At 46.2% G+C, this 72,089-nt stretch overlaps 1 protein-coding gene across 1 annotated transcript; it reads right to left on the bottom strand.

The window, feature by feature from the left end:
- Positions 1–29,833: 29,833 nt before the first annotated feature.
- On the bottom strand, positions 29,834–70,393 carry LOC135820000 (uncharacterized). The gene is made up of 26 exons (XM_065333300.1): positions 70,271–70,393; positions 69,699–69,800; positions 68,918–69,019; positions 68,448–68,549; positions 67,558–67,659; positions 62,570–62,671; positions 61,790–61,891; positions 61,244–61,345; positions 60,464–60,565; positions 59,978–60,079; positions 54,090–54,191; positions 53,312–53,413; positions 52,843–52,944; positions 47,500–47,598; positions 46,847–46,921; positions 43,533–43,730; positions 41,709–41,934; positions 41,023–41,330; positions 39,149–39,343; positions 36,556–37,710; positions 35,924–36,005; positions 34,797–34,863; positions 34,125–34,210; positions 33,524–33,973; positions 32,561–32,869; positions 29,834–31,059 (listed from the first exon to the last, which is right to left on the bottom strand). The coding sequence occupies exons 1-25, from the start codon at positions 70,391–70,393 to the stop codon at positions 32,583–32,585; spliced, it is 4,575 nt and encodes a 1,524-aa protein (XP_065189372.1). The 3' UTR covers positions 29,834–31,059; positions 32,561–32,582.
- Between the last annotated feature and the right edge of the window lie 1,696 nt (positions 70,394–72,089).

Here is a 72,089-nt window from a genome sequence, read left to right as displayed (position 1 = left end):
TCAAAGTTTTATTTCACGAGTTACCTTCGGTAGAACCTGCTCAAACTTGCTACACAGTACCATTATTAGGTTATGATAGCATAATCATCGAATGCAGGGCAAGTCCAGTGTCAAATACTTGTGGGCGGGGCTAATATGTGGGACGTGTGCGCTGAAATGGGATGATTCCGAAAAGAGAAAAAAGGTCACCTTCTAGCAGAATTCTACCCACTTCTACAGCTTATGCTGATATTTAGCAAGTATACTACTGTCCTGATGTTGGACATCAAGAAAAAGGGGGTAACTACCAGTGCTACGGCCAAAAAAGTGGTTTTCCGGTATTTTTTGGCCTAAATTGGCAATTGTGAGTATGCTATGTTTGGCCCCTCCCCCGAGTGAAACCGGCCGGTAGAACTTGATAAAAATTTGTCTCCGTACACTAGATATCCAACGGAACAAAGTACAATCGTTTGTAGCCACGTTTCAAACAAAAAAAATTTGGACCCTAGGGGTAGGAGCCACCTTAACCAGATCTGAAAAAAAATCGATATGCATATCAGATGGATTGTATTTACGTGAAGGTGCATGCTGTGGTACATGGGAAGCATGTTATTCTTAGCATAAGCCAGAAACAGGTAAGTACAATGACACAGTGCAATGAATCACGACTGTGTCGAAAGCTCGTACAACGCACTGATTGATTTGTTCAAAACACGCTTGAAAACAATTTGCACTGTACGTACAATATGACCTCGACTATTGAAAAAAAGAAGAAGAAAAAAGGCAGCCAGCGCACGCGCACGCTCGTGGACCGAAAGTTCGTACTACATGTACATGACCACACTGACTTTGTTCAAATCACACTTGAAAATAGTTCGTCTTCGCGAAAGTTCGCTGTACAGAAGTTCGTCGTAAACGAATAATTTTGACTTGAATTGATGCCTGGCCAACCATAGGATTGGCCTTAGTTCGTACTAATGGAAAGTTCGCCTTATCAGTGTTCGTCCTAACGAGGTTTGACTGTATTGCCAGAGGAGCACGCTCAACGTATCATCGGCCCACCAATGCCTTGCGCCCCCGTGCAATGGCCAAGGCCCGGCCCGGCCCAAGGGTCGGCTGTGACAGCTTTCAGTGATGTAATCACAGTTTGACATTGCAATATTGCTAGGAAAGGCTAGTACATGAAGGCTAATGACTAAATGAAAGTGAGACGTGGGCGCGGGCCGAGTGTTCAAACCAGTTACCTGCATGCAGTGCATGGTACCTGGAAGGTCATTATGCTTGGTGCGACACGGCACGTACATGTATAGTGTAGGTAGTGATGTCAGATGTGGCCCACGAATCAAACACATGCATCGACTGATTTTTCAATACTACTCACGGTGACTAGTTTTCCAGAGCTAGCTCTGCACATATTTTTGAACATGTGATTGGCTGCACTTCACGAGCAGTGTGGGTGGCCAGTTCAAAATGGCTGCGATGTCATAAATAATTAAAGACTAAACACTTGCAAGCTTGGCTGGTTGGTTGGTTTGAAGTACACAATAATCAGTAGGCTCACAGAGTGACAGTGAGTAGGCAGTAGGCATGCAGGATCGACAAAAACAGCGTCGTGCGAGGGCGGGTTTGGTGCATGTGAGTCGCGTGACCCCGGGAGGGTACTGATCGTGTACATCCCACGCATCCAAACAGAACAGAGAAGAGAAAGAACCTGAGTTGTACTCCTTTTCTCGTAGTTTTAGAGCCGATGTTCGTGATATTTTGGTAGGACCTGTCCTTTCCTCGCTTCTCTCGGCATGCAGTGTCAAACCATTCTCGTTTCCGTTCGTGTCAATCTTGTGCTTTTACGTTAGTGTGCATACTCCAGTGGAAATAGTTTGCTTTATTATTTGCACTGGGAATTGCACCGCAACATTGAACAGTTACAGTAGTTGTGCTTTTCCTCGGCAAAGAATTGCCTTTCACTGTGCCTTGTAGAATTGGTCCACCGAAGGAGAAGGCGAAACGCAACATGTGCTAGTCCCAGTAAATACAACATGCCATGTCCGACCAAAAGCTGATGCTACAATGAGCGATCGCGATGTTCCACAGGTAAGAAGACAAATAAACGAGTCAGAGCTCGCCAGGCAGGTAACGCCGAGAACATGATGATACCACACAGAGCTGCTGATGGAGGTGAACGGGACCAGCAAATCCACCAGGCGTTAGTCGAGGGCCACTGAAGACCAGGTTTTCCAGGGTACGAGTTCCTCCATGATGGCGAAATCCGCTGCCACAAGAACTCCAGCGAGAATGAAAGCACAGCAACCAACGCCGCGGGCGAACTGAGGAGAGAACACTGGACAGTCTGTGCACAATGATTTTCTCTTCGACGGCGCGGCACCCTTTGCTGTTCTGCTGCATGCATGCGTTTTTCTTGTTGTTGACACATTTTCGCGCAAGCAGTTGCGCGCCGCTGGGACTCGGGGTTACTAAAACCAGTACAGAGCATCTCCCCTTTGGTCGGTTTGGACAATTTATGGCTTAAAATTTTCAGGTGACCCTGGCAAAGAAATTTACCGAGACGTGTTTTGGATACTCCTTTCCAATACGGTACTTTATCTCACGAAGTTTACGCGCATGCTCTGGCATACCCGTGTGAGTAATGAAAATTTGTTTCGGTAAATCTTTTGGAACACCTGTCTTCTGTGCCTGGGCCATGGCCAAGTCCCAGCCTCGTAGACCTAGCTGAAGTGCTGTTCATGTTCACTCCTTCAAACACCCCCTACTTCGAGCAAACATGCGACGAAATGCTGACTGCTGATTGGCCAAGCTGGCATTTTGGAGCACGTGCGCCGCCGCCCCCATCTACTCGACGCTCTTCTACGCAACTGTGAAGCCTGCGTTTGAATTAGCCTCTTGATAATCTCAACGGTTTCCAGTGACGTAATCACAGTTTGACATTCCTAGGTGACATGATGTAATTACTTTTCGTAGTTCATTTTCTTTCTTTGAGGGTGTACCAGTGGCAGTGGTGCGTACAGGATCCCCCACGAACACGAGGGCAGGACCACTGAATCCAGCCCGCGCCGCGATAGCGTCAAGGGTTGGATGAACAGCCTTACTGTGCCGAGTATACCAGCCATGGTGCAGAGAGGTACCAGCTGCGTACTATATCTTTACTTATAAAAGAGGGGCACCTGTGACGTGTGTCTGTGTGTGTGTCACGCTCCTTATAAAGAAGAGGCACCGGTGACGTGTGTTTTTGTGTCACGCTGAAGCGCTGCGGAGCAGCGCTGCCCTGATATGAGCACGCGAAGCGTGCGAACAGTGTAGCACAGTGTAGCTAGCGGCCGCAGAAGCACTGAGCACGCGAAGCGTGCGAATCGTGTATACATGTAGCTAGCGGAAGCAGCCACAGAAGCACTAGTGGTAGTAGTGCACTGAGCACGCGAAGCGTTCGAATCGTGTAGCCACCACCACGTGCTGAGCACGCGAAGCGTGCGAACAGTGTAGGTACGGTGGTCATGGTAGCGCTTATACTTATACATAGCAGACACGATCAGTACGAGTAGCAGTAGCAGCCGCGCGCAGAAGCACTGAGCACGCGAAGCGTGCGAATCATGTAGCCACCTAGCCTAGGCCATGGCCATAGCCGTATAGGTAGCACTACTAGCAGCCGCACAAGCGCTGCGGACCACGTGAACCGTTCTCTGCAAATAGAAACATCTGCAACAAAAGGATACAAAAGATCTGCACTGACTGCACTCTGCATCTGATCTGCGCGGTGAAGAGCGCATCGCACTTTTGTTCGTAAGTAAGTTTATGAATTTTTGAGCCGCTTCATCCGCCACCAGGTGATGGACAACCCTGACCAGCCTCCCGAAGGCGTAACAGACGTCCCTCCTTCTCCTTCCAACGATGAAGAACCTCCCTCACCAGGACTTCAGCGGTCTGGCCACCACCACGTGCTGAGCACGTGTGCTGTTCATGTACTTGCTTCACCCACATGCCACATTCGGCCAGGCAACGCTGGCGGGGGTGCTGCTAGTAAATCTATGAAAGGAGGCTTCCCTGTACCATAACTAACTTGACCTGTCTGTGTACACGTTTCAGTTACTTCAGTAGTTTCTTGTTCACTTTGCCAGTTGCAGTTTTACCTAAGCTAAGAAGCAGCTGCTCGCTCTTGTCGAGAGCAATGATTGCCAAACCAGGAGCCAGAGATGCTGGCCGAGGTCGAGGAAAGAGAGGTGGAGGAAGTTATCGCAAAGGATCCAAGGCCAGAATTTCACACCAAGCACCACAGCGCGCAGAAGAGCTTGACAGCAATGCCTACAGGTATTACGAGGCGGAGCCGTCACGGGATGATCAGTTTGATGAGGAAATAATACAGAGGAAATACCAGCGGCAACAAGACGATGCCAAACAGTTTTCAGGGCTGCTACATCAACCTCTCAATACGGCTCTGCACCAGCACCGTCAAGACGCGATATTGCCAGAGACCGACATTGGCATCGATCTGAACGCGCTGGCAAAGAACTTGCTCTCTATTCCTTTGCACACTCGCCTCAACATCAGTGCAGACCACCTTTCTAGTGCCACTATCGCTGAATTTCAACGTAGTGCTAATGCTAGTGCAGAGAGGGTGAAATCCAGCTACAAAGCTACCTCCCAGCAACGACTAGTTAACGCCACGGACATTTCACCCGCACCCATTCAGCAGTACATCGCAAGGGCAAGGATCCAGGATCTGCCTACTGTTGCGGATAGCGTTATTACTGCACTCAGCAATAGCAGCAGTGGTGAGCAGAAAAGCGTGCCGGCACAGTCCGATCCTGGCCCCTGTAACTCTGCTCCAGCTGCTTCACCAATCCAGCAGGTTCAGCCTACTCCACAACAGTGTGGTCCGTATGCTCAAGTCAGCGATGGGAAAGATGGTGATGGTGATGCTGTGTTGGATGCTATATTACTATTAGCCCTGCCAACAGCATCAGCAACACCTGCAGCAGTTACCTTGACTAATGCAACCACTGAACCAGCAGGAAGACGCGACCTGAAGCCAGCACCAAGAGTGACAAATCGCCTGCAGACTGTGGCACGACCAATTGGCTGCAAGGGTGATGCATCAGCAGATGGGAGCAATGCAGCACAGTGCGCACCCACAACGTCCCTGACCAATGTTCTTTGCGCGTCCACAACTGCCAGTAGTCCATCCACTGCAGCCACTGTACGTTCAGGACGGAACCTTTTGTCAGAAAACAACATGTCCACCAAACCAACAGTAAGTGACAATATTGGACAGCTCATAGCCAACAAAGGTGCGCCCAACAATGGTGCTCCAGTTGCCAACAAAGATGCTCCAGTTACCAAGAAAAGTGCTCCGATAGCCAACAAAGGTGCTGGGGTTGCGGCCATTGAAGCCGGACTGATGAACATGGACGCTGTAGCAACGAGTAAACGTTCTGCTGCTGTTGCAGCCGTGGCGAATGCAGATGACTATGACGATGATTTGGACTTCCTGCTTGCTTTGTAGTACAGCAGCAGCAGCAGCAGCAGCAACAACAGCAGCAGCAGCAGCTATGCTGTTTTGTCCTTTCCTGGTCTCAGACTATGCACATGCTGTAACTATATTATAGGCAACCTATAGCTGTGATAAATCCTTCTATTTGGTGTTGTCGTTAGGAATCTTTGTTCTCACGCTGTTGCTGTTCATGTTCTTATGACTTGGTGCTGGTCTCCATTAATCTTTCGTCCAAATGCAGGCATTGGTCTGCAATGTCAATCGCTATGTTTCTTTCGTTTGCTCATCTTGGTCGTGGGCACCTTTCCCTACTAATTTTATGGCCTTCACATGTGCCCCATTAACAGTCTGCAGTGCTAGTACTACAAAATAACATACGTGCAATGACTATGGGCTCCTACACATTATACAATCATGTAGTACATGCAACACTGTACAGTGTAAATTGGTGGTCTATCTCTTCATAGACAACACTTTTCGGGTGATGAGCAGCATGAACCAGTGCAGTGTGAACGGAACACCGAACGCGAAGTACATGTAGTTCTGACATACCGGTAGTCATTTGTTCGTCGCCTCTCCAGGTTTAGATCCACTTATTGGTTTGACTGAGGCGAGTGCGGAATGTCACACACTTTCTTTGGTTTGCCTCATGAACTCCGCTGCTTGTTGGTAGCTGACAAGACCGTGGGAAAGGCGGTACTGATAGCGATCAAGTGAAGACGGCGAAATAGTACTTGAGTAGATATTGTAATTATTTGAAAATAATTTGAAGTGCTCTGTTCGTCTGACACCTACAAAATATACTGAAAGACGGAGACAGAAAAAAAGTGCCGGCGCGGAATCGTCAGAGCAATAGACATGGCAACCACAATAAAACACGGCAGAATCATAATTTCAGTTGAAAAATTCAGAGTGCGACCACAAAGAGTCTCTTCATATTTACATGTGTATCAGGAAGTTGTCAAATACAGTACTGCAAGTATTTGACGACTCCCTGGCCTGGTGTGTAATTCCGAGGATAATTTTTCTTCCTATTTTTAGCTCCAGATAGCTGTTTTTTCATTGCAAAACATTCCTGAATTGTTGTGTTTGTTGTTCAAGCAAAGGTGAAGGCAGAGGACAGATGAGCCTGGTAAGAGTTCTGCGTGGCACATGAAGACCACACACAAGCCTTGACTTTGCGAGGATCTGAAACGAACGATGCTGAGTTGAATTTGTGTTTTTTCTAATAATTGTTTGTGATCACAGTAGCACATCGAGCAGAACTGAATCTTATCCACAAGCTTACCGACGGTCAGGCTGCCAACATGACTGAACAAAATGATCCCTGCAAGCACCACACGGCAGACGTGCAAGGCCATGTCCATTGCTTGGACGTCCATCTCCAAAACGAATTCCATCTTCGTCTCAATGCTACACTGCGACTCGGCGTAGAGTCGTACAGTCTACAGAGTCGTCGTATACGAGTAGTCACGTGATCACTGAAATAAACTTTTTTTTCGGGCAAATACCTTTTTTTTACGGGCAATATCGCGTATTATTGCCCGCTGCGCGAAAGGTGCTGATTCGCTGGAGTATGGGCAACAATCACGTGCCATGTGATAAGTTTCTTTCTTTTGAAGTTTTGCTTATAATGTTCGCGGGCACCTTTCCCTTCTAATTTAAGGTAGCAGACTACCCAAAATTCGCTGAAAAATCGAATTTGTAAATTCATACTGAGTGCTACGTCAGTGGAAAGAGCTTGAATAGCTGCAAATTCTCTGAAAATTGTGTCCCGATCTGACCAGCCGTTCAAGAGTTATGGCCGAAAATGTGCCCTTGCAAGGAAAGATTCGTTTGTTGCACGCTGTCATTTGTTGACAGCACTGTATTTGAATGTGAGCAGACCGTGCGCAACTAACGTTACTTCTCGTATCATGGAAACACGCGAAAGTGTGCAGAATTTTGCTCTAAGTCCAAAAAGTCCAAACGTGCCATGGTTGAAAATGTCGACAAATTGTCAACAAATTTCTTTCTGACTTATTTTTGCACTGCACAACCTACTCGGTACTCGTGCGGTGAAACGTGGCGAACTCCACGTGTACTTGTCGTAATATGTCTCCTGAACAGACCTAGACCTAGCTCCGCGTGACCACGGTACAGGCCTGGTACTACTACTAGTACTACACGGAAGCCGAAAAAATCTGTACGACGTCATGTAAATCTGATCACTTATATGTACGTCATCTCGACACATGTACACCAGACCTCATCACGCACTGAAACACCACCGGCTGCACCAACCAGATGAACATTGGCTACAACTAGTACAAGTGAAAATACGGGAAGCAGTTCGGATGGCTGGGCCGAAGTTGTACGGCGTCGGGTCACGTCCCGGTACGTGAAGCCTGTGGCCCCAGCTAACCCCAACATCCTTACAGGCGTAGAAAAAGTCGCGAAATCTGTGTTCTACGTGGGCAATGTCCACATGGAGTGTAGCGCTAACGCAATTACTGACTGGTGCAAGGACCGTGAGGTTGAGGTGCTCAATTGCAGTATTAGCGAATCCCGGACCTTTGGCACAGCATATGCACGACTGACTGTCCTAGCGACGGATGAAGGAAAAATACTCAGTGCAGGATTTTGGCCGGCAACAATTAGCCACACCGTCCGTAAGTGGCGCTTTGCCGACGGTACCAATGTGACTGAACGTGGTGGTGATAGTTCCTCGTCATAATCATGTTGTCTATGTCTTCCCTCAACTTGCATGCTACCCCATTCTACCCCAGATCAGAATCCGACCTAACGCTGATAACCATGAATTGTCGGTCTCTCGTCAATAAATTAGCTGAACTTTCGATTGTTCTGGAGAGCACTAAGCCAAGTATTGTTTGCCTCACGGAGACCTGGCTGTGCCCATCTGTTTCCGTGCATGTACCGGGCTATTCCTGTTTCAGAAGAGACAGACCAGCACACGAGAACAGAAATGCACACTCTTTCACTAGAGGATATGGTGGTGTCGCGGTGCTTGTCCGGACTGATGCTTTTCAACATATTCTCCACAGGCCCGACCTGCAGCGTCAGGGCTGTGAATCTACCTGGGTGGAAGTTAAGTCTCAATGCACCCCTAACCCTATTCTTGTATGTTGCATGTATCGACCCCCTTCCCAAACGGCGGTACAATTGTCCTTCTTCTCGGATATGCTGGTCGATGCTATACAGTCCTCTTGCTATGACGAGTGTGACTTCTTCCTGACGGGGGATTTTAATGCCAAACATAATGATTGGTGCTCTTCTGACTCCACCTCTACAGCCGGTACCAACCTACAGACAGTTTTTTCAATGCTTGGGCTCCAACAACTAGTGAGTTTCCCAACATACACTTCATCAGCGGGTGCCAACTCATGTCTTGACTTGTTGGTAACCAACAAACCCCAACATGTCCTCTCAGTCGACCACGCAGCTCCTCTTGGCACATCTGATCATCTGCAGGTTGTTTGTACGCTCAACTATGCATCGTGCTCGACACCACAAGCGACTGCTAAATCGTCCCTCCATCCCCAGGCTCAGTACAGGTATAAACAAGTGCCTACCCATGTCTGGCAGGTTGTGAATGAAGACTTGTCTAGGTTGGACTGGTCATTACTTCATCGGCATTCTGATGTTGATGATGCCATTGTCCTGTTTGATGCTTTACTACAGTCAGCATTCCATCGTCATCTGTTGCCTTACAAAGTTATTCCGCGGACAGGAGACTACATTAGGCCTCGTCCTACTATGCGGGATGCATCCCGACCCTGGATCACTCCGGACCTCAAGTGTGCTGTGAAACTGAAGCGAGATTTGTATAGCATTTATAGGAAGTATCCAACCAGTGAAAACTTCATTGCCTTTAAGCGCAAGCGTAACGAAGTGAAATGTTTGTCACGTACCCTCCATCGTCAGTATGTACAGTCGGTTCATGCCACCCTGTCTTCCCATGATCGCCCTAGTCTCCATCAATTTCTCCGCCATCTCCGTAAGAACTGTAGTCGGGAGCCGATCCGATCAATGACAGCTTCAGACGGCACGGTAGCAACAGATCCCGCAGACATAGCAGACATATTGAACACGCAGTTTACGTCGTTTGGACTTCCTGACGACCCTACGTGGCCTATACCACCACTCACCCCTTCACCCTCAATACCTGCGTCCCTCCTATCATTGTCGACTGGTACAGCCCAAGTGAGGAAATATCTCCGTAATCTGAAAACTGGCAAGTCCCCTGGTCAAGACGGAATTACCAACGAAGTTTGGAGAGCTCTTGCTCCGTCTGTTGCCTATCCTGTGTCAATTATCTTGAATATGTCATTTCGTGAAGGGAAATTCCCAGCCATGTGGAAAACTGCGGTAGTCGTGGCCACCTACAAAAATAGAGGACCACGCACCACCCCCAGCAACTATCGCCCTATCTCATTGCTCTCTACTTTATCAAAAGTGTGCGAACGTGTTGTATATGACATCATTTATGATCATGTTCGCATTTCACTTTCGCCAGCACAGTCGGGCTTTTGTCGGGGTGACTCCACCAGGTACCAGGTTACCCGCCTCGTGCAAGACATCCACACCGCCCGGAACGCCCATAACCATGTTGGTTTAGTTTTCTTCGATCTCGCAAAGGCCTTCGACACTGTTTGGCACAGGGGTCTCTTAGCTAAGCTGCGAACAGTATATCGCATTGATGGCAAGGCTATCGGCTGGCTCTCATCGTATCTCTCTAACCGACATCAGCTTGTACGCCTCTCAACTGTGTTATCGGAGCCTTTACCCGTTACTTCTGGAGTCCCCCAGGGTTCAATACTTGGGCCACTGCTATTTCTCCTGTATATTAATGACCTCCCCGATACTGCCCCTGGTGTCAGCCTTTTCGCTGATGACACAGCTCTGCTTTGCTCCAATGCTTGCCCTATACGCCTGCACAAAGCCATGCAAGATAGCATTGGGAAAGTTATAACCTGGATGCATGATTGGAAGTTGCAGCCAAACGTTGATAAAACGGCAGCTATGTACATTTCCCCCTCTCCCCCTTCCCTGCCACTTTGTTTTCCTTCTTCAAGTGTTGCTATTCGCATTGTTGAAGAGCATAAGCATCTTGGCGTTATTATTGACTCTAAATTGTCGTGGTCACCCTATGTGCAGTATGTCTGCAAGCGCACAAGCTCCATCCTTGGGGCTCTTCAAGCCCACTGTAGACATCTTCCTCTTTCTTGCAAACGCTTGTTTTATCGTTGCTATATATTGCCCTTACTTGACTACTGTGATACTGCTTGGTGTGGCATAACTACTACTGTATTGAACAAGCTAGAAACCCATAACCGCATGCTCCTTAAAATCTTATTTAGCAAAGATCGTCGCTTTCCCTCCGCTAGTCTTTACGAAATTGCCAAGATCAGTCCCCTTTCCACTCGACATAAGTACCACCTCTGTGTTCTCATACATAAAATATTACTAAATAAAATACTCTTGCATATGCAGGCTTATAATTGGTTCTCCGAAACACGGAACACCCGGAACTCACTCAGTCTCCCACGCGCTGCCTCCACCCTATTCACTAGATCCCCGATCTTTGCTGGCTATGTGTTTTGGGCAACATTGCCAACGCAGGCCAAGACCAGCACGTCGATGGATAATTTTGTTGCTAAAATCTCTGCTCAATTATAGGTTTCATGTATATCCTGCTGGTTTGTCTCCTCCTTTGCCTTCTTTGCCTCTTATTTGTATTCTTTTATCTGTTTTACTGCTGTGGTTGGCTTTCACCCTTGTCTCAGTTTTATTGGCCGTCATCATGATGTGCCATGAGATAATGATATAAATACAATAAATACAAATACATCCGCGGACTAGACTGGTAGCATCCAGGATAACGAACATTTACGTGATGCGTGCTGAAGTTAAGTAGACAATTAGCCTGGACGGCTTCCAGTGCCAGTGATGTACATGTAATCACAGTTTGACGTCATTGCTAGGTGATAATGATGTCACTTCTACTCATAGTTTATTTCTTTTCGATGGGGGTATAGCAGTGTCAGTGGTTCGTACAGGCTGCTGCACAAGCAAGAGGGAAGTACCGCCGAATCCAGCCCACGCCGATAGCGGCAAGGGACGGATGAACAGCGCTACTACTAGCCAAGTATACCAGCCATGGTGCAAAGGAGGCAGCAGATGCGTAATGTATAAATCTATGAAAGGAGGCTTACCTATACCATAACTTACTTGACCTGTCTGGGTACAAGGTGCAGTTAGTTTCTTGTTCATTTTGCCAGTTGCAGTTTTACTAGAAGTCTTGTTTTGCGATTTGTACCTAAGCTGAGAAGAAGCTGCTCGCTCTTGTAGTGAGCAATGATCGGCAAACCAGGAGCCAGAGATGCTGGCCGAGGTCGCGGAAAGAGAGGTGGAGGAAGTTATCCCAAAGGGTCCAAGGCCAGAATTTCACACTAAGCACCACAGCGCGCAGGGGATCTTGACAGTAATGCCTACAGGTATTACGAGCCGGAGCCGTCACGGGATGATGAGTTTGATGAGGAAATAATTCAGTGGAAATACCAGCGGCAACAAGACGATACCAAACAGTTTTCAGGGCTGCTACATCAACCTCTCAATACGGCTCTGCACCAGCACCGTCAAGACGCGATATTGCCAGAGGCTGACATTGGCATCGATCTGAACGCGCTGCCGGGCAAAGAACTTGCTCTCTATTTCTGTGCACACTCGCCTCAACATCAGTGCACACCACCTTTCTAGTGCCACTATCGCTGAATTCCAACGTAGTGCTAATGCTAGTGCAGAGAGGGTGAAATTCGGCTCCAATGCTACCTCCCACCCACGACTAGTACATGGCACGGACATTTCACCCGCACCCATTCAGCAGTACATCGCAAGGGCAAGGATCCAGGATCTGACTTCTGTTGCGGATAACATAACTGCTGCACTCAGCAATAGCAGGAGTGGTGAACAGAAAAGCGTGCCGGCACAGTCCGATCCTAGCCCCTGTAACTCTGCTCCAGCTGCTTCACCAATCCAGCAGGTTCAGCCTACTCCACAACAGTGTGGTCGGTATGCTCAGGTCAGCGATGGGAAAGATGGTGATGGTGATGCTGTGTTGGATGCTATAATAGCCCTGCCAACAGCATCAGCAACACCTGCAGCAGTTACCTCGACTACTTCCACCTTAGCACCAGCACGAAGACCCCACTCGAAGCCAGCACCAAGAGTGACAAATGGTCTGGAGACTGCGGCACGAGCCATTGGCCACAATGGCGATGCAGCAGCACATTGCGCACCCACAACGTCGCTGACCACTGATCTTGTCACGACCACAACTTCCAGAAGTCCAGCCACTACACATATTAGCTCTAGACAGAACCTTGTGTCAGCAAGCTACATGTCCGCCAAGCCAAAAGTAAGTGCCAATATGGGACAGCGCGTGACCAACAAAGGTGCTCCCAACAAAGGTGCTCTGGTAGCCAACAAAGGTGCTCAAATTGCGGCCATTGGAGCCGGACTTATGAACATGGACACTGCAGCAACAGCAGCAGCAGCAGCAGCTATGCTGTTATGCCCTTTCCTGGACTCACTATGCACACGCTGTAACTATAGGCAACCTATAGCTGAGATGATACTTCTGTTTGGTGTTGTCGTTAGAAATCTTTCTTCTCACACTGTTGCTGTTCATGCTCTTATTCCTTGCAGCTGGTCTCCATTAATCTTTCGTCCAAATGCAGGCATTGGTCTGCATTGTCAATCGTTATGTTTCTTTCATTTGCTTGTCTTGGTCGCGGGCACCTTTCCCTACTAATATCTGGCAATATCGCGTCTTGACGGTGCTGGTGCAGAGCCGTATTCAGAGGTTGATGTAACAGCCCTGAAAACTGTTTGGCATCGTGTTGTTGCCCTGGTATATCTTCTGCATTATATCCTCATCAAACCCATCATTCCGTGACGGCTCTGGCTCGTAATACCTGTACTCATTGCTGTCAAGCTCCTCTGCGCGCTGTGGTGCTTGGTGTGAAATTCTGTCCTTGGACCCTTTGCGATAACTTCCTCCACCTGTCTTTCCTCGACGTCGGCCAGCATCTCTGGCTCCTGGTTTACCAATCATTACTCACGATAAGAGGAAGGAGCTACTTCTTAGCTGAGGTACAAGGTGCAAAAGAAGACTTGGAGTCAAACTGCAACTGACAAAGTGAACACCAAACATAACCACTAAACTGACAGGGCAAGTTAGTGTTAGTTTTGGTGCAGGCAAGCCTCCTTTCATAGACTTATATTACGCATCTGGTGGCTCCTTTGCACCATGGCTGGTATACTCGGCCATGACCGCTGTTCGTCCAACCCTTGCCGCTATTGCGACGCGGGTTGAATTCCGCGGTACTGCCCTCGTGGTCGAGCAGGAGCCTGTAGGCGCACGCACCACTGACACTGGTAGCACTGGGTACACTCTCATAGAAAGGAAAATAATACTTGTAATAACAATGAGAAGGCACATCATGTCACCTAGCAATGTCAAACTCTGATTACATCACTGGAAGCCGTCGAGGCTATTGTGAACTGGCCATTTTGAACTGGCCACGCGCACTGACTGTGAAGTGCAGCCAATCACAGCTCAGGACTATTCAAAAATCAGTCGATTTGTAATATTATTGTGTTTGAGTCGTGGGCCACATGCTGCCGTGGACATCGTCACTGCAGCATTTTTAGGGAGGAGAACATACGTCATAATTATCATACAGATTTACATGACTGTATACATGTACGTTTACACGGTTACAAGTAGACCTACAGATCAATGCGGAGCAGTTCGCTGTTCAAGTGTTGCACTTGCGCTACTTCGCAGCAGCCACCATGTGCATGTGATTGTTGTTGTTGATTCTATTTTAATTCACATTGACAAAATGAGCAGAGGTGCTCAATAACAAGGAAGCGAATGAACGTGCCGAGAAGCACGAGGTCGAGGGGACAGAACATTTTAGATAATGGGGAAGGGGTAGATGGAATCTTGATCCGAGATGGACAATGAGAGCTCTGATACCGAGGGGCAAACGTTTAAAATTAATATTAAGGAGAACAATTTTTCAGAGGCCGGGGGATCAAGGAGTGCCATGAAATGCGGCATTATTGAGTATTAATATTAGCAAGAGTCCATAACCCAAGAGTATGCAACTGTGATCTCTTTGCTATGGGCCAACCGCGCGCGCGCTGCCTTCATTACATCATTCAGCTGCAGTCCGCGCACTGCGGAAAATCAAACACCGCACTTTCCCTCTAGTTTGAAATGAAGTTTCGTACGGAACTGGAGTTCACGCGCCAGAATTCAGAGATTGTGTAGGTACTGGAACGAATCGAGTAAAAACGGATGGGCTCGTGCGAGAAATTGAGAGTTTGAATGCATGCTTTCACAGCGTGATGAAGGCAAGTTACGTAATGAAGGCAGCGCGCCACGCATGTAGTATGATGTACCCATAATCACAGTTGCATACTCTTGGGTTATGGACTCTTGCTGTTAGACGAGCACGCTCAGCGTATCATCGGCCGATCAATGCCTCGGGCCCCCTTGCAATGCCAATGGCCAAGGCCGTAAGCCAAGCTAAAGGGTAGGCTCAGGCTGTGACAGCTTTCACTTGAGTTTCAGTGATGTAATCACAGTTTGACATTGCAATAAGCCAATATTGCTAGGAAAGGCTAGTACATGAAGGGTAATGACTAAGTGAAAGTGTGACGTGAGCGCGGGCCGAGTGTTCATTGTTCAAACCAGTTACCATGGTTACCTGCAGTGCATGGTACCTAGTACTTCAAACTCATACTTTTAATTAAAATAATATAATTAATTTAAATTTAAAACGAAGTAGTAGTTGCGACTTCGGCGATGATTTGTAAGAAAGGGTTTGCGCGAGCTCCGGTGTGCATGTGGGGAGCAAACCCTTTTTTAATTTAAAAAGAAATCTAATTAAAATATTTTAATATTAAATTAAAAAGATGTCAGAGTGGTTACGTAATCGCCCTAAAATCGTGTCGCAGGAGTGGCAGGACTGACCATAGCAGCTACAGTCACGCGTGGCACACGACCATGATCCTGCACTACAAGGCTGAAAAAATCGCGTGGGCGTGCAAGCAGCATACTTCCATGGCCTCGTACAGCAGCCCAAGCTTGTTTTTGAAATGTTTGGAGAGGAAGAAGGCGAAGAGCAAAGAGAAAGCCCCTGTTCAGAGTTTGAACTAGCAATCTGCGTTGTGTTTTCGCGAAGCTGCCGTTGAGCCAAAGTAGGTTATTTTCGTTTGGCTTTTTTGGTCCCTGCTCACCATCGTCTTCCGCGTCCTTGAATTTAGTTTCTTGCAAAGTTTGGTCGCCGTGCTTGCTTGCGCACCATACATGTAGTTTTTTGATCTTTTTGTGCGCACCTGTGTGAACAGGGTACATATGAGTGGTCTACGTGCGTGTTCAAGTAGTGGTTTCAGTTCTGATGAGAGGCCCAAAGGAACAACGTGATTTGTGCGTTGGATCATCTCTGGCTAAGCAGCTCGAGGTAAACCAAATCGACACGATATCGAATGGACTGGTCTTGGAACAGAGCAAGGTGAAAGATGAAAATAACTGTACAAAACACCTCCCAATGTTCCTGGATTCTCACTGGCGTAGTTGTTCCATACTACATTAGTAGCTTGCGATAGAGAAACAAAAATGCTTGATTCCGACAAGGTGTTGTCCTTTGCCGTCCATATGGCCATGGCGAGATGAACTAATTAATTTTGTTGCTTGGAGTACGGATTCGTCGTAATTTTTTCACTTTCCCTCAGCTCTGCACTTTGTTCCCCATGGCAACCGCTCATGACGCATTGGGCAAGTTGACGGCTTTTGTGCCATCGCATCTTGCTGTTTGTGTGCAGTGCTGCATCCTTCAGCACGACAATGGCGGGTGCCTCTCATCCTACTTTGAGCGCGTATAAATACCGCTTCCATAGCTTGGATTCACCTAAAATTTGACCAGTACGGAGCGTTTTGGATACTGATTCGATTGGTATATCACTCATTCCTCTGGTTTCAAGTTAGATTTTTCGTCTGATATTGCAATGGCCAAGGGTAGGCTGTACATGTGACAGCTTTCAGTGATGTAATCAAAGTTTAACATTGCAATATTGCTAGGAAAGGCTAGTAGTAGTACATGAAGGGTAATGACTAAGTGAAAGTGTGACGTGAGCGCGAGCCGAGTGTTCATTGTTCAAACCAGTTACCTGCAGTGCATGGTACCTGGATGGTACCTGGAAGGTCATATGCTTGGTGCGACACAGCACGTAGATCTACATGACTGTATAGTGTGGGTCCGGGTAGAGATGTCAGATGTGGCCCACGAATCAAACACATGCATCGACTGATTTTTCAATACTACTCACGGTGACTAGTCTAGCTAGCTAGCGCTAGCTAGCTAGCTAGCTGTGCACATATTTTTGTACATGTGATTGGCTGCACTTCACGAGCAGTGTGCGTGGCCAGTTCAAAATGGCTGCCATGTCATAAATAATAATTATTAAAAGTATACTTGGCTGGTTGGTTGGTTTTAAGTACACAATAATCAGTAGGCTCACAGTAGGCATGCAGGATCGACAAAAAAAGCGTCGTGCGAGGGCGGGTTTGGTGCATGTGAGTCGCGTGACCCCGGGAAAGTACCGATCGTGTACATCCCACGCATCCAAACAGAACAGAGAAGAGAAAGAACCTGAGTTATACTCCTTTTCTCGTAGCTTTAGAGCCGATGTTTGCGATATTTTGGTAGGACCTGTCCTTTCCTCGCTTCTCTCGGCATATACAGTGTCAACCATTGTCGTTTCCGTTCGTGTCAATCTTGTGCTTTTACGACAGTGCATACTCCAGTGGAAATAGTTTGCTTTTATTATTTGCACTGGGAATTGCACCGCAACATTGAACAGTTACAGTAGTTGTGCTTGTCCTCGGCAAAGAATTGCCTTTCACTGTGCCTTGTAGAATTGGTCCACCGAAGGAGAAGGCGAAACGCAACATGTCCTAGTCCCAGGAAATACAACATGCCATGTCCGACCAAAAGCTGATGCTACAATGAGCGATCGCGATGTTCCACAGGTAGGAAGACAAATAAACGAGTCAGAGCTCGCCAGGCAGGTAACGCCGAGAACATGATGATACCACACAGAGCTGCTGATGGAGGTGAACGGGACCAGCAAATCCACCAGGCGTTAGTCGAGGGCCACTGAAGACCAGGTTTTCCAGGGTACGAGTTCCTCCATGATGGCGAAATCCGCTGCCACAAGAACTCCAGCGAGAATGAAAGCACAGCAACCAACGCCGCGGGCGAACTGAGGAGAGAACACTGGACAGTCTGTGCACAATGATTTTCTCTTCGACGGCGCGGCACCCGTTGCTGTTCTGCTGCATGCATGCGTTTTTCTTGTTGTTGACACATTTTCGCGCAAGCAGTTGCGCGCCGCTGGGACTCGGGGTTACTAAAACCAGTACAGAGCATCTCCCCCTTGGTCGGTTTGGACAATTATTTATGGCTTAAAATTTTCAGGTGACCCTGGCAAAGAAATTTACCGAGACGTGTTTTGGATACTCCTTTCCAATACGGTACTTTATCTCACGAAGTTTACGCGCATGCTCTGGCATACCCGTGTGAGTAATGAAAATTTGTTTCGGTAAATCTTTTGGAACACCTGTCTTCTGTGCCTGGGCCAAGTCCCAGCCTCGTAGACCTAGCTGAAGTGCTGTTCATGTTCACTCCTTCAAACACCCCCTACTTCGAGCAAACCTGCGACGAAATGCTGACTGCTGATTGGCCAAGCAGGCATTTTGGAGCACGTGCGCCGCCCCCCATCTACTCGACGCTCTTCTACGCAACTTTGAACCCTGCAATTAGTTTGAATTAGCCTCATGATAAGCTCAACGGCTTCCAGTGACGTAATCACAGTTTGACATTCCTAGGTGACATGATGTAGTTACTTTTCGTAGTTCATTTCCTTTCTTTGAGGGTGTACCAGTACAGTGCATGCAGAGGTGCGTAGGATCCTTCACGAACACGAGGGCAGGACCGCTGAATCCAGCCCGCGCGGCGATAGCGTCAAGGGTTGGATGAACAGCCGTACTGTGCCGAGTATACCAGCCATACCGCAGAGAGGTACCAGCTGCGTACTATATAAATCTATGAAAGGAGACTTCCCTGTACCATAACTAACTAACTTGACCTGTCTGTGTACACGTTTCAGTTACTTCAGTAGTTTCTTGTTCACTTTGCCAGTTGCAGTTTTACCTAAGCTAAGAAGCAGCTGCTCGCTCTTGCCGAGAGCAATGATTGCCAAACCAGGAGCCAGAGATGCTGGCCGAGGTCGAGGAAAGAGAGGTGGAGGAAGTTATCGCAAAGGGTCCAAGGCCAGAATGTCACACCAAGCACCACAGCGCGCAGAGGAGCTTGACAGCAATGAGTACAGGTATTACGAGCCGGAGCCGTCACGGGATGATGAGTTTGATGAGGAAATAATACAGAGGAAATACCAGCGGCAACAAGACGATGCCAAACAGTTTTCAGGGCTGCTACATCAACCTCTCAATACGGCTCTGCACCAGCACCGTCAAGACGCGATATTGCCAGAGGCTGACATTGGCATCGATCTGAACGCGCTGGCAAAGAACTTGCTCTCTATTCCTGTGCACACTCGCCTCAACATCAGTGCACACCACCTTTCTAGTGCCACTATCGCTGAGTTCCAACGTAGTGCTAATGCTAGTGCAGAGAGGGTGAAATCCAGCTACAATGCTACCTCCCGGCAACGACTAGTTAGCGCCATGGACATTTCACCCGCACCCATTCAGCAGTACATTGCAAGGGCAAGGATCCAGTATCTGCCTACTGTTGCGGATAACTTTACTACTGCACTCAGCAATAGCAGCAGTGATGAGCAGAAAAGCGTGCCGGCACAGTCCGATTCTGGCCCCTGTAACTCTGCTCCAGCTGCTTCACCAACCCAGCAGGTTCAGCCTACTCCACAACAGTGTGGTCCGTATGCTCAAGTCAGCGATGGGAAAGATGGTGATGGTGATGCTGTGTTGGATGCTATATTACTATTAGCCCTGCCAACAGCATCAGCAACACCTGCAGCAGTTACCTCGACTAGCACAACCACTGCACCAGCACGAAGAAGCGACAAGAAGCCAGCCCCTGCTCTGGTAGCCAACAAAGGTGCTCCAGTAGCCACCAATGGTGCTCCAGTTGCCAAGAAAAGTGTTCCAATAGCCAACAAAGGTGCTCGGGTAGAAGCCGGACTTATGAACATGGACCCTATAGCAACGAGTAAACGTTCTGCTGCTGTTGCAGCCGTGGCGAATGCAGATGACTATGACGATGAATTGGACTTTCTGCTTGCTTTGTAGTACAGCAACAGCAACAGCAACAGCAGCAGCAGCAACCATGCTCCTATGCCCTGTACTGGTCTCACACTATGCACACGCTGTTACTATAGGCAACCTGTATTTGTCATGATCCTTCTGTTTGGTGTAGTTGTTAGAAATCTTTGTTCTCACGCTGTTGCTGTTCATGTTATTCTTAATAGGAGCTGGTCTCCATAAATCTTTCGTCCAAATCCACGCATTGGTCTGCATTGTCAATTATTTAATATGTTTCTTTTTTTTCTTATAATGGTCGCCGGCACCTTTCCCTACTAATTTAAGGTGGCAGACTACCCAACAACAGACTGAAAATCGAATTTGTAAATTCATATTAAGTGCTACATCAGTTGAAAGACCATGAATAGCTGCAAAACTCTGAAAATTTTGTCTTGATTTGACCAGCCGTTCAAGAGTTATGACCAAAAATGCGCCCTTGCAAGGAAAGTTTTTTTTGTTGCACGCTGTCAATTTTTGGTAGCATTGTATTTGAATCTGCGCAGACCGTGTGCAACTTGTCGTATCATGGAAAACGCGAAAGTGTGCAGAATTTTGCTCCAAGTCCAAAAAAGTTCAAAAATCACGTTTTTTAGCCACGCATTGGGCTGCACGGCGGCGGGGTGCGGGCTTCGCCCTCCGCCGTGTAGCAGGACTTTTGCCAGCACCCTCGTGACGTTGCAGATATGTGGCCTGATTATTAAAGTTGACGTTGATTTAGTGACTTTGGCAAGTTTGAGTCGTGTCAAGAAGTCAGGTAGGATTCAGTACTAGGTAGTAGTGTAACGTGAGTGGTAGTCTTTGCCGATTTTCGAGGGTCTCCTGGATTCGGTTTGCAGCGCTGTGGAAATGGCTTGCTGTGGAGAGATATCGTTAATGAGTTTCTAACTACTGGAGGATTTCCCAGCCCCTACAAAATTGCTAACATCTGCCCTGTATTTAAGACAGGAGACCGAAGTGACCCAACCAAGTACCGACCCATCTCACTCCTGCCGATAGCCTCCAAGCTACTGGAGCGAATTGTATATGACCAGCTTCGCCAATATATCAGGACCCCTCATGCTACTCCACTCATTCCCAATGAGCAATTCGCGTACCGTCAATCCCACTCATGTGAAGACGCACTGGCCGTTTGCATTGACAGCTGGCAGCATTCTCTAGACAATGGAAATGTTGTAGCGGTGGCGATATTATTAGTAAGTCGGCCGATGTAGTATTGTTCGAAGTAGTTCAACAGCGGATCCAGGGCATCGGGGGCATTGCTGTCCAGAATTTCAAACTACTCAATGACATCTCATGTTGGCACAAAGGCGAGCGCCGGAATCATTTTGCACGCAAGAGCGAACTCCGCGTTCGTGGTGTAGAGCTCCAGCATCTCTGCATTGCGCTGGATATGTTGGTACACGTTCTGCGAAAGGTGAAAGAAACATCCAGTGCACTCGGCGTCAGGAGATTTGGACTTGATGGCCTTAATCATGCCTACCATCACCGTCAGTGCTGGGATTGACATCTGGCCTGCTGTCCAACAAAGCCGACAAAAATCTCTCGTAGCACAGTTGCGGCTTGCTTGGAAGCACGGCATACACGAGAGGGATGTTGGAACCCTGATGCAAGCCATGGCCAGTGTATAGTTGGAGAACTTTGCGATTACCATCTCACGTAGTGCCCGTAGGCCCAAAAAGCTCATTTTTAACTCACATGGCCGAATTTTCTCATGTCTCTTCCTACAGAAATCTGGTGCACTTTGGAATTGTCTCCCACCCCGATTGACAACTTTAGATTCCCTAACAGAATTCAAGCGTCATTTACGTATTTAGAAAAGCGATCCTGTCAGCTTTTCTATTATTGTGTTCACATGGCAGAAAAAACGGCATCGCTATGCTACGTAAGTTTCTACGTAAGGTGCTCGGTATTTCACTTAGACTACCTGAGTTTCTACGTAAGGTGCTCGGTATTAGATCTACCAACGCGTGGTAGCCGCGTGCTGTGCACGTGCACGGCAGACATTGTGTTGCAGTGCAGTCCGTTTTCGGATGTGCATGCGCGAGGAACTTCCTTCTTTGGAACTGCTTCTTGCATGAGCTGTTTCGTATATTTCGTGTCCTGGCTTATTTCGCTTCGGCTCTGCTGAGACCTCCTTTCACGGAATATTACTCAATGACAGGTGAGTTGACCAGTTCCTTTTGATTCATTTGCTTGTGTTGACTCTTTCATTTACGAGAAGGGTGCTGGTTTTAGGTGGAATACAATAGATAATGGAAAAGCTGACAGGATCTCTTTTCTAAATTTAGCTTTTCTGCTGTCGAGGCCTCCTTTTACGGAATACTCAATGACAGGTGATCTCTGAGTTGACCTGTTTCCTTCGATTCATTTGCTTATGCTCACTCTTTCATTTACGGAAACGTGTGCTGATTTTATTCGGATTTATATCCATTCGTATCTCTTTGCCCTTGCCAACAGTGTGCGAAGAACGCGAGTTCACCTTCTTGACGGTAAAGCTTATGTTGCTGCTGAGGCTTAGATGTGTTGTCGAAATACTCATGTTCATTGTACATTGGTACGTTACAAGTAAGGCACTGGTCATGATTGCTTCCGGCACTCCGCGCTCCGATCATAGGGCAGAATCTGAATTTTGCAGTGGCATAGCATCGTTGGCAGTTCCCAATCTGGAGGGAAAGGTTCAAGGATCCAGTGGCCGAGTATGCAAAATAAATTCGCATATCAGGGAAAATCTCCATTATGGAGAGGTTCATGCATTCAGTGACTTGTTTGCTTCGTACGAAGCAAGCCAATGGGTGCAGTCTCGTCTCGTGAAAATCTCGTACGATTAGATTTGTTTACTCGAGTCTGGGCTGTTTGATTTGTGAGTAGCGGCGAGATTGCACTGTTGCGCTGTTAAAAGTTGCGTGCCGGCAGAGCAAGAATTACGATCTGCAATCTGTTTGTAGTACTTTCAAGAATGTGCTGTACATGTATCGTATTTTCTCTGTTGTTGTTCCAGTTGCCGTCACGTTGCTAAAGAAAGTTCAGTGACTCATTTGTTTCATACAAGACGAGTCAATGGTTTGGTCTGGCTTAGAATCTTTCGCTGCAGAAGAAATCTATTCGTGTCTCTATTGGAGAAATAATTGTATTCACTCGTTATAAAATAGGGTTAAGACAAACTCACAGAACAAATACCATCGGTCCCTTGATGTTCGTCCTAAAGAGGTTTGACTGGATATCATCAAGAGTACATGAAAACCAGAGTGTGCAGCTCGGATGGGTGACTGTCACGGCGGAATTCATTACATCATTTTAGTGATGTAGGGCGTACAAGCAGGATTCAAGCAGGTCTCTTTCTGCACAACTGCAGCTCAGTTGTACGCACTACGCCATTTCTCGCCTCAGATCTGCGGCAAATATGATGTAATCACGGAATTCCGCCGTGACAGACACCCATAGCAGAAAAGGCCCCAAGCTGCACACTCTGGTTTTCATGTACTCTTGATATCATTCATACTCCCCCAAAGTCGTGTAACATTTTATTATTATGGAGTGCCTTGTTTGTCTCTCAGTACCTCCAACCATAATTATATCCTTGCCCCGTATATCCTCTGGATTAGTGTAGTTGTTGGAACGAGATGTCGGACTCAACAATGTATTTGTTTACATTTTAATACATGTTTATTGTTCCTACTTTGCTGTGTTTTTTTAGACAATCGTGGACTTGTAACACTTTGAAGTCATTGAACTACTTCCAAAAGTTTTTTATCGACATCAACAGGATTACTATTTCAGTACTACAATATAATGCCGGATGACCTTATCACGATAACCCATGACTACAATTATAAACAAAGAATCAACAAAAACATCTGCGGCATGCACCTGGTTACAATTCTCAAGTAAAAGTAATTTAGGGTGTGGACATCTGAATTTTCTGAAAGACAAAACAATTTTATGACAGAGTCATGAAATTCTGCAATAGCAACATCCACAGAATGACCTGCGTATAAAAAAAGTATCACCTCCACTACCCATATGATTCCCCTGCAGAAGTCTGAAGAACATTAATATGCAAGACTAGTGCCATTTTCTGCAAGAAAAGGCCTGCACATCAATGCGTATAATACGGTATTGAATTTGATATGATGCACATGTAGAGGCGCTACATGTAGGCCATCATTTAGGGCATTCCATTGGTGACAAAATTATCATAATAATATCCTTAGCTAAAAAAACAAAAGAAATTATAGCAATAAAACCTGCTTTATGGCAGTTTTCTAAAAAAAGTTATTGTGTTCTAGTCCATGGACCCCGTCTAAAAAGTAAGAAATTAACGAAATGTGATAGCCGAAAATTAAAATTTCACACAAAACCTCACAATAATCACAACACTTGAGGATCTTAGTTAAAAAAAATACTGCTTTCAACACCTGTCTTGTTTAGTCTGACCAAGAGTCCATCTTGGTGTGACACTTCACGGGTGACTTGTACGAGTACTGCGCCAACATGCATGAATAGGAAAGAGGACCACGAGGGGAAAAGGTCTTCTCGCTTTTCATCCTGTGTGTGATTATTGTGAGGTTTTGTGTGAAATTTTAATTTTCGGCTATCACATTTCGTTAATTTCTTACTTTTTAGACGGGGTCCATGGACTAGAACACATTAACCTTTTTTAGAAAACTGCAATAAAGCAGTTTTTATTGCTATAATTTACATTGCAAAGTATCAGTTCAACTGCACTGGTATTCCTTTGATGTGCATTCATTGATTTACATGTACACTGCTTGTACTTTCACTGTATCTTTTGTACAGTATCTCTCTGTTTCCGAACTCATTTTGCACATTTTCTCTTTTCCCAACTCCAATGTTCATTGTATATACACAAATAGGGGATCCCCCCGATAGGCGTCAGCCTTTGGGTAATCCTGAAATAAAGATTATTATACATATTATTAGAAACAGCCTCGGAACAATTTTGAATGTGCCGTCCACGTACCACGCGTCACACTTCTCTAATAGGTCCAGGCCTTCCTTGGTAGCGTACACCAGGATGCGGTGATCCCCGGATGCAGCACCACTGTCGTGCAACAAAAAGTCGTCACCGTTCCCCGTGGTGGTGTACTCTTGAGGGATGACGAGCTCCGCTAGTGAAGTCGGGTTTGGGGGAGCATTGCCTGCTCGGACTCTCATGCGTTGAGCGGTTCTTTTCCGAACACTTTCGGATGGCAGACACCCAACCATAGCAGATGAAGCAGAGTTTACAGCGGCTGTGACAATTTGATGCGTGGACTCTTGCGATGTGGCAGCCCGCGAGAGAGAGATCAGTAACCCATGACCCACTCTTGGATTTATGTAACTATGTTTTAACGGTCTAGATGCAGACAAACACTCAGCACACTCAAGATATACATAGCTGGGAGTGGTAAAATTTTGACCCTCAGGTTTCTGGCCATGATTCAGGACTTTGAAAAGCGAAGCGGGTGCGGGTGGGTGTAAATGTGTGGGCGCACGCATGTGTGTGTGTGTGTGAGGGGGGGGGATGAAGGGGGGGGGGGGGGGTGGTGGTTCACTATGATTACAGTGTAATACATCAAGAAACTTGCTATGCATTCCGGCAGACCATCACATCTCATTGAATTGAGAAAATGTAGAAATCAACTGCCTAGCTTGGTCAGGTTGACAGGAACTATCTCCGTGTTTGCATGTGCACATTAGACGAAGCCTTGTAGGGTCCTCTTCCGTTTCCACTATAACTGAAGTATTTGTGTGGAAGTCTGAAGAAGATGTTGGACGGTCTCTGCTTGAATGACAGCTATACCATAACTCAATGCTTAGAGCGTAGCTGTCCTCCAGCGAAGGTCCCTGGTTCAACTCCTGGTGGTCACAGTCTAAGTTTTGCTCAGACTTTTCCCGCCTGCATCTTTCCCTGAAAATCATTGGATATTGGTGTAGTGTAGAAACTTATTCTATTGTGCCTGGTCTGTGTCGTGTTCTTTCTTGTGTGAGTTACAGTTTAGACTGGTGAAGATCTGAATCACGGAACACAAGACATGAATAATTTCTACGCGCAGTTCAGTATCAGCCATCGTCACCACCCATGACCGTAGCACACCCACCCGGTCCGGCTCATTTCGACAACGCCGACACACCGAATACGTGCACAATGGGGACCTTCATTGATGATGTTCGTTTCTGGTCGTGTATACCATTAATTTTGGTCAGCCCACCTAAAATCCTGGTGCTACAACGCTGCCACGAATCCTGACAGCTCCCTATCAACCATCGACGTGTGCTGCCAGCAATGACTTTGTCTATGCGTCGGAATGCATCCATCCACCACGTTGGCGTTTCCTTCATCTTCAAGACGTAGATGCAGTATACTACATGAACAGATACTGTACACATCACGGTACAACATGAATTACTCCAAAGTGTAGTGCAACGGGATTTGACCCTTCGTTGTTACTTCATTATCCACACTTGCCCAAATGAACCCTGAAGCAATCTCTTGCAATGTTGTATCCAGCTCTGTTCTAAGACCTTCATTCAACCTTTTAATCAGCTAAACCGACCACTCTACTTCTGGGACATTTTTTGAACTGCTATTTTATAAAATGTTACGAGTTACGACTAGTTTTTCACCATAATTAAATTGGCTCACCATCCGAGCTATTTTATAAGCTTGTGAAGAAGAGGTTGTAGCGACTTCGGTGATCCTTGAGCAATTCTTGAGGAATACACACAATTCCCTTCTTTAGCGAGAACAATTCGTTTTTAAAGTTTTCACTAATGTTCCAGTATGCATAAATATTCACTGTCTTGTGTGTGTGTATGTGTGTGTGTGTGTGCGCGCACGCGCGTACGTGTGTGTGTGTGCGTGCGTGGTGAACTAAGTTCATCAGCCTTGCAAGCTGTTGACTGGTGTAATCCCAGCACAAGTTGTATGTCTGATAAAGTTGTTCGCTAGTATCGCTTCAGCGATGGGCATGTCTGAGTCTGAGCCTGCGAGTGTGCATGTGTGTGTGTGTGTGTGTGTGTGTTTGTGTTTGCATGTGATAACAGAAGAGCAGACGTTTCTGATAGGTGCAAATCTGTAATGTACATACATGCGATGAACATGTTCTGCATTTCATCGCTTGCATAGGTGTGAAGTTGCCACCACTCTCCAGAAAGGACTATAAAAGAAAAGTATCGATAGGATGGTGGGTGGGGATCGACTCAGCTTCTTGAGAGAATCTATGTACAAAAATCTCGTGAAAAATTCAAAAAGAAGACCAGTGCTCTGTATTTCTTCTTCGAGTTCTTATTGTGCCTTCTTGTAGATGTTTTGCTGTAGGCATGTTTGTGTAATGGCTGTCAGATTCCTTTAAAGTTTCTGCTGAGACATATCACTAGACATGCATGCAAGGCTGTAAACATAGAAATACCAACCTGCACTATGAAGTAGAATTCCAGGTACACACACCACGTGACATCACATGACTCCGACTCAGTCCCTGCTGGTCATCATTTCAGTTCTACATAGTCATTGCACTCGATCCTGTAGCGAGTCAGTCTAGTGACATCATTACCTCCACCCTGACGTCATAGTGATGTCATTATGCACCATGTTGTAATTCATTCTATGACTATGATCACCATGTAACGTGTCACTGCAATGTACATGTACATGGGAGTGCTGTAGATGTTGTGGCAGGTGAAGAAAAAAGTTACACGTAGCCAGACTCGAACTCACCTGCACTTTTCCATTACCAATCCTTTGAATCACGAACTTGACCACTCGGCCACACATCCCAATGTTGTCAACATCTTACCTCAAGAGATACTTCAATTTTTACTCTACATACCTCGGGAAACGCTCACAAGTAATCAGTGTCCGACCACGGGAGATCATGACATTGGCGCAATTGCGCTCATTCTGCATAGAAACGTGGCATACCCTAAGTGACAAAAATGACAAAAGTGATAACAAGGTCAGGTGATAACGGCACGCGCTCATTCTTCTCAACTTGTTAACATAACATTACATCATTATGCAATAGGTCATGGCTGGTACTTCAGAGTCCGCTCGAAAAGCAGCATACAATCATGTATTGTACAGGTATGCAACACACAGCTGAGCACTCTGACAGTCTGACAGTCTGAGCAAGGCCGGGTACGCGGGTTAGCGTGTCTGACAAGGGACGAGCTCGAAAATTACACGGAATCTGTTGCCCAGCACCAGTTGCTGTCTCTCAGGTGTGGGTAGACCTTTGTCTTGAATGACTGAAAATGTGTTTTGTGTGAGCGCTGCGACAGCAGCCTGTCAGGAAGGGAGTTCCATGCGCCAATACAGCAGTACGGGAACGACCGCTTCACGACGAATGGAGCTGAGACAGGGAGCGTGTCTGACAGTTGAAAGGCGTGGCTAGTGGCATTATTGTGCTCGTTCCTGGTTCTGATGTTGGCTGGAGAAACACGACGTGGTGGCAATACTGCAAGTAGCTGAGGAGGACCAGTGATGAAATGCAATTTGTACATGCACGAGACCGGAAAGAGCAGCAACAGTCCGGCAGACAGCCAGACTGGGGAGAATTGCACTAGGGCCAATGATCCGCAGTGCGCGGCGTTGAACACTATCCAGACGTTGTGTCGTCTATCTGCTCACTATCCCTATCCTGGTACTGCTTCCACGAGACGGATCAAGTCGATTGATGGATCTTAGCCTTCTCCTTTTGCTGCTCGCTGCGGCGATGTCGTTCCGAAGCATTATGACTTTATGCTCTTTTTGGCATCGCTACAAGGTGGCACACTTCACAAAACAACTATCCCTATCCTGGTACTGCTTCCATGAGACGGATCAAGTCGATTAATGGATTTTAGCCTTCTCCTTCTGCTGCTCGCTGCGGCCTTGTCGTTCCGAAGCACTATGACTTTATGCTCTTTTTGGCATCACTACAAGGTGGCACACTTCACAAAACAACTTTCCAGTAAAGATAGTCGGAAACTATTGAGGGAACTCCGTAACTCTAGCGCGCGGCAGGGCTGATATGCAAAACCTTCTTTAATATAATGTTTTTTTCCTTGAGTCAGTCTTGTCCTGGTTTGCATTGGCTCTGAGGTCCGCTCAAATAATCCTGTACGCGATATTCAAGCTCCTGACCATTTCTGCAAATTTTCTTGTTCACTTTCATCCAACGGGACTCAGACACATTTTCAATCATTTCATATGACTCGTCACCATCATAACTACGTCCGCCATCATCCATACCTGACCGCTGCTGCTAAATCATGGCCACTAGAACTGAAGTGGAAGGAATATCGACTAAAGTGAATATCATTTTCTTTCGAAATGAATAACATAAGCAAAGGTGATGAAGTACAGGTTTACTAGGAGTGAAACCTAGAAGATTGTGTACTACTGCGTCGGGGATTGACTACCCAAACCACGTGACTTGCAACTGTACATGTAGCATTTTGACCTCGCCACAACACAATCATGATTGTCGCGAGATCTTGTCCTGAACTAAGTAGTGTCTTTAGCGGATAAACATGCTCTGTTGATCTAGCAGCAGTGGTTCTGCATACAGCTAGCTGCCAATAGGTACAATGTAGATCTACATGACGTGCTGCAGAATCTGATGTAAGTCGCACACTCGCGATAAGTCGCACATTTTCTGTTCCAGGACAGACACGGTGCGTGACTTATGCCAGTTATGGCGATTACATGTACCTACTCAACATGCACATGGACATCTCCCAATCAGGTCACAAGTGACCATGGTGACCCAGTGTTCTTTTTTTAAACGGGTCCAAGTACCCCTCCCCCGCCCCCCACCACCAAACGGGTCCTTCGCCCGGCTGACTCGGCCCTGGAGCAGACACTGGAGTCAGTGACTATGAACAATGCAAGCCTAGAATTACATGTGTGTGATTTCCATCACATTAATTTCTGAAATAGACACGCAAAGTGGAGAAGTGACAAAAGTCATGATCTGTTCAGGCATTTAAAAAAAACAAGGAAAGGAGATGAAGTTCAGCTGCCAAGTTCAATACAGGGTCAACAGAAGTCTCAGCGGAAGCAAAAATGTGAACAAAGTCAAGTGAAAAATGAAAAGAATACTGTGCAATTGTCACAGCAAATAGAGAGGTGCATTAGGGCAAGCCATAATGATTTTTAAAGACTAGGGACATTTATGTACAGATGACTGTCAGATGTAGCAGCAAAAAATAAGAACAAAAGAAAGATGCTCTAGAGTAAGCCAAATTGAATTTTCAAGAGTAGGAACATGTTATGTATACATGTACAGGCATGTATATGTATTAGCAAACATACCAGCAGTCTTGGCAAGCACAGCAAACAATATAACAAGATATGTATGCGCGCACGTGCTCGCGTGTGGGATTGGAAGAGAGGAGGGTGGGGGCAGAGGTGGGGGAGTTGCTGTTTGAGAAAATATTCAAAAAACATAGTCGATGGAAACATACGATCAGTCTTGGCAAGCACAGCAAACAATAGAACAAATTTTGTATGTGCGCAAATGCAAAAATGTGAACAAAGTCAAGTGAAAAATGAAAAGAATACTGTGCAATTGTCACAGCAAATAGAGAGGTGCCTTAGAGCAAGCCAAAATGAATTTTAAAGACTAGGGACATTTATGTAGAGATGTAGCTGGAAAGAAATAAGAACAAAAGAAAGATGCTCTAGAGCAAACCTTAATAGAATTTTAAAAAGTAGGAACATTTATGTATACATGAACATATGTACATGCAGTAATAAAAAAAACACAGTCGATGGAAACATACCAACAGTCTTGGCAAGCACAGCAAACAATAGAACAAATTATGTATGTGCGCACATGCTCGCGTATGCACGTGTGGAATTGGGAGAGAGGAGGGAAGATGGGGAGGGGGGTGGGCGCAGAGGTGGTGGAGCTGCTGTTTGAGAAAATATTCTCAAGGACGGTCACCTTCAAAAGAATACACATGGAGCATATCCACAACTGGTGAGCAAGCAACTCAAGATTATGATACATGTGTAGATGAGGAAAAAGAACACGTTGGATAGGGCAGAGCAGTGGCAGGGGAAGAACGACACAAACAAGCATACCGGGATACGGGCAACGAGTTATGTCGGCTGTGTGAGTATGCTGTTGTGATGTACATGGAGTGCTGGGAGAGAGCAGTCTTGCACAATCTGAACAGTGATGTAACATACATTATGAATGAACATGTGCATAGACATGCATACACATACACATACACACACACACACACACACACATACACACATACACACACATGTAAACACTCACAAACATGCACACACACACACACGATGTACACACACGCACACCAACAGATGCACACAAACACACACAAATCAGACACAAGAACATACAAAAACACACCCACACATGAACAGGCACAGGCCCCCACATTTGAGCGCCCAGACTCCCCCACACCCACGCCCTCACCCCCCCCCCCCCACACACACACAGCCACAAACACACACACACACACACCATTGTGTTGACCATTTGACGCCCATCGCCGGAGGCGATGATAGCGATGCTACAGCAGAAACCATAGCAACTTGAGCTCCAGCTAGTCATTGGACAGTTTGGTAGAACGTAATGCAGTGTGGAGGTCAGCCATCCTTTGCCAAGGAAAGATTTGATCAGGTGGAGATAGACCTGCGGTCAAGTACGAGATCTATTCATAGCACCGCTGCTTTCGCCATGAATTAGAATTGTTGATTTTTTACTTCTGTACGAGCCAAGATCTTGCCCACCCCCTAAACATACACACACACACACACACACACACACACACACACACACCATTGGACCATTGGACGCCCATCGCCAGAGGCGATGATAGCGATGCTACAGCAGAAGCCATAGCAGTTTATGCTGGGATTGCACCATTCAACAGCTTGCAAGGCTGAAGAATTTACCGCCACTATTCAGCCTGGTCTACACCACACACACACATATACACACACCTCAGACCTCAGACGTGCCCATCGCGGAAGTGATGATAGCGAACAGCTATGTTAGACATAGCAACTTGTGCTGGGATTACACCATTCAACAGCTTGCAAGGCTGATGAATTGACCGCCACTATTTTTAGCCTGGTATCCACCACACAGCTGTTTGAAGTGACTTTTTCCGGCCAGTGAATCCCTATTTTTCATTTTTCCATTTTTTTTACACACACACACACACCACACCACATACTCCGGCATACACTGGCTGTTGGTAACCACCCAGGAGAATGAAAGAAAAGTCAGGAAGAGTCCGAGAAAGAGAAGAAAGACGTGTGCGACCATAATCGTCGGGAATACACACACATACATGCATACATACATACATACATGCACACACACCCACACCCACACACACACACACACACACACACACACACACACACACACACACACACACACACACACACACACTAGCACATGGGTGGCGGAAGCGGTCCGGTTGGTTAGGTCATGGGTAGACCAACTGTTTGGCCATCAGAGTGTGTTGACTGGTGAGTAGTAACATGTATGTATACCCGCTATATCAGACACAAATTACCAAATACTATGGTATGGGCAGACTAATGAAAATCTGCTTGCTCCGCTCCTGTAACATACATGTAGAGGTGAATGTATGAGAAATATAAAACCACACAACAAACTTACCACATCATGACTAGAGTTCCTACTACAGTAGCCGTAGCATGGTGTTGTGCAGATCTTGCAAGTTGAGGTTTCCCACTGCTGCACACAGCTTTCTGTATGCATCTCGCTCTCCAGCACGGATGTATCCAATCAACTTCAAGTGATGCTTCTCTGCACCTTCAAATTGTTCAATACGGTTTAGTTCCGGAAGGGGATCAAAACCACTCAGCAGTCCTTGTGCCTGAACGCTTTGCCGCAGTGCATCACAAGATATCTTATACAGCTTTGGTAAGATATGTGCGGTGAATGAGTCGTCCTCAAATGGATCAGCTGTAAACAGAAAACAGAAATAGAGGCACACAATACATATAGTTCATTTTCAGTACTCTACGAGTGCATTTTGTCATAAATACCTAGGAGGAACATGGTCATGATAAGGTAAACAAGTTGAAGGAGTCATGTGATCTTACAGCAGAGCAGAATGATGCAAAGACTCCAACACAACACCATAGGATTTGCATAGAAATGATAGTTTAAACCCAGTGGGAGAAATGGAGGTCAATGCCTATCCACACAGCACACTCTAAGCTGTAACATGCTGGTGATAACCACTCATTTCTCTTGCCACCATCGTCTGTTTATGCATTGTGCATAGTTGATTCAAGGATGGTGATAGGGTAAGTGGATGCGGATATCAGAAAAGGGAAAGTAGAGTTGGGAAAAGCAGAGATGGATGTGGAGGAGAAGAACGGAGGTGGATGTGAAGAGGGTGGTGAGAAATAAAAATTAATAAAGAAATGTGACCTGGCTGGAGACTGAGTTTTTCACATGTAGATGAACACCATCACCATCTAGAATCAAGGTGTACATCCATCACTACTAAGCTGTGCCAGGTGAGTACATCACACCCATCACAAAGTGGTCAAAAACTACTGAGAAATAAACATGACCATAATATGTTGAGTATCACTATCTGTCTCATACCTTCACTCTCTGCTACAGTCAGTGATGCTGCTGCTGCTGGTGGTGGTGCTGATGCTGCTGCTGCTGGTGCTGGTGCTGCTGCTGGTGCTGCTGCTGGTGCTGCTGCTGGTGCTGCTGCTGGTGCTGCTGCTGGTGCTGCTGCTGGTGGTGATGGTGGTGCTGCTGCTGGTGCTGCTGCTGGTGGTGCTGGTGCTACTGCTGGTCGTGCCACTGCTGCTGCTGGTGGTGCTGGTGCTGCTGGTGCTAGTGCTGCTGCTGGTGCTACTGCTGGTGCTGATGCTGGTGGTGCTGCTGGTGCTGCTGGTGCTGCTGCTGCTGGTGCTGCTGCTGGTGCTAGTGCTGCTGCTGCTGGTGCTGCTGCTGGTGCTACTGCTGGTGCTGCTGCTGGTGTGGGTGCTGGTGCTGCTGGTGCTACTGTTGATGTGAGCAATTCTGCTGCTACCTCTGCCTCTGTTAAGACAAACAGAGAGAAAGCAAATGTTATGCATGAAAGTCGTTTAAGGATTTCTTAAAACGTGTTGTAAATCGCAGGAAGTTCTGCCCAGGCAAGTGATTATCATGAATATGAAGTTGCAGAGATTGTGAAGTAAAATGGACTCACCCTGGACCAGAGTGTAGTGATCAGAGTCCACGATCAGCTTATCCGTAACGTGCATTGCATGGAGGTGAGATCGTAGCATTCCCATACTGTAAATCAAAACAACACATCAAATACATAGACACAGAAACACGCATACCCGCATAGCGATAACATCATACACACACATTCACATGCGCAGGCTCGCTCGCAACAACGCGCACGCACACACATACACACACACACACACACACACACACAGGCACGCACAGGCAAATACAAACACAAACATATACACACACAAACATAAACACCCACACACACACACACACACACACACACACACACACACACACACACACACACACACACACACACACACACACACGCACACGCACACGCACACGCAAACACACACACACACACACACACACACACAAACATACACACACACATACACACATACACACACACACACACACACACACACATACAGAAGTAGAGATGAAAACCATTGTCATAAATACATACTTTCCAATGTCTGTTTATTAACCATAGTAACAGATGTGATTGCAGAATACAATGTACACTTCATAGGTACTGCAGAGTACAGTGGAGTTCTTAAGAGGAATTTCCACTAACATTCATTCATCACTATGAGAAATGAAACCAACTTGAGAGAAATGATATACTCACCAGGGATTCTGGCCCAGAAATGACGTTTTGGGTGCAGTCGAGAACCTTTCATCCGCCAATGGAACATCTGTTAGAGGACATTTAGACAAACATAACACATACCCTGTACACTCCCTAGTGATCGACTCTTGTAGTTGAACTTGTAGTTCATAGTAAAGAAGACAATCAACAGATCAATCAACTGGTACAGTAGTACAAGTTATGCCATAATCTCCACTAACACCACTGGCAGTTACTAAACAATCAGCTCATGCCATAATATTGCACGACACTGAGTCGATTGGTCCATTCTTCTTTCCTATAAATTTATCCCTGGCTCTTCATCCGAGTCCAAACTTGTAGTTCCTTGGTCTTTTTTACAAGTATATTTTCTATAGAACAGGAACGCTGATAACTATTAGAGAGGTTCCGCATAACGTAATTACGTTAGTAAAAACGTAGTCGATCTACGGAAAGTCTTACGTAAACTGCATGCGCATCTGGGTTCCGCCATACAGAGTTTTCAAATCACGTAGCTGCCCTGGGCAACTCCGAACGCGGCAGTGTACGACCAGATCGACATGGGTAGAGAGTCATAAATTTGTATCCCAATCCACTTACGGACCAGCTACGTTATCAGAGCCCTATCTACGTACTCTCCGTAGACAACTTCCCGTAAGTGGAGTGCAAACTCGCGAATTCACGGGTTTTTCCCACCCACTAACATAAAGTTGCTCAACTTTACGTAGTGCGGAACCTCTCTATTATCACATTAGACTGTAGACTGTGTATAAACATGGGTGCAAGTATTCTCCATTGTTTCTAACAAACAAATAAATCAATACGGAAAACCATCATCACATTCAGATTTTGACAATGGGAAATGGTCAAAGCTCCTGAAATTTAAGGTTTGCTGCGTATTTTACGCATTGACTGCTTTTCCAATTACGGTATGCTTTCAATACTTTATGTAGTTTTTAAGCTAAATGTGGAGCATAGCAAACAATTATACTCTTCAGGCCGGTTTAATATCAGATTTTGGAGCTAAATCGGTTTAAAAAAGAATGGAGATGGATATTGTCTGGATTTGGTGGGCACAGAGCTTATAGTACAGGCTTCCTGATAGCGGAAATGCACAATGTACTCACTGTCGGCCTGGCAACGAAGACGTTCTTGCTCCTTCAACTGCCGCTGTTCATAGGTGATGATGTCCGGGAATGCTTCCATCAGCTTCATGAGAATACACACGTGCACATACATATACACCAACACACCCACATACGCATGTACACACACACATGTACACACACATGTACACACACATGTATGCAAATGCACACACAAACATGCAAACTCATACACACCCACGCGCGCGCGCACGCACACACACACACACACATTCACACACGCATACACACACACACATACACACACACTTAGCTTTGCATAACTTAGGTTCCTTGAGAGGCTAGAAAACTTAAATTATTTTGTAGTCTAGCCAAGGTTGTTCTGGACATTTTACCAAGTGAAATCTAGTTATAGAAATTGTACCAAGTGAAAACAGATATTATCTTCAATGCATTGTTGCGAATGACTGATATCATCTAAAACTTCTTGCTTCATAAGGAGAAGAATACAAACTACAAGTTCATGATATTCAATTTTGATATGATCAAACAAAACACGTTCTCATTCAAGCAAATTTGTAATTTTGTTTATGAATATTGACAGCAGAGATTCATAGTTACTGAAAACTTTAAAAAATTCTTATTCCGCTCACCATGTTCTCATTCTCCACCAGCATCCTGCAGATCTCTCGGTAGAAAATGGAGAATGGTGGAGAAAAGCAGTGCTGAGCTAACCTGCTGTATAGCACAGTAGATGTGTGACGATGAGATTGTCGGCACCATGCCAACAACACCAGCGAGGCATTCAGCCGACTGGGTCCAGCGGGTGACACTGATTGGGGGCCACCAAGCCGGCTGATTTCCCTCTCACTCACATCTAGGCTTGATTGGAGATCGCTAAGGAATGCGGAATCTCGCAGGCTCTCCAGGCGATCAGTACATGTGGCAGGAAGCATACTGACGTGCGTGGCAGGAACGTGATGAAGATGCTGCACCGAGTCAACGAACACACCGCTGGCGTCCTTGACATCTTTGCTTTGCACACTGCTTGCGGCAAGAATGACGGCTTCGGACGGGTAGGAAGCAACCACTGGACAGATGGCAGCTGGTGAAGCCGATTGCTGGATAAGCTGACGCATGCTGCACAGGCTGAGTACTGTGGGCTCTACCGAAGTACCACGACTGTATCTCTTCAGTAGGTCATGGAAGAGATCTTGAAATAACCAGTGGACGTGGTGAACCACTTGCAGGTACGTACCGCAACTGGACGTCACTGCAATACAACAGCGCTGACGGTCGGACGAAAACACAATCAGCGCTGTTGTGTGCGGATACGGGTGGACAATGATGGTGTTCTTGAAGAACATGGGATCAGTACTGGCGAAAAAGCAGGCGGAGTAGTCGTATACACGTGCTTGGCATTGAACAATGAGACCAGATGAGAATGGCACACAGCCATTGCAGGTGTACACAGACCCTACCATCACTTGTGAGGTCATGAAGGCTGTGTGCACCTTCAATGGCTGTGTGCACTCGGGAAACAGGGAGAGAGCAAGGATATCCTTCTGATAGCGGATGGACAAGCCGAGCTGTAGAACCATACGCACGCAGAGCGGAGCTTTTTCTCCTACTTTGGCGAATGAAGTCAGTGAACGGACGAACTCCTCTTCACTCATCTTGTATTCCCTGGCAATGCCATCAGGGCGGTGGGGGAAGACGTTGGACGAGTACATAAACCCGATCACGTCCTGCAGGAGCCAGCGAGGCTGATGAACCACCAGATCATTCAGCTCTGGGAATGTGATGACCTTTAGCAGTATCAATGGCATACCACATACACGCATACACACACACACACACACGCACACACACATACACACACACATACACACACATACACCCACAAACACACACACACACAAACACATACACACACACACATACACACACATACACACACAAACACACAAACACACACCCACATACACACACACACACGTACAAATAAACACAACAGAAATGTAGATCAAGTACAAAGAAACGTCTATTTCCCTCTCTTATCTCTTATCCGGCACTTGTTTATCCAGAACTCTTGCAAACCAGCCCATTTTCCGGCGAAACGGATTTTTCAGTTCAGTTTTGACGTTTTAATCCGGCACTTGAATTGCGGCTCCCGTAGCGATTTTCTGCAACAAATCGCTCCAACTGTACATATTTCGATTTTATAATCCAACAGTTGTACATCGCATACCTTACCCGTGCACAGCTATGTTAGTTTGGTGAGTGCATGACATGCATGAACTAACTTATCATGTAGCTTTCTACACATGTAACATACCCTTGGAACTATCCTATGTACTGTATAGACATGCATTCCACAAAGTAATTAGATTGACACAGAAATCTCTGTGTTTTGAATTTTAACACAAACATGTTTGTAGGTGGGCCGGGTTGGAGAGCAGGATTTGATAATCCAGCACCCTTGTTTATCCAGCAGAAAATGCTGCTGCAAAAGGTGGCGAATTAGAGAGGGACAACTGAAGTTAAGTTTTGACTCCCAATATCTATTGTATAAAGCTCAAATATACAACCTAACGGGCTATTGGTGTGCATACAGCAACCAGTTTTAGGTTACATTCTCCTCCAAAGAGCTTCATTAGCTAGAGCACCATTGAATTTTAGTGTGCTGTGTGTGTTGTGTGTGCGTGTGTGTTGTGTGTGCGTGTGTGTGCGCGCGCATGAGTGCGTGCATGGGCGTGCGTGCGCTTGCGCGCGGGCGGGTCGGCGTGCGTGTGTGCAGTGTGTTGTGTGTTGTGTGTGTGTGTGCATGTGTGTGGGTGTGTATGTGTATGTGCTGTGTGTGCGTGCGTGTGTGTGTGTGTGTGTGTGCGTGTGTGTGTGTGCGGGCGTGCGTGTGTGTGTGTGTGGGCGTGCGTGCGAGCGTGCGCGCATGTGTGTGTGTGCGGTTCATGATGTTCTCAGTGTAACTCAGTTCTATTTTTTCCCAAATTGGCAGTATTACGTGTTTGGCAACTCATTCGAGTTGGGCCACGACAGGAGTGATATATTGAATGCAACACATTGTGCAGGTTATAAGGGCACCCAGCCGGCAAAGCCTTCCAAAGCTTGAAGTCATAATGGGCTTTGAGCATATCAAACCTCAGGGTGAACAAGGAAATCATTCTCTATGTACACACAGAAATTCATCATCACATGTCATCATTTCTATGCATGCATTGCTCTTACATATCCATATGCACTCAAGATGCGTAGATATCTGTCAGCGAATCGTTCTGGCGGTGCAGTGTCGGTTCCTTGAATTGCCTTGTGGAATGCCAGCCCAAACTCATCTCTTGAGCAGTATTGATTGGGCATAGATGCCTGAACCTCATCCAAATGCTTTCGAGCCTTCTGCAGCAAACGTGGTTGCTTGGGAGATTTCTGTAGTCAAAGTTGAAAAAGTGCGAATTAGTGGTAGCGGCATGTGAAAGCGTTTGCTTGCCACACGGGAGCTCGCACTTTTCCGCCGACTTGACTTGACACTTCACTGACCCACGACTGTCATACAGAGCACACGAGAAACCTAGTATGTTCTTGTACAATACAACACTAACATTGTATCTGTGTGGATTTGCTCAGAACTTCTTATAAGGAATTATGTGTTGCTGCATACATGGGAGCCCGCTGTTTTCCTGCCACTTGAATTCTCACTTGCCTGGCTCATGACTGCCATCGAGGGTACACAAGAAGTCTATCGAACCGGCCACTCGGCAAACCTGCAAGAAAGCACCACTCCCTGCTCAATACACAGTGTTTCGGGGAATTCACCCTTCATCAGTTGAGCTTGGTTAGGCTGAAGAAGATTGTGTCTGAAAAGCACCACTTAAATAGTCCTCTCCAGGCCAAATCATCACCAGGGATACAAACTTACAAAGACACTCCATTTGCAGTGCGGCAAACACCACGTGAACACCAGATTGCAGCGTGAGTCAGTGTCGCTTATGGAGGTGCTGAACATTGTTGACCCCAGTGCGGGCTTGCGAATTTGTTGGTTTGGAAGCAACAATGTTGTGAGTCGCCAACGATTCTCAGCGTTTGTTCAGCACCTCCATGAGCGACACTGACTCACGCTGCTATCTGGTGTTCACGTGGTGTTTGCCGCGCTGGAAATGGAGTGTCTCTGTAAGTTTGTATCCCTGGTGATGATTTGGCCTGGAGAGGACTATATAAGTGGTGCTTTTCAGACATAATATTCCTCAGCCTACTCAAGCTCAACTGATGAGGGTTATATTCCCCGACACACTGTGTATTGAGCAGGGCAGGGGCGTGCTCGGCCCCCCAACTAGGGGGGTGCACGGGAGCCGAGGGGAGCCCCCCCGGCAATTTTCTGCAATTTGTTTGCAACCTTTCTTGAATTTTAGAGCATATTTGCATACATTACAATTGCAATTACCCAGATTGAAAATTTTTGGGGGGTGCACGTGCCCCCCGTGCCCATCGCCGAGCACGCGCCTGCAGGGAGTGGTGCTTTCTTGCAGGTTTGCCGAGTGGACGGTTCCATGGACTTCTTGTGTGCCCTGGATGGCAGTCGTGAAACAGTCAAGTGAGAATTCAAGTCGGCAGGGAAAGCACTAGCTACTACGTATGCAGCAACACACAATTCCCCAAGTATCGCCGAAGTCGCACCAGCCTCTTCTTCACACTCACAATATCAATTAGTACTAACTGTCTTTGCACCCGTCACTCTAGTATGTGCATGACTGATGCACCAATGTACTGTGTGAGAGTTGGTCAGCAGTTTCCATACAAACACACATCTTGCGGGTCACACGCTTCACATTTCGGCAGGACAGCGCAAATGTGAATAGAAATATAGGACCAATATGGTGCTGCGCCTTTTCCGATCAACATCAGTGTATTGACAGGGCAATATAGGCCTACTGAGTGGTGATATTTTCATTTTGCATTGTACCAGAAAACAATTAAATGCATAGCAGTTCTGTAAAGCGCATCCTTGTGGGGGGGGGGGGGGAGGGGGGGGGGGGGCTACTCGACCAGCTACTCGACCAACACTCAAGACAGAGAAAGGTTATCAAATTCGGCCAAAGAAGAAATCTTACCGCCAACACTCGATGGACCAAGTGCATGAAATCTCTCCTTAGATCATTCATGCTGTAACTGTTGGACTTTCTAGCGTCCACTACTTTCACAAAGCAGAGATCCAAGTGCTGAGAGAATGATTTCATTCCCCTCCTTATGGCCTTCTCCACTTCAGTGCACTCTTCAGGTGTTAGCTTATCAGCTCGCGTGGCAATCGCAATGACATCAATTCTCTGCGCCTGTTGCAGTTCTTCCTGGTGTTGTTGCTGCTGCGGCTGCGTCTGCTGCTGGTGGTGCTGCTGGTCTTGTTGCTCAGTCTGTAGAGAGCCTGATAATTCACGAAGACAAAGTGACACAATTGCCAATAACAAGGAATACCAGTCCATGATTACGCAGCTAATCAATCCCGGACAGCATAGAATTCCCATTTTCCGCTTGTATACCAAATGGAGTAGGTGGCATGTCTCTCCATCCCAAGATCATGTAACTGTATAACTAGTTTGAGTGATATGGGAACCAGGGCAGGCTGGTGATCAACTGTTGCTCGTTTTCTGCAGAGAAAAGTTATGATTGAACAGGAAACTGAAACGGTTTGTGCCTTTCGTTTTAACTTTGTGGTTGCAGGTTGGGATTTAGTTGCAGTGTTCAAAATTGCGAGAATGGATCATGTGACATGCAAGAAAATCATTCATTGCTTATCACTTACCATCATCAGGTGCAGACAGGCGACAAACAATATTGGCTGCGGTTGCGCTGACAGTCTGTGTGATCTTATCAACACACGCTGTGCCGTCCACCACTATTGCGGCAACAGATGGTGCTGTCATGGCAACCGTGAATATGTCATGCGACTCGGTGTAATGCTCTTGGCCAGCAAAGTCGCGAAAATGCACCTTCACCTGCGATTGGTTGTAAATGGTTTCTTCAATTCCCTATATGGAACAGATAAAAAATCAAAATTAATGTGCCCTGAGAAAGAGAACAGTGTATGAATCATACTTAGGTCACTGCAACCACACTGTTCTACAGCAACAGAATACTGTACTCCCGCGATTAGTGCCCCCCAGTGCCCCTGGGGGGGGGGGGCACTAGGGGGCACTATCTTTCAATACTGGCACATTACGTTACCCATGATAAAAGCAAAGAAGGCAAAAAACAAAAACAGAGCCTAATGTTCACTCTAAACTATCACGACTCCCCAGAAATGGCAACAAGAATTGTGATTTTGATCCTGAAACCACCAGTAAGGTGACATGGACAAGAAAGTTAGCAAAAGAAAACCAAACTTGGCCGCTATTCGAGAGAGGGCTCTAATCGCGCCAGTACGGTAGTTCTGGTAGTAATACTATGTGTATATAACATACTTACATAGCAATATAATCAGCTATTGATACTACAGTAGAAATTAGTGTTGAAACAATCTCAACGGGTACTCGTTAGCTCGCTCGCCAGAAACTCAGCTCGCTAGTGCGGCCAGCTCGTTTGCGCTAACGAACACCGTACACCGTGCTCTGTACACATGGTAGTACATGTCGACCGGGGAATCGCAGAATATTTTACGACTCCCTGGTCGATCGAGAGTCCAGTTCCGCGCAAAGTGAAAATCACTCGCAGTTACAGTGACTGTATGCCTGCACGACACTTGAGTTGTTTCAGTTGTCGTTGCAGCTTTGGTGGACTCCACTGATGTCTTGTTCTGCACCTGCTGACCTGTAGCAGGACATGCTTCTGTCAACTCTCCATTCGAGTGAAAGTTACGCTCAGTCGTTTGGAAGTTTTCTCCCGCGATGCAGCGAAGAACAGGGCTACTTGCAATCTTTGAAAACGATCTATTCTTTCAAAGGCTGCTCGATGACGGCGCTGAAAAACACCTCGACACCAAACAGCTGTCCGAAGTGAAGCAGCAGCAACGCCAAATGCCGGGGGTGATAATTTGAACCAGCTGAATATATCGAACTTAGAAAAAAATATTTAAAAAAATTATATTTTGCCATGTCAACGAAGCTCCTTAGCTCGCTCAATAGCTTGCTCGTTAGTGGAACTGATCGCTCGTTTGTTATAGGTACACTCGTTTCAACACTGATAGAAATAGAACCAATCGACAACCAATAATCAAAGTACCTTCAGTCATGTATACCGCATACCACGATGACTTTATCCGTTATATATCCACAATTGTCTGGGTGGTAATTTGTAGATTGCTGATGCAATCTTCATTTCGTCTGTCATTTCCTAGTAGTGGTAAATTTGTCTTGTGACCAGATAAGACCACACGACACTTGCAGACACCAGCATGAACATTTCACCAGTCACTCTTCCCGGCTCTGTTTACCTCTCTTTCTCCTTGTTATTGGCTTAGCGTTTTTGATAGGGTTCATAACACCTACATTCTGCACTTCCCCGTTCATGTTGATTTGTGCTTATTTGGAATGAAACAAAACTTGTCACTAACAATTTGGACTAACATTCATGCATTCATCCAAATTAAAACCTGCAGCACTTTGTGCATTCTACATTGCTATCAATTCACCTTTGTTCGGGATGCTAAATCTTTTGCCTTCAAGTCCGGTTGATTCTCCTGACGTAGTAGTCTATTGAAGAAACCTTCTGCTGTGAAGGATGCAATGAAGGTAGATTTTCCTGAACCTTCTACTCCACACACGTTGGCAATCAGTTCAGTAGGATCAGTGTAACCCTCAATACCAAACTCTGCATAGATCAAGCTGGTCTGGAGCATACAAATGCAGCACACAACAACAATACCCAAAGCGTGTAAGTTGAACACTGTCTAGAACTACAGTGTCGCTCTGTGAAATTCCACCAAAATTGCAAAGCCGGCGACGCCCTCGATCAGTTGTGAATATACAAGTAGTATTGCGGATATTTACATGCAGCTGCATTCGTGCCACTTCCAGGACACCCAGGGTCGTGGAAGTTGAGATTACCAAATATGGACACGGGTCGAATTTCACTGAGCGCAACTGTAGATATTACAGTATATCCACATAGCTGGACATTCATGTACACTAGACACTAGACACTAGACACTAGACACTAGACACTAGACACTAGACACTAGACACTAAACACTGGACACTAGACACTGGACACTGGACACTGGACACTGGACACTGGACACTGGACACTGGACACTAGACACTAGACACTAGACACTAGACACTAGACACTGGACACTGGACACTGGACACTGGACACTAGACACTAGACACTAGACACTGGACACTAGACACCATCTTACATCTGACAGTAGGCTAGTTGCTGTCAGGTTGTTCAATGTAACCAGTATTTCAACCCAATTATTAGGGCAATTGATGTATGAGTCCATAGTGGGCTCAGGGAGCACACTCGTATAGTGTCAATCACCATAATCACACACAACTCAACACAGTCTGTCCAGGAATTCAATGAGATTTTAGAGGAGAATTTCTCACATTAGCTATCCACACTCTGTGTCGGTGCCCGCAGCAGAAATGAATGATCACTAATCTGACTGCTCTGCTTGCTACAACACCGACAGTACTAGAAGAGAAATATGTCTCCAGTTTTGGCTTCCACCAAATGGTGACATTCGACACTCATTGCACCCCATATATGAGCCCCAGCCAGCAGAAACCTGAACATGTGTAATTTTTTCAAAAATTATTTTTTCCCTCGAAATTGTTTCTACACTATTAATCATTCAAGTTATCAAGTTTGATGACAATCTGATAAGCGAAAGCATGGAAAATAGAGTTTGAAGTCACACAGGTCAAGATTCCGTACAGTTGGCGCAGCATCCATGCCTAGTGATTCCATGCAAGTTGATCCTACAGTTTCTGATTGTGATGTGGAACAGGTACATGTAAGTAAATAGAATGCAAATCAGGCTTGCCCTCTTGGTGCTGCAGGCATGAGTTGTTCAGAAGTGTGACGATATTCCGTATACATCACTACCTTCTTTACAACACCAGAGTGCAAAACGCGGATGATTGGTGGCTGGCCTTCCAAATTGTGTTCAGGGACCTCTGTGCTGGCAGTTAGAGCGTTGTGACAAAGCTTGCCATACTGATAGATGTGCTCACCAATACCACAGACATCCACTCTCTTGCACACTTTCATTCAGACCATGATTTCAGCATAATTGTGTTTCAATGATATGAGCGAATACTCGCGTTTTGTAGCACGTGAAGATGTTGCCCCAAAGCGTTCAGCCGGTTTGAGTTTTTAGGGATCCCTTTCTCATCACAGGCTGCAGCCAGCTTGGCGTCATCTGGCAAGGTAGAGCACTGATAATACTACGCTCTGTTTTGCGCCGTGAGAAGCCCTCCATCAGTGTCTGCAGCATCATTGTTGTCGATGTAGAAATACGGATCGCTCAGCGGGACGACATTCTGCTTCTCCTCGCAGTCGCTATTACTCCAGCACTGACTATCGTCGCCACCAGTATCCAGTGTCGATTTTATGAGGGCTCTTCGTTGCTATGCATATGAGACTCGCCACTGCTGGACAAGCTCAGCAAGATCGCCACCAAACAAATAATTCCGATCGCGAACTAACTTTCAGCGCCGCTCCGTACAGGGAGTCTCGCGCTGACAACTCTGGACCTAAGTCTTTGTCGCGACACCTGTCGCCATCGCTGTGTCTAAACTCAACCTCCGTGTGACGAGCTCTCACCTAGCGCTAAAATCAATTGACCAGAGACATTTGAAGACACTTGAAACTCCTTTGACAACAAAGACACCCACTCGATCGAAAAAGAATCTTCAAAAGCCAGCTCACTGCGCGTCCCAAACTTTGACGTCACATTTTGATGATTGATATCAAGTACACAAGTGCTGGTTTTCGCTGGCCGGGGCTCATATCTTGTCATTGTATAGTGACTCTGTCGTCCCTTGCGATCCTGATCTACTCTTCCCCGTGACCTCTGTTGTTACTCTTGGATGATCTGCTCTTAGCCAGAACATTTCAATAGCCAATTTCAGTGCCTACCACTGCTGGTGATTGTGAGCAATCAGCTCCGACCAGGTATCCCATTGCTGTGACAATACAATTATAGGGTTATCCCTGAGTGAGTTGCGGGTTCTATCAATACATGGCTGTCAATTGTTGCCTGGAGACCCGAATGACGATCAACAGGGACATTGATAGTGATCTTGCCAGCTCTCTGTCCATCATTCACTTCATCATTGCAATGTTTTTGAGTGAATTCATCAAAAAATCTAGAAAGACCTCTCCCATTCTTTTTCTCTCTTTCACCCTCACTTGCATTACCTCTTCACTGCTTTTCATTCTTTCACTGCTTTTCGTTCTTTCACTGCTTTTCGTTCTTTCACTGCTTTTCGTTCTTTCACTGCTTTTCGTTCCTTCTCTCTCATCCTCCCTCTCGTTCCCTACTCGAATTGTGCGTGTTGATGTAACGCAATCTTGGGCTTCTCCTGTTCTCTCCTGTCTCCAATAAGGATCAATGCTACTCCAACCGCCCGCCACCCACCACCACACCTACCCTACCCACCCCCACAACCCCGCCGTTAGCATGTGAGATGTAACTATTACTTGTTATCATGCTGTTTGCGCTGAACGTCTCCTCATTGGCCTTCCCTAACCTGAGCTTTCCACCTTTGAACGTTATTGGCTTTTCGCTTTGGAGATATGTTGGACCTAGGTGTCAGAGTGTTGAATGTCTCAGAATCTTGTCAGTCTTGTGCATTGTCACAGCTTCTAACTGTATTTCTATTTGATCTGGTTACATCGGTAGGTCATTACTCCCAACTCGTACCAATTATTCATTCCTGTCATCCACAAGCAAAGAGTTAGTAATCCTATAATTTTAACGACATGTTTCACCTTAATCAAGTCCAATGCTTGCGTTTTTCCGTAGGTTTGAGCTATCTTTCTGGCTTCCTCCACAATCTCCTTTGCCTGGATTGGAAACATAGAACCAATATTTGTATAGCGATACACTCTTCACTGTTATCAATTTCACTAGTCACAATAACCATCACATATCCAAAATACCACAGAAAACACACCCGCCATTTTACTTCTTACACCGTATATAGCACAGGTACACAGTAAGAAATAATAGAACATTCTGTCACTGCTCAATACTTAGCATCATGCTCAAAAGAAGTTGACTAAAGTGAAGGGTAAACAGAGATGCACTGTACACGATGATGACACTCAACACACCTTGAAGTAGACAGTGAGGAAAGAGACTAGAGAAAAACGCATGCTAGTCTTTTCTAACGCATTTAATCTGCAGAAAGTACTCTTTCATCATATTCCAATCGGCTTCCATAGAGATCGTCTATGTTATCCAACCTTATGTAAAGCTACGTGTTTCAGGAACAACAATCATATCAAACTGATAAGAACTTGTCCAGGTGAGGGGGGGGGGAGTAGTTCCAGAGCAAAGGTTTTCACAGTAACCGAGCATGTTTTCACAGACAAAACTGGTAGACCTATTCATCACACAACCTACTTTTTTCAACTCTTACCTCATCATATGCTAGCTTGGTCCAGGTGACTTCCAGCAAGTAGGGTACACAATCTACTTTCTTCCCGTACACTGCTTGACCAAGAGGAGTTCTCCCATCCTAAACACAGCCATAGCAGAAACAACCAAACCGACATGTTGATAGCACGAGTGCCTGTACTCTACTGGAATTGATGACAATTGCCATATCGTGGAATGGATGGATCCTGTGCGGTCAACATCAAGCAACCCTTTCCCATATCTCTGAAAGCAATGTTGCCATCTATGACCAGAGCGATCCACAATAATTGTACTGTATTCTCGTGCTCTACAGTTATGTAAAAAGGCGACGTGGAGACAATAATCTTAATAATGCAATGAATAAAACTATATGCGCACTCATATCACAACCATAGCGACGAAAAAAGTATTTCAGAACATTTTCTTGTCACAATTATCAATGGAATTCGTGACGAAAGACAATGATGAAACTACAATAGGATTTATACACTTGGAGTGAAACAACATGAGGATACACGAATTTGACGGGTTCGCGTAACGGGCAGGTCAAGAACAAGGAGTCGTGCAACTCCCTGGTCAAGAACCACCTTTCCGCTTCCGTGGGACGCCACCACCCCATGATCAGGCCTCAGATGCGGCTCCTAATTGGTGGGGGAGGATAGATCAGATCCACCAACCATAGGCCCAAGGCCTAAGTACCTCTCGTTTCTCAATCATGGTCTTAGACCAACCCACTGTGCCGATACAAGAAATGTAAGAAAAATTGCACAACCTTCGGAACAATTTGCACTGGTAATAAAAACTATATAGGTGAGAAATGATAGGAAATTCAGCAAGTGCAGTGTGGCAATGTACAGGCATGTTCAAGTGCATGTGAGTGTGAATGTAATGGAAGAGTGTAAGTGCGGTGACATTTTCTTTTTGTTTACAAAGATTTGGGTCACGAATGCGAACGTCCTGGAATACTTTATTCGTCGCTATGGTTGTGATATGAGTACACACAATTATATTTTTATTCTCTACAGTTATGTGTTCATTATTTTGTGCTGTGTTTTCTAAAAGAAACCATTCTAACAGTATTTTGCAGATATACATGGGAGTCTTGTCACATAGAATAATTGCTGTCTGTATAAGAGCTGCAAGCCGAATGATGAACTGGAAGATTGCAACGGGAAACCATGCGAATCCTCCAGGTGCGCATGAAGCACAGAATCTGCCTGATTGCCGGATGGGTGGCCAGAGAGCAAAATGGACTCGAGAACTATTATTCGAAAATAGTTGACACAGATGACTGACGGCTGAGCCCGGCTGTTTTTGAACAAATCGAGCGTTTGTGAGGTCCCCATACACTAGATTGCTTCACAAGTCTGAGGACGAAACAGATAAAGCATTTCTGTTCATGGTGGTGGAACCCGGGATGTGATGAGATCGATGCTTTTATGGTTGATAGGTCAACAGAAATTGTGTGGCTTACACCACCGTTCCACCTAATACCCAGGGTTTTGAGAATCTTAAAGGGGAAGTATACCCTAAAATCAAATTTTCACCAGTTGTAGTCTTCGGGGTGCTGAGTCGAATGGTCTTGGTCCGAGGAAGCTGAGACGCTCCCTTCCTACTTGAATCCCAATCGAACTCGCGCACTTCCACCGAAACTGGGTGACTGCGCCCTACTAGATGGGGATTTGTATGCAAAATGTCACTAAAAGCGCCATTTCGTTCTTATAAAAGCACGGATGACCGCGATTGGCCCATATGTTGTAGTCTTTTGGACGCTGAGTCGACTGGTTTTGGTCCGAAATGGCTGCGATGCAGCGTTCCTCCTTTATTCCCAATCGAACATGGTTGAACAAGCGGTCACGTGCTCCTGCGTACACCAGTCACCTGGTCACCGTGCCTGCAGGGTACAACTTACTAGCCTGTTTGACCTTTTTTGGGTGCAGTCCTGTCACTCGAGTTGAACCTTGGTGTGAAAGTTGTCGCCTGCTGGCGCGGTGACCAGGTGATTTGGGCAACCAGGACCACGTGACCGCTTCTTCAACCATGTTCGATTGGGAATAAAGGAGGAAAGCTGCATCGCAGCCTTTTCGGACCAAAACCAGTCGACTCAGCGTCCAAAAGACTACAACATATGGGCCAATCGCGGTCATCCGTGCTTTTATAAGAACGAAATGGCGCTTTTAGTGACATTTTGCATACAAATCCCCATCTAGTAGGGCGCAGTCACCCAGTTTCGGTGGAAGTGCGCGAGTTCGATTGGGATTCAAGTAGGAAGGGAGCGTCGCAGCTTCCTCGGACCAAGACCATTCGACTCAGCACCCCGAAGACTACAACTGGTGAAAATTTGATTTTAGGGTATACTTCCCCTTTAACCCATTGAACGCTGATGACGTCTATAAACGTCATTGAAAATGCCCCCCATGCGCGGGATGACGTCTATAGACGTCATGGGATATAATGATTTCTGTCACTGTCTGGTGTGTAAAAGCACTGTTAGTCAGTTGGATCATGGTCCTGCCTCTAGTACGATAGGTTGTTGGTACGAATCCCGCTTGGTAACAGTATGCGTCTTTTTTTCTTCTCTTTTTAGCGATCTTTCAGCTGCAATTGCACACATTTAGCGTATTTCACGCAATTTGAGCAGACTTGCGTCCCCTATTGTGAAGCGCTTTTCTTTTCGGGGACTGTATCGATTCTGTCACCCTGTGGTTGATAGCCTTGGCAATCATTTCCAAAATATTTGAGGACACCAGTTGCCAGAACCCTGGAGTTTTAGAACTTTCTATTTGCCTTGTTTTTAGCATTTTATATGCAGAGTACCATAGGCAAGGCCCAGTAGCGCTGAATGGGTTAAACATGTTCTGCAGCCATGGCACATAATGCTACCCCATGAGGAAAGCACGTTTCTCGAAAGTATCTGCCCTCACAACTTGCTGGGGGAGGGGCAAGCATTAATTTTCAGAAATGCTGGCTTTAAGACTGTGCGTGAGGAATAACAGTTGCTGATTTGTGTACTGACACAATTGCGATGGCTGTGTGGCGCGAACACATGTGAGTGCACGGTGCGCGAGGCATTGTCCTATATTGGTGTTCAGGGAACATCGTTGCCTGGAGGCAGGAGGCAGATGCCGCTGACAATGTCATTGCTCGCAAGGTGGGTGGATGCTGCTGGTGATGCCAATGACGATGTCGTAGCTCGCAGGGCGGGAAGATGCTGCTGCTCATGCTGTTGCTGACCAACATGGTGGCTCAGAGTCCCCATTGGTAATGAGCGCGTAATTCTCTTCAAGTGATGCTGATAGCTGCTGTAGATGCTGAAGCCAATGCTAACGCTGACGACGTCGCTGACAGGCTCCTCACATTATGATCTTGTGTTCATGCCTAGAGCTGAGGGCGGTTCAAACGCAACCCAGGAACTCATGAACCTATCCAGGAAGATTCTAGAAGTCATGCTGGCGAGTAGGGCACTGGGAACGGTGACCAAGTATTCATCGACATTTCAGTGCTGGCAAGAGTGGGCTAGCAGACAAGGGATCCCGAGTATTCTTTTTCTTCTTGCTGTTGCTGCTGTCCCCGCAGAAGAGAGGGTTGATTGTTGTTGATGGTGCGTGTGTGTGGGGGGTGGGGGGGGGGGGGGTGCGTGCGTGTGAGTGAGGTGTGTTAGGGCTGTGAGAATATATGGTGTGGCTGCACACAGGAGTGAGAAAGAGAGTAAAAAAGAACAGTCAAACTGGTCGTAAACTAAGACACCGCGCACAGCAGATCTCCAAGACGTTGGGCATCAACACATCGTTCAGCAACCGTGGCGGGCCAGGAACTACATCTTCCTGTTGCTTCAACCCAAAGAAAAAGAATCATCGTCCGAACTCCAATTAAAGTCCTACATTATAAAAGGGGAAGTATACCCTAAAATCAAATTTTCACCAGTTGTAGTCTTCGGGGTGCTGAGTCGAATGGTCTTGGTCCGAGGAAGCTGAGACGCTCCCTTCCTACTTGAATCCCAATCGAACTCGCGCACTTCCACCGAAACTGGGTGACTGCGCCCTACTAGATGGGGATTTGTATGCAAAATGTCACTAAAAGCGCCATTTCGTTCTTATAAAAGCACGGAAGATCGCGATTGGCCCATATGTTGTAGTCTTTTGGACGCTGAGTCGACTGGTTTTGGTTCCAAAAGGCTGCGTTGCAGCGTTCCTCCTTTATTCCCAATCGAACATGGTTGAACAAGCGGTCACGTGCTCCTGCGTACACCAGTCACCTGGTCACCGTGCCTGCAGGGTACAACTTACTAGCCTGTTTGACCTTTTTTGGGTGCAGTCCTGTCACTCGAGTTGAACTCGAGTTGAACCTTGGTGTGAAAGTTGTCGCCTGCTGGCGCGGTGACCAGGTGATTTGGGCACCCAGGAGCACGTGACCGCTTGTTCAACCATGTTCGATTGGGAATAAAGGAGGAACGCTGCATCGCAGCCTTTTCGGACCAAAACCAGTCGACTCAGCGTCCAAAAGACTACAACATATGGGCCAATCGCGGTCATCCGTGCTTTAGTAAGAACGAAATGGCGCTTTTAGTGACATTTTGCATACAAATCCCCATCTCGTAGGGCGCAGTCACCCAGTTTCGGTGGAAGTGCGCGAGTTCGATTGGGATTCAAGTAGGAAGGGAGCGTCGCAGCTTCCTCGGACCAAGACCATTCGACTCAGCACCCAGAAGACTACAACTGGTGAAAATTTGATTTTAGGGTATACTTCCCCTTTAACTCCTGCAAGCACCCTTGCGGCATGACCCGGTTTCAGAAGTAAATACCGCTTTGAAGTGAGTGACGTCTTCTGGATGAAGAGTAGCCAAACAATTGCTCCAGGTACGTAACTTGAACAATGCAGCTGTTGAGGACGGTCCAGCCGCCGTCAGCATAGTGACGGAAACGTTTTGACATTAAAATCTCTAAACTAAATTATGTCAGTGTCGAACACGTTACGTTTGGCAAATAGAACCACCATGCAACAAATCCGACTCAATCGAGTCTACTCGAAACAAAGGACCGGAATGTCTAGCCGGCCAGAGCATAACCAGGAGCAGGAAGAAAGATCCTTGGCTTTGGCACAACTTGAAGTGCGAGCACGTACATGTATATCCACATGCGTATGATGTACATATGCATGAGTGCATACAACAAAGAAGAATCGGTCTGTGCTCAAAACAGAGGTCGGTCTGGTTACACGAAACTAAGGACTTTTTCGATGCGGGCTGATGTAGGGAATCTAGATTCTAGTCAGTCATTGGCCAAAGTTGCACACTCTTGTGTTATACACCCATAATAATTACAGTGCCAGAGAATATTTGACTCACAATTCCCTTCACGGAAACTGTGTAGGGTTGGAGATCTAGTAGATACTTGACGACTTCCAGACGTCCACCCCGAGAAGCGTAATGAACAGGAAGGTCACCGTTCTGTGTGCAGGCAAAGACAAGATCATACCTCAATATATGTATTATCTATCTGCAGTCTGTATCTTACATACCATTATGATGTACAATCTACTGTCAGTCAAGGGATCCTAATATAGACTACTCTGATTGATTAGCTGGAAATGTTCCTCCTAGCTACTACCAGAAAATCTATTGCAACACAATAGCGCCTCGCTATGAATGACAGTGTCTTCGAAACACAAACACAAACACTTACATAATAATTATGCAATGGAAAAGTGACCTGCATGATATAGGGAATGTACCATGTAGTCAGTCATTTGCCAAATGTCACACTCTTGGAGTGTGTAATCAGGACCAATACAGTGACAGAGACTGCTCGACTCACTTTGTTCTTTACGGAGACCGTGTCGGGTTGGAGATTTACTAGATACTTGACCACGTCCAGATGTCCGTTCAAAGCAGCGCGATGAACAGGAAGCTCACCGTCCTGTGTGCAGGTAAAGACAAAACAAGACATTCGCATGTGTTATCAATCTACAGTCTGTATCTTACACAATTATGATGTATAACCTACTGTGACTAAAGTTTTACATGTTATCTGTAGTTACCCAGCTCTAAGAATTATAAGCATGATTCTGATTAGTCATAACGTGTAAAAGTTAGCCCAATAGTGACAGCTGTGGTACTTGTCGTGTCATGCTATGTATTATGCGTTTCTCTTGAGCACGTGTAACCCTTACATAACGTGTACACAAGTTACGTGTACCGCCACATGTACACGCCTGCGTAGTACCTCTTACAGCTGGGGGTCTGCTGATGCCACATTTAAAAAAGGTTTCTCTTTCATATAGCCTGTGAATCAACAATACAATAGTATCCTAATTCCTAAAGAACCTGAATACTACATGGTGTCAGAAGTGCTAGAAGTTGCAGAATTACTACGATGTCGGTATATGGCAGGTGCTTTATGCAGGTATCAGTGCCGGGTAGGAGAGTCACCAATAGTCACAGGTACTTTTGGAGCAAATGATTGGTGAGGTTGCTGTTGTTTCAGCCTGATATTCCCACCAATAGACATACAGCTAGCACAGTGATCCTTAAGAGTGCTGTAAGAGTAACTGACTACAGTAAGGAGAGTCAATGGTAGAGATTGCTCAACTTACGTTGTTCTTTACAGAGATCGTGTCTGGTTGGAGATCAAGTAGGTACTTGATGAATTCCAGACGTCCATTGAAGGCAGCACCATGAACAGGAAGGTCACCGTCCTGTATGAAGGTAACACACATGACCAGATAACCCTATGCTTTATCGATCAGTAATGTACTAACCTTCAATATGATGTACAACTCACTCCCAAGTAAGGCAGCCGGATGTAGACTACTCTGAATATCAAGCCAGTTGACAAGTTGTTTGCCAGCAAGTACTGGAGAACCCCAATGCATGTCTCAACACCGGGCAGGGGACTGGCCAAAAGAAAAGACGTTTCCCTGGAGCTAATGACCTATGCTTTGTCCCCAAGTTTTCCCAGAATGCAGGGTTGATCTTAAGTCAGTTGGTAAAAGGTTACAAGCCTGCATCTCTTGGTAGCATTTGTACATGCCTCTGCTTTTACCGCAGTTGTGATGATAGAGTTTTTGCTAGTGAGTATGTGCATGGGGGGGGGGGGGGGAGCCTAGTCAGTAACAGTTACTGACTTTACAGTTAACAGTTAGAGTCAGTAGCAGTTACTGACAAAGTTACTAACTTTGTATGCCAGTGTATGAAGGGGTCCAGAATATGGAGAAATTCAGGCGGTAAGAGCTTGGAGGCCAGTATTTAGAATTTTATTTTTTATAAGGCAGCCACAGTTGCTTGATATTGCTTTGTTAGCCAGAAGGTATTTATTATTTTTCAGACCAGTGTGCAGTTTTGGTGCTGAGTGAGCTTGTAACTGGGTCCACGCGGGTTTCTGATGATAGTGCATATGCATGCCTCTGAATGAACATTAATGTGGTCATAAGCAGAATTAGCGAGGTGGACATTGCACTTATCAAAAACGAAATAGAACATTAATTCCCGTAGCTATGCAAGGTTCACACAGCTTTAATTCTGTGTTTGTTTGTTTGTTTGCTTGTGCCATCGGCATGCCTGGCGCTATCCCTTACCTGTCCCGTACGTACCGTACCACGAAAGACAGTTGGCCACAATGTTCAAATAGGGCTTTCAAATGCAAGATCATAACGTGAAGCAACTTGGAAGAATGAGTTGTATGCGAAGTGTATCGGGGAATGCATGGAGGGCGATAGTGCGGGTTCTAATCCTAGGTTATGTCTTGGGGAAAAAAAGGAGAAATGAACAATTTATAAATAACATCCCTATCCATGTTTTGCGTAGGTAATCAAGGTTGTCGATGGTGTCGTATTACTCTCGAATGCAAAGAGAAAGGCTACTTCTTTTGCGCAGGGCCCTATGCTATGCTCTTTTTGGCTAGCTTATCATGCATGTAATTCGAACAGACAGAATTTTTTGGCAACGCAATGATGTAGCCGATCAGTTCGTTGTGGTATGGTTGGGCATTGTAGCTGTCATACTCAACGTAAAAAAACTATTTACATACACAAGCTCGGGGAGCAAAAGTCTCTCTGTCCCATAAGCCGCCACATACCAACTAAATACAAAACACCATGCACTTCACACGAGCTGACTTGCACGCGTGGCCCTTTTCACGAACCCAGACAAAGGGATTGGTCTATTATAACGCATGTACAAAGTCAGTAGATTACACCCGCACCAGAGATGAAGGTGAGAGCTGTGGCTGAAGAACGGCAAACGGAAAAGATGCCGGGCGCAATCCTGTACCTGTCCCGTACCGGACCATCAAAGACAGCTGGCCACAATATTCAAATAGGGCGTTCAAATGCAAGATCATAACATGAAGCAACTTGGAAGAATGAGAATGTAAGCGAAGTGTATCGGGGGAATGCATGCAGGGCGATGCGGGTTAGAATCCCAGGTTATGTCTAAAAAAAAACAGGAGAAATGAAAAATTTATAACTTCCCTATGCTTTTTTGTCTAGGTAAATCAAGGTGGTAGACGGTGTCGTATTACCCTCGAGTGCAAAGAGAAAGTTTGATGTAGCCAATCAATGGAAAAAAAAACAATTCCATCAGTTCTAATAACATGCATGATGAGCTAGGCAAAAAAGCATAGCGTAGGGCCCTGAGCTTCCAAGCTCTCTCGTTTTGGAGTTCTAGATTTTCTCAACCAGTTTTCATGAGGCCTTCATCAGGGAAGTACGTCTCAACAATGATAACTAGCCATGAATACAACTAATAATTATATAAATGTGTCAAGGAACAGGGGAAAGTGCAAAGATGTCAAGTTAGTGTGAACTAATGACATGCGTAGGTGGAGTGAAAACCAAAATAAGAGGGTAAATAATCACTACGCTTGAGGTAAATAACAGTGCAAGAGAGTGTAGAGTGTAGGTTGTACGTCGCGTGTATGTGTGCGTGTGTGTGTGTGCGTGCGTGCGTGTGTGTATTCACCAGCCTTGTAAGCTGTTGAATGGTGTAATCCCAGCACAAGTTGCTATGTCTAACATACCTGTTCGCTATCATCACTACCGCGAAGGGCATGGCTGAGTCTGAGTCTGAGTGTGTGCATGTGTGTGTGTGTGTGTGTTTGTGTGTGTGTGTGTGTGTGTTTGTGTGTGTGTGTTTGTGTGTGTGTGTTTGTGTGTGTGTGTGTGTGTGTGTGTGTGTGCGCGCGCACGTGTGGTGTGTGTGGGGGGGGGAAGGGGGGGGGGGCTGTGTATTTATGTGTGTGCGTATGGGACTGACCGTCAGCATTAGAAAGACGAAGGGCATGGCTGTGGGTCAACCAACATCAATTGATCCCGTTCAACTCGGTGGTGACAGCAGGATTGACATGGTGGACGGGTTCCGGTACCTTGGCAGCGTGCTCTCTGCTGAGAGAACGGTGGATGCGGACTTCGCTGCTCGTTTGGCGCAGGCGTCCCGCCTGTTCGGCGTGCTCAGGTCTCCGATATTTCAGTGCATACATCTCTCGGTCTACACCAAGCGGCTGGTGTATCGTGCTATTGTCCTTCCTGCTCTTCTCTACGGCGCGGAGACATGGCCCATCAAAGCGGGTCATATTCGCCGACTCAACACCTTTCACCATCAGTGTATTCGCACAATTCTCGGTATCTCTCGTCGTGAGCAATGGGAGGAGAGATTGTCGTCGGCATCGCTGAGTGAGCTGACAGGGGTGGACGTTGACATGGTTGATGTGATCAGGAGCACCGCTAGCGGTGGCTTGGTCACGTTGCACGGATGAAGGAGACCCGGCTGCCCAAGTAGATGCTGGTCGGCGAACTGCCCTGCAAACGCCCGCAACATGGTCCCAAGATGCGCTGGCGGGATGTTGTGCCCTCGGACTTTACTGTCATCGGTTTGTCTGAAGCGGACTGGTATGACACAGCGCAGAGAGATCCGTCTGGTTTCAGTATTGTCGACAGAGGGTCGAGAAGGAAGCCCCAGACATCCCGTGCCCCAACTAAAGCTGTGACAGAGTGTTCCGCCATCCTGGTGACTTCAAGCGGCATACGCCATACTGCAGATTTCGGGTCTAGAACCTCAGTGTGAGGAAGCCATCGCTATCATTGCTACGGCAATGGGCGTTCAAGGTTCAAGGTTCAAGGTGTATGCATGTGTTCATGTGTGTATGTATGTATGTGTGTGTACGGGTACATGTGTGTGTGTGCGTGTGTGTGTGTGCTTTATTAACATGGCCATTAAGGGCGTTGTCTATTGAGTGACTGTCCTGGCCGTCCTTCTTTATGGCTCTGAGAGTTGGACCGTTAGGCAGCGTGATGTCCGTTGCCTGGAATCCTTTCATCTGCAGTGCGTGCGTTCCATCCTGAAGGTCAATCGTGGCTGGCAGATAGAGGAGCACATCTCCTCTCTCCAGATGTGCAAGATGTGGGGCGATATGAAGGAGATCGCGGATAAAGTCAAAGTCTGCCAACTTCGATGGCTTGGCCACGTGTCCCGCATGCAGGATCGAATCCCTCGTCAGCTGCTGTACGGCTCGTTACCGTCCAAACGTCCACCGCATGGATCCCATAAGCGCTGGAAGGACTCCGCAAAGTGCGACTTGATGGCTGTTGGTGTTCCTCTGGAGCAGCTTGGTGACATCGTCCAAGGTCGACAGGGATAGCGGGCCACTTGCCGTGACGCTGTCGACACTATTGTCCAGTCCCGCATGGATCCTGTGGCGAAGCCCCTCATCTGTGGCACTTGTGCGCGCAGTTTTCGTCGGCCACAGGATATTGCGAGGCACAAATGTAACGCTGTTCGCGCAGCCCGCGCGCGCTGAGTCTGGCGTTCCCCGCCCTGTGTACAACACGTCTCTTGGTCCGCCCCTCATGGGGCCACGTAGCCAGTCATGGCAGTGGAAGAAGGAAGGAGGAAGGAAGGAAGGTGTGTGTGTGTGTGCGCGTGTGTGCGTATGTGCCGTTTGTAAGCATGTAATGTAGTTATGTGGTTGTACGCGTGCATGTGTGTGCGTGCGTGTGCGTCTGTGGGTGCGTGCATGCATGTGCGTGTGTGTGTGTGTGTGTGTGTGTGTGTGTGTGTGTCTGAAAGCTTTGTGAATAGTTTAAGTTAAAGGGGAAGTTAAGGCAAAAATTAAAATTTCACCAGTTGTAGTCTTCGGGGTGCTGAGTCGAATGGTCTTGGTCCGAGGAAGCTGAGACGCTCCCTTCCTACTTGAATCCCAATCGAACTCGCGCACTTCCACCGAAACTGGGTGACTGCGCCCTACTAGATGGGGATTTGTATGCAAAATGTCACTAAAAGCGCCATTTCGTTCTTATAAAAGCACGGATGACCGCGATTGGCCCATATGTTGTAGTCTTTTGGACGCTGAGTCGACTGGTTTTGGTCCGAAAAGGCTGCGATGCAGCGTTCCTCCTTTATTCCCAATCGAACATGGTTGAACAAGCGGTCACGTGGTGCTGGGTGCCCAAATCACCTGGTCACCACGCCAGCAGGTGACAACTTTCACACCAAGGTTCAACTCGAGTTTAACTCGAGTGACAGGATTGCACCCAAAAAAGGTCAAACAGGCTAGTAAGTTGTACCCTGCAGGCACGGTGACCAGGTGACTGGTGTACGCAGGAGCACGTGACCGCTTCTTCAACCATGTTCGATTGGGAATAAAGGAGGAACGCTGCATCGCAGCCTTTTCGGACCAAAACCAGTCGACTCAGCGTCCAAAAGACTACAACATATGGGCCAATCGCGGTCATCCATGCTTTTATAAGAACGAAATGGCGCTTTTAGTGACATTTTGCATACAAATCCCCATCTAGTAGGGCGCAGTCACCCAGTTTCGGTGGAAGTGCGCGAGTTCGATTGGGATTCCTGTAGGAAGGGAGCGTCTCAGCTTCCTCGGACCACGACCATTCGACTCAGCACCCCGAAGACTACAACTGGTGAAATTTTAATTTTTGCCTTAACTTCCCCTTTAAGTGACAATTTCTTTCTGGATGGAAAGGTTGGGGTTGTGCTTCCTAATGATTACAGCTACCAATACTTTGAATTCACACAATCTACGTGTGCGCCATAAAGCGGTGAAACACAATTCATCATCATCTGAACCGCATTGACTATAGGACACCCGGCATTTCTTTCTTGCCGAAGACTTCGATACTCTGACTCTCATCTTCCATCTAGTAACCCTAAGGCTCTACACCTAAGTCTTCCTCTCCATCTCTACGAGTACTTTCTTCGGCTATGGTCTATGGTCTAAGTATGAGAGCTCCAGGAGGAGTCCAGACAAGTTTCTGTTTTGTGGAAGTACAGAGAAAGATCGCTCACAACGCCCATCAAGAAACTCCACTTTTCGGTCCTGTGGAAAGGAGGGTCATTTCGCTAGAGTGTGCCAGTCCAAGAAGCCAAGGCTGACACAGCAGGAGATGGCCTCTGTCTCCAGTGAACCCGAAGAGTACCTTTTGGAGTGTGCACTTGGGACCAATACAGTGACAGAGACTGCTCGACTCACTTTGTCCTTTACGGAGACCGTGTCGGGTTGGAGATCTACTAGATACTTGACCACGTCCAGATGTCCGTTGTGAGCAGCGTGATGAACAGGAAGGGAACCGTACTGTGTGCAGGTAAAGACAAAACCAGACATTCGCATGTGTTATCTATCTACAGTCTGTATCTTACACAATTATGATGTATAACCTACTGTGACTAAAGTTTTACATGTTATCTGTAGTTACCCAGCTCTAAGAATTATAAGCATGATTCTGATTAGTCATAACGTGTAAAAGTTAGCACAATAGTGACAGCTGTGGTACTTGTCGTGTCATGCTATGTATTATGCGTTTCTCTTGAGCACGTGTAACCCTTACATAACGTGTACACAAGTTACGTGTACCGCCACATGTACACGCCCGCGTAGTACCTCTTAGTACCTCTCAAATTTCACACTCTTGGAGTGTGTAATCAGGACCAATACAGTGACAGAGACTGCTCGACTCACTTTGTTCTTTACGGAGACCGTGTCGGGTTGGAGATCTACTAGATACTTGACCACGTCCAGATGTCCGTTCAAAGCTGCGCGATGAACAGGAAGCTCACCGTCCTGTGTGCAGGTAAAGACAAAACAAGACATTCGCATGTGTTATCTATCTACAGTCTGTATCTTACACAATTATGATGTATAACCTACTGTGACTAAAGTTTTACATGTTATCTGTAGTTACCCAGCTCTAAGAATTATAAGCATGATTCTGATTAGTCATAACGTGTAAAAGTTAGCACAATAGTGACAGCTGTGGTACTTGTCGTGTCATGCTATGTATTATGCGTTTCTCTTGAGCACGTGTAACCCTTACATAACGTGTACACAAGTTACGTGTACCGCAACATGTACACGCCCGCGTAGTACCTCTTACAGCTGGGGGTCTGCTGATGCCACATTTAAAAAAGGTTTCTCTTTCATATTGCCTGTGAATCAATAATACAATAGTATCCTAATTCCTAAAGAACCAGAATACTACATGGTGTCAGAAGTGCTAGAAGTTGCAGAATTACTACGATGTCGGTATATGGGAGGTGCTTTATGCAGGTATCAGTGCCGGGTAGGAGAGTCACCAATAGTCACAGGTACTTTTGGAGCAAATGATTGGTGAGGTTGCTGTTGTTTCAACCTGATATTCCCCCACCAATAGACATACAGCTAGCACAGTGATCCTCAAGAGTGCTGTAAGAGTAACTGACTACAGTAAGGAAAGACAATGATAGAGATTGCTCAACTTACGTTGTTCTTTACAGAGATCGTGTCTGGTTGGAGATCTAGTAGGTACTTGATGACTTCCAGACGTCCATTGATGGCAGCACAATGAACAGGAAGGTCACCGTCCTGTATGAAGGTAACACACATGACCAGATAACCCTATGCTTTATCCATCAGTAATGTACTAACATTCAATATTATGTACAACTCATTGCCAAGTAAGGCAGCCGGATACTCTGAATATTAAGCCAGTTGACAAGTTGTTTGCCAGCAAATACTGGAAAACCCCAATGCATGTCTCAACACCGGGCAGGGGACTGGCCAAAAGAAAAGACAATTCCCTGGAGATAATGGCCTATGCTTTGTCCCCACGTTTTCCCAGGATGCAGGGTTGATCCTAAGTCAGTTGGTAAAAGGTTACAAGCTATTATGTACACATAATAATTCTGCAATGGAAAAGTGACCTGCATGATATAGGGAATGTACCATGTAGTTAGTCATTTGCCAAATATGCACACTCTTGGAGTGTGTAATCAGGACCAATACAGTGACAGAGACTGCTCGACTCACTTTGTTCTTTATGGAGACCGTGTCGGGTTGGAGATCTACTAGGTACTTGACCACGTCCAGATGGCCGTTGTTAGCAGCGCGATGAACAGGAAGGGAACCGGACTGTGTGCAGGTAAAGACAAAACAAGACATTCGCATGTGTTATCTATCTACAGTCTGTATCTTACACAATTATGATGTATAACCTACTGTGACTAAAGTTTTACATGTTATCTGTAGTTACCCAGCTCTAAGAATTATAAGCATGATTCTGATTAGTCATAACGTGTAAAAGTTAGCACAATAGTGACAGCTGTGGTACTTGTCGTGTCATGCTATGTATTATGCGTTTCTCTTGAGCACGTGTAACCCTTACATAACGTGTACACAAGTTACGTGTACCGCAACATGTACGCGCCCGCGTAGTACCTCTTACAGCTGGGGTCTGCTGATGCCACATTTAAAAAAGGGTTTCTCTTTCATATAGCCTGTGAATCAATAATACAATAGTATCCTAATTCCTAAAGAACCAGAATACTACATGGTGTCAGAAGTGCTAGAAGTTGCAGAATTACTACGATGTCAGGATATGGGAGGTGCTTTATGCAGGTATCAGTCCCGGGTAGGAGAGTCACCAATAGTCACAGGTACTTTTGGAGCAAATGATCGGTGGAGTTGCTGTGGTTTCAGCCTGATATTCCCCCACCAATAGACATACAGCTAGCACAGTGATCCTCAAGAGTGCTGTAAGAGTAACTGACTACAGTAAGGAGAGTCAATGGTAGAGATTGCTCAACTTACGTTGTTCTTTACAGAGATTGTGTCTGGTTGGAGATCTAGTAGGTACTTGATGACTTCCAGACGTCCTTTGTAGGCAGCACGATGAACAGGAAGGTCACCGTTCTGTGTACAGGTAACACACATGACCAGATAATCCTATGCTTTATCCATCAGTAATGTACTAACCTGCAATATGATGTACAAATCATTGCCAAGTAAGGCAGCCGGATATAGACTACTCTGAATATTATATTAAGTCAGTTGACAAGTTGTTTGTCAGCAAGTACTGGAAAACCCCCAATGCATGTCTCAACACCGGGCAGGGGACTGGCCAAAAGAAAAGACGTTTCCCTGGAGCTAATGGCCTATGCTTTGTCCACACATTTTGCCAGGATGCAGGGTTGATCCTAAGTCAGTTGGTAAAAGGTTACAAGCCTGCTTCTCTTGGTAGCATTTGTACATGCCTCTGCTTTTACCACAGTTGTGATTATAGAGATGTTTGCTAGTGAGTATATGCATGGTGGGGGGGGGGGGGGGGAGCCTAGTCAGTAACAGTTACTGATTTTACAGTTAACAGTTAGAGGCAGTAGCAGTTACTGACAAAGTTACTAACTTTGTATGCCAGTGTATGAAGGGGTCCAGAATATGGAGAAATTCAGGCGGTAAGAGCTTGGAGGCCAGTATTTAGAATTGTTTTTTTATAAGGCAGCCACAGTTGCTTGATATTGCTTTGTTAGCCAGAAGGTATTTATTCTTTTTCAGACCAGTGTGCAGTTTTGGTGCTGAGTGAGCTTGCAACTGGGTCCACGCGGGTTTCTGATGATAGTGTATATGCATGCCTCTGAATGAACATTTATGTGGTCATAAGCAGAATTAGCGAGGTGGACATTGCACTTATCAAAAACGAAATAGAACATTAATTCCCGTAGCTATGCAAGGTCCACACAGCTTTAATTCTGTGTTTGTTTGTTTGTTTGTTTGTGCCATCGGCATGCCTGGCGCTATCCGGTACCTGTCCCGTACGTACCGTACCACGAAAGACAGCTGGCCACAATATTCAAATAGGGCTTTCAAATGCAAGATCAGAACGTGAAGCAACTTGGAAGAATGAGTATGTATACGAAGTGTATCGGGGAATGCATGGAGGGCAATAGTGCGGGTTCTAATCCCAGGTTATGTCTTGGGGAAAAAAGGAGAAATGAACAATTTATAAATAACATCCCTATCCATGTTTTGCCTAGGTCATCAAGGTGGTAGATGGTGTCGTATTACTCTCGAATGCAAAGAGAAAGGCTATTTCTTTCGCGCAGGGCCCTATGCTATGCTTTTTTTGGCTAGCTCATCATGCATGTAATTCGAACAGACAGAATTTTTGTGCAATGCAATGATGTAGCCGATCAGTTCGTTGTGGTATGGTTGGGCATTGTAGCTGTCATACTCGACGTAAAACATTATTTACATACACAAGCTCGGGGAGCAAAAATCTCTTTGTCCCATAAGCTGCCACATACCAACTAAATACAAAACCATGCACTTCACACGAGCTGACTTGCACACGTGGCCCTTTTCACGAACCCAGACAAAGGGATTGGTCTATTATAGCGCATGTACAAAGTCAGTAGATTACACCCGCACCAGAAATGAAGGCGAGAGCTGTGGCTGAAGAACTGCAAACGGAAAAGATGCCGGGCGCAATCCCGTACCTGTCCCGTACCGGACCATCAAAGACAGCTGGCCACAATATTCAAATAGGGCGTTCAAATGCAAGATCATAACATGAAGCAACTTGGAAGAATGAGTATGTAAGCTAAGTGTATCGGGGGAATGCATGCACGGCGATAGTGTGGGTTCGAATACCAGGTTATGTCTAAAAAAATAGGAGAAATGAAAAATTTATAACTTCCCTATGCTTTTTTGTCTAGGTAAATCAAGGTGGTAGACGGTGTCGTATTACCCTCGAGTGCAAAGAGAAAGTTTGATGTAGCCGATCAATGGAAAAAAACAATTCCATCAGTTTTTATAACATGCATGATGAGCTAGGCAAAAAAGCATAGCGTAGGGCCCTGAGCTTCTAAGCTCTCTCGTTTTGGAGTTCTAGATTTTCTCAACCAGTTTTCATGAGGCCTTCATCAGGGAAAAACGTCTCAACAATGATAACTAGCCATGAATACAACTAATAATTATATAAATGTGTCAAGGAACAGGGGAAAGTGCAAAGATGTCAAGTTAGTGTGAACTAATGACACGAGTAGGTGGAGTGAAAAACCAAAATAAGAGGGTAAATAATCACTATGCTTGAGGTAAATAACAGTGCAAGAGAGTGTAGAGTGTAGGTTGTACGTCATTGTATATGTGTGCATTTGTGTGTGCGTGCGTGCGTGTGTGTATTCATCAGCCTTGCAAGCTTTTGAATGGTGCAATCCCAGCACAAGTTGCTATGTGTAACATAGCTGTTCGCTATCATCGCTACCGCGACGGGCATATCTGAGTCTGAGTCTGAGTGTGTGTATGTGTGTGTGTGTGTGTGTGTGTGTGTGTGTTTGTGTGTGTGTGTGTGTGTGTGTGCGCGCGCACGTGTGGTGTGTGTGGGGGGGGGGGCTGGGTATTTATGCGTGTGCGTATGGCACTGACCGTCAGCATTAGAAAGACGAAGGGCATGGCTGTGGGTCAACCAACATCAGTTGATCCCGTTCAACTTGGTGGTGACAGCAGGATTGACATGGTGGACGGGTTCCGGTACCTTGGCAGCGTGCTCTCTGCTGACAGAAAGGTGGATGCGGACTTCGCTGCTCGTTCGGCGCAGGCTGTTCGGTGTGCTCAGGTCTCCGATATTTCAGTGCGTACTTCTCTCGGTCCACACCAAGCGGCTGGTGTATCGTGCTATTGTCCTTCCTGCTCTTCTCTACGGCGCGGAGACATGGCCCATCAAAGCGGGTCATATTCGCCGACTCAACACCTTTCACCATCAGTGTATTCGCACAATTCTCGGTATCTCTCGTCGTGAGCAATGGGAGGAGAGATTGTCGTCGGCATCGCTGAGCGAGCTGACAGGGGTGGACGTCGACATGGTCGATGTGATCAGGAAGCACCGCTTGCGGTGGCTTGGTCACGTTGCACGGATGAAGGAGACCCGGCTGCCCAAGTAGATGCTCGTCGGCGAACTGCCCTGCAAACGCCCGCAACATGGTCCCAAGATGTGCTGGCGGGATGTTGTGTCCTCGGAATTTACTGTCATCGGTTAGTCTGAAGCGGACTGGTATGACACAGCGCAGGAGAGATCCGTCTGGTTTCAGTATTGTCAACAGAGGGTCGAGAAGGAAGCCCCAGACATCCCGTGCCCCAACTACTGCTGTGACAGAGTGTTCCGCCGTCCTGGTGACCTCAAGCGGCATGCGCCATACTGCAGATTTCGGGTCTAGAACCTCAGTGTGAGGAAGCCATCGCTATCATTGCTACGGCAATGGGCGTTCAAGGTTCAAGGTTCAAGGTGTATGCATGTGTTCATGTATGTATGTATGTATGTGTGTGTACGGGTACATGTGTGTGTGTGCGTGTGCTTTATTAACATGGCCATTACGGGCGTTGTCTATGGAGTGACTGTCCTGGCCGTCCTTCTTTATGGCTCTGAGAGTTGGAACGTTAGGCAGCGTGATGTCCGTCGCCTGGAATCCTTTAATCTTCAGTGCGTGCGTTCCATCCTGAAGGTCAATCGTGGCTGGCAGATAGAGGAGCACATCTCCTCTCTCCAGGTGTGCAAGATGTGGGGCGATATGAAGGAGATCGCGGATAAAGTGAAAGTCTGCCGACTTCGATGGCTTGGCCACGTGTCCCGCATGCAGGATCGAATCCCTCGTTAGCTGCTGTACGGCTCGTTACCGTCCAAACGTCCACCGCATGGACCCCATAAGCGCTGGAAGGACTCCGCAAAGTGCGATTTGATGGCTGTTGGCGTTCCTCTGGAGCATCTTGGTGACATCGTCCAAGATCGACAGGGATAGCGGGCCACTTGCCGTGACGCTGTCGACGCTATTGTCCAGTCCCGCATGGAGCCTGTGGCGAAGCCCCTCATCTGTGGCACTTGTGCGCGCAGTTTTCGTCGGCCACAGGATATTGCGAGGCACAAATGTAACGCTGTTCGCGCAGCCCGCGCGCGCTGAGTCTGCCGTTCCCCGCCCTGTGTACAACACGTCTCTTGGTCCGCCCCTCATGGGGCCACGTAGCCAGTCATGGCAGTGGAAGAAGGAAGGAGGAAGGAAGGAAGGTGTGTGTGTGTGCGCGTGTGTGCATATGTGCCGTGTGCAAGCATGTAATGTAGTTATGTGTGTGTACGCGTGCATGTGTGTGCGTGCGTGTGCGTCTGTGGGTGCGTGCATGCATGTGCGTGTGTGTGTGTGCGTGTGTGTGTGTGTGTGTGTGTGTGTGTGTGTGTGTGTGTGTGTGTGTGTGTCTGAAAGCTTCGTGAATAGTTTAAGTTAAGTGACAATTTCTTTCTGGATGGAAAGGTTGGGGTTGTGCTTCCTAATGATTACAGCTACCAATACTTTGAATTCACACAATCTACGTGTGCGCCATAAAGCCGTGAAACACAATTCATCATCATCTGAATCGCATTGACTATAGGACACCCGGCATTTCTTTCTTGCCGAACACTTCGATACTCTGACTCTCATCTTCCATCTAGTAACCCTAAGGCTCTACACCTAAGTCTTCCTCTCCATCTCTACGAGTACTTTCTTCGGCTATGGTCTATGGTCTAAGTATGAGAGCTCCAGGAGGAGTCCAGACAAGTTTCTGTTTTGTGGAAGTACAGAGAAAGATCGCTCACAACGCCCATCAAGAAACTCCACTTGTCGGTCCTGTGGAAAGGAGGGTCATTTCGCTAGAGTGTGCCAGTCCAAGAAGCCAAGGCTGACACAGCAGGAGATGGCCTCTGTCTCCAGTGAACCCGAAGAGTACCTTTCGGAGTGTGCAATTGGGATCAATACAGTGACAGAGACTGCTCGACTCACTTTGCCCTTTACGGAGACCGTGTCGGGTTGGAGATCTACTAGATACTTGACCACGTCCAGATGTCTGTTGTCAGCAGCGCGATGAACAGGAAGGGAACCGTCCTGTGTGCAGGTAAAGACAAAACAAGACATTCGCATGTTTTATCAATCTACAGTCTGTATCTTACACAATTATGATGTATAACCTACTGTGACTAAAGTTTTACATGTTATCTGTAGTTACCCAGCTATAAGAATTATAAGCATGATTCTGATTAGTCATAACGTGTAAAAGTTAGCACAATAGTGACAGCTGTGGTACTTGTCATGTCATGCTATGTATTATGCGTTTCTCTTGAGCACGTGTAACCCTTACATAACGTGTACACAAGTTACGTGTACCGCCACATGTACACGCCCGCGCAGTACCTCTTACAGCTGGGGTCTGCTGATGCCACATTTAAAAAAGGTTTCTCTTTCATATTGCCTGTGAATCAATAATACAATAGTATCCTAATTCCTAAAGAACCAGAATACTACATGGTGTCAGAAGTGCTAGAAGTTGCAGAATTACTACGATGTCGGTATATGGGAGGTGCTTTATGCAGGTATCAGTGCCGGGTAGGAGAGTCACCAATAGTCACAGGTACTTTTGGAGCAAATGATTGGTGAGGTTGCTGTTGTTTCAGCCTGATATTCCCCCACCAATAGACATACAGCTAGCACAGTGATCCTCAAGAGTGCTGTAAGAGTTTTTTTTTTTCCACAATATCCTTTAACATGTTATTCACAGTGGGTCCAATGTTATTAGGCATTTTGCCTGTTTTGATTTCCACTATAAATAAAGTATACAACAACAAGAGTAACTGACTACAGTAAGGAAAGACAATGATAGAGATTGCTCAACTTACGTTGGTCTTTACAGAGATCTTGTCTGGTTGGAGATCTAGTAGGTACTTGATGACTTCCAGACGTCCACCCCGAGAAGCGTGATGAACAGGAAGGTAACCGTACTGTGTGCAGGAAAAGACAAGATCATACCTCAATATATGTATTATCTACCTGCAGTCTGTATCTTACATACCAGTATGATGTACAATCTACTGTCAGTCAAGGAATCCTAATATAGACTACTCTGATTGATTAGCTGGAAATGTTCCTCCTAGCTACTACCAGAAAATCTAATGCAACACAGTAGCGCCTCGCTATGAATGACAGTGTCTTCGAAACACAAACACAAACACTTACATAATAATTATGCAATGGAAAAGTGACCTGCATGATATAGGGAATGTACCATGTAGTCAGTCATTTGTCAAATGTGCGAACTCTTGGAGTGTGTAATCAGGACCAATACAGTGACAGAGACTGCGCGACTCACTTTGTTCTTTACGGAGACCGTGTCGGGTTGGAGATCTACTAGATACTTGACCACGTCCAGATGTCCTTTCCAAGCAGCGTAATGAACAGGAAGGTCACCGTTCTGTGTGCAGGCAAAGACAAGATCATACCTTCATATATGTATTATCTATCTGCAGTCTGTATCTTACACAATTATGATGTATAACCTACTGTGACTAAAGTTTTACATGTTATCTGTAGTTACCCAGCTCTAAGAATTATAAGCATGATTCTGATTAGTCATAACGTGTAAAAGTTAGCACAATAGTGACAGCTGTGGTACTTGTCGTGTCATGCTATGTATTATGCGTTTCTCTTGAGCACGTGTAACCCTTACATAACGTGTACACAAGTTACGTGTACCGCCACATGTACACGCCCGCGTAGTACCTCTTACAGCTGGGGTCTGCTGATGCCACATTTAAAAAAGGTTTCTCTTTCATATTGCCTGTGAATCAATAATACAATAGTATCCTAATTCCTAAAGAACCAGAATACTACATGGTGTCAGAAGTGCTAGAAGTTGCAGAACTACTACGATGTCGGTATATGGGAGGTGCTTTATGCAGGTATCAGTGCTGGGTAGGAGAGTCACCAATAGTCACAGGTACTTTTGGAGCAAATGATTGGTGAGGTTGCTGTTGTTTCAGCCTGATATTCCCCCACCAATAGACATACAGCTAGCACAGTGATCCTCAAGAGTGCTGTAAGAGTAACTGACTACAGTAAGGAGAGACAATGATAGAGATTGCTCAACTTACGTTGTTCTTTACAGAGATCGTGTCTGGTTGGAGATCTAGTAGGTACTTGATGACTTCCAGACGTCCATTGAAGGCAGCACGATGAACAGGAAGGTCACCGTCCTGTATGAAGGTAACACACATGACCAGATAACGCTATGCTTTATCCATCAGTAATGTACTAACATTCAATATTATGTACAACTCATTGCCAAGTAAGGCAGCCGGATACTCTGAATATTAAGCCAGTTGACAAGTTGTTTGCCAGCAAATACTGAAAAACCCCAATGCATGTCTCAACACCGGGCAGGGGACTGGCCAAAAGAAAAGACAATTCCCTGGAGATAATGCCCTATGCTTTGTCCCCACGTTTTCCCAGGATGCAGGGTTGATCCTAAGTCAGTTGGTAAAAGGTTACAAGCTATTATGTACACATAATAATTCTGCAATGCAAATGATCGGTGGGGTTACTGTTGTTTCAGCCTGATATTCCCCCACCAATAGACATACAGCTAGCACAGTGATTCTCAAGAGTGCTGTAAGAGTAACTGACTACAGTAAGGAGAGTCAATGGTAGAGATTGCTCAACTTACGTTGTTCTTTACAGAGATCGTGTCTGGTTCGAAATCTAGTAGGTACTTGATGACTTCCAGACGTCCATTGAGGGCAGCACGATGAACAGGAAGGTCACCAGCCTGTGTAAAGGTAACACACATGACCCGATCATCCTATGCTTTATCCATCAGTAATGTACTGACCTTCATTATGATGTACAACTTATTGCCAAGTAAGGCAGCCGGATGTAGACTACTCTGAATATTAAGTCAGTTGACAAGTTGTTTGCCAGCAAGTACTGGAAAACCAAAATGCATGTCTCAACAACGGGCAGGGGACTGGCCAAAAGAAAAGATGTTTCCCTGGAGCTAATGGCCTATGCTTTGTCCCCTAGTTTTCCCAGGATGCAGGGTTGACCCTAAGTCAGTTGGTAAAATGTTACAAGCCTGCTTCTCTTGGTAGCATTTGTACATGCCTCTGCTTTTACCACAGTTGTGATTATAGAGTTGTTTGCTAGTGAGTATATGCAGGGGAGGGGGGGGGGGGGAGCCTAGTCAGTAACAGTTACTGACTTTACAGTTAACAGTTAGAGGCAGTAGCAGTTACTGACAAAGTTACTAACTTTGTATGCCAGTGTATGAAGGGGTCCAGAATATGGAGAAATTCAGGCGGTAAGAGCTTGGAGGCCAGTATTTAGAATTTTATTTTTTATAAGGCAGCCACAGTTGCTTGATATTGCTTTGTTAGCCAGAAGGTATTTATTATTTTTCAGACCAGTGTGCAGTTTTGGTGCTGAGTGAGCTTGTAACTGGGTCCACGCGGGTTTCTGATGATAGTGCATATGCATGCCTCTGAATGAACATTAATGTGGTCATAAGCAGAATTAGCGAGGTGGACATTGCACTTATCAAAAACGAAATAGAACATTAATTCCCGTAGCTATGCAAGGTCCACACAGCTTTAATTCTGTGTTTGTTTGTTTGTTTGTTTGTGCCATCGGCATGCCTGGCGCTATCCCTTACCTGTCTCGTACGTACCGTACCACGAAAGACAGTTGGCCACAATGTTCAAATAGGGCTTTCAAATGCAAGATCATAACGTGAAGCAACTTGGAAGAATGAGTTGTATGCTAAGTGTATCGGGGAATGCATGGAGGGCGATAGTGCGGGTTCTAATCCTAGGTTATGTCTTGGGGAAAAAAAGGAGAAATGAACAATTTATAAAATTAATAACATCCCTATCCCTGTTTTGCGTAGGTAATCAAGGTTGTCGATGGTGTCGTATTACTCTCGAATGCAAAGAGAAAGGCTATTTCTTTTGCGCAGGGCCCTATGCTATGCTTTTTTTGGCTAGCTTATCATGCATGTAATTCGAACAGACAGAATTTTTTTGCAACGCAATGATGTAGCCGATCAGTTCGTTGTGGTATGGTTGGGCATTGTAGCTGTCATACTCAACGTAAAAAAACTATTTACATACACAAGCTCGGGGAGCAAAAGTCTCTCTGTCCCATAAGCCGCCACATACCAACTAAATACAAAACACCATGCACTTCACACGAGCTGACTTGCACGCGTGGCCCTTTTCACGAGCCCAGACAAAGGGATTGGTCTATTATAACGCGAGCTGACTTGCACGCGCGGCCCTTTTCACGAACCCAGACAAAGCGATTGGTCTATTATAACGCATGTACAAAGTCAGTAGATTACACCCGCACCAGAGATGAAGGCGAGAGCTGTGGCTAAAGAACGGCAAACGGAAAAGATGCCTGGCGCTATCCTGTACCTGTCCCGCACCGGACCATCAAAGACAGCTGGCCACAATATTCAAATAGGGCGTTCAAATGCAAGATCATAA

This window comes from Sycon ciliatum, chromosome 6 (genome assembly GCF_964019385.1).
Source record: "Sycon ciliatum chromosome 6, ocSycCili1.1, whole genome shotgun sequence".
NCBI classification, from domain to species: domain Eukaryota; kingdom Metazoa; phylum Porifera; class Calcarea; order Leucosolenida; family Sycettidae; genus Sycon; species Sycon ciliatum.
This window is presented reverse-complemented; position numbering and strand designations above follow the sequence as displayed.

Coding starts and splice junctions, on each gene's coding strand:
- LOC135820000 (XM_065333300.1), bottom strand. CDS start 70,393: ATGTGTGTTACCTTTACACAGGCTGGTGACCTTCCTGTTCATCGTGCT. Junction 68,550..68,917: donor CGGTCTCCGTAAAGAACAAA/GTGAGTCGCGCA, acceptor TCCTGCACACAG/TACGGTTACCTTCCTGTTCA. Junction 39,344..41,022: donor TGGTCCATCGAGTGTTGGCG/GTAAGATTTCTT, acceptor CTTTGACTACAG/AAATCTCCCAAGCAACCACG.